At 47.7% G+C, this 55,432-nt stretch overlaps 4 protein-coding genes and 1 pseudogene across 6 annotated transcripts in view; 3 read left to right on the forward strand and 2 right to left on the reverse strand.

Moving 5' to 3' along the window:
* Positions 1-1,196, reverse strand: part of fut8a (fucosyltransferase 8a (alpha (1,6) fucosyltransferase)) — a gene marked incomplete at its 3' end in the record, with an annotated part of 10,592 nt that extends 9,396 nt beyond the window's left edge. Inside the window, exon 1 of the mRNA XM_080540859.1 lies at positions 1,077-1,196. The remainder of the gene's footprint in view (positions 1-1,076) is intronic.
* A 1,154-nt stretch (positions 1,197-2,350) lies between these two features.
* dnal1 (dynein, axonemal, light chain 1) lies at positions 2,351-5,412 on the forward strand. The gene is made up of 7 exons (XM_080550494.1): positions 2,351-2,365; positions 2,959-3,068; positions 3,155-3,210; positions 3,440-3,495; positions 3,869-3,995; positions 4,465-4,605; positions 4,731-5,412. Exons 2-7 carry the CDS (start codon positions 3,034-3,036, stop codon positions 4,775-4,777), a joined length of 462 nt encoding a protein of 153 aa, XP_080406620.1. The 5' UTR covers positions 2,351-2,365; positions 2,959-3,033; the 3' UTR covers positions 4,778-5,412.
* Positions 5,413-11,999: 6,587 nt separating this feature from the next.
* Positions 12,000-53,539, forward strand: LOC308159993 (creatine kinase, testis isozyme-like; the record flags this gene model as incomplete). 2 transcript variants are annotated; one of them, XM_080533834.1, is made up of 7 exons in its annotated part: positions 12,000-12,186; positions 13,168-13,327; positions 13,401-13,579; positions 52,302-52,473; positions 52,731-52,854; positions 53,045-53,234; positions 53,361-53,539. In XM_080533834.1, 7 exons carry the CDS (start codon positions 12,000-12,002, stop codon positions 53,537-53,539), a joined length of 1,191 nt encoding a protein of 396 aa, XP_080389960.1. The 2 variants fall into 2 exon arrangements, with proteins under 2 accessions (XP_080389960.1, XP_080389961.1); XM_080533835.1 differs by having other exon boundaries at positions 13,168-13,322; positions 13,447-13,579.
* On the forward strand, positions 46,042-48,193 carry LOC308171786 (kelch-like protein 42; annotated as a pseudogene). Its single transcript has 4 exons — positions 46,042-46,527; positions 46,614-46,903; positions 47,288-47,485; positions 47,692-48,193. The product of its transcript is annotated as a kelch-like protein 42 (transcript).
* Positions 53,540-54,297: 758 nt separating the features above from the next.
* On the reverse strand, positions 54,298-55,116 carry LOC308165728 (MAP/microtubule affinity-regulating kinase 3-like). Its single transcript, XM_080539876.1, has 2 exons — positions 55,079-55,116; positions 54,298-54,666 (listed from the first exon to the last, which is right to left on the reverse strand). Exon 2 carries the CDS (start codon positions 54,591-54,593, stop codon positions 54,321-54,323), a length of 273 nt encoding a protein of 90 aa, XP_080396002.1. The 5' UTR covers positions 54,594-54,666; positions 55,079-55,116; the 3' UTR covers positions 54,298-54,320.
* Between the last annotated feature and the right edge of the window lie 316 nt (positions 55,117-55,432).

Raw genomic sequence — 55,432 nt, forward strand, 5'->3', positions numbered from 1 at the left:
ACACACACACACACACACACACACACACACACACACACACAGTTTGGTCAGCCTAGCTCCATCTTGACTGTCCCTCCTAAAGTTACTCCAGGTAACACCTCCTCTACTGTTCATAATAATAAAAAGAGTCTGTCTGCCTCAGTAGAAATTAGGAGAAGTTAGTAAGTCCAACAGGAACCTTCTCATTCAGATGAGTTAGGGTAGGGTACAGCTGCTCTCTCTCTCTCTCTGTCCCTCTCTCTCTCTGTCTCTCTCTCTCTGTCTCTGTCTCTCTCTGTCTCTCTCTCTGTCTCTCTCTCTCTGTCCATCTCTCTCTCCCTCTCTCTCTCTCTCTCTGTCTCTCTCTCTGTCTCTGTCTCTCTCTCTCTCTCTGTCTCTCTGTCTCTCTCTCTGTCCCTCTCTCTCTCTCCCTCTCTCTCTCTCTCTGTCTCTCTCTCTGTCTCTCTCTCTCTGTCCCTCTCTCTCTCTCCCTCTCTCTCTCTCTCTCTCTCTCTCTCTCTCTCTCTCTCTCTCTCTCTCTCTCTCAGACACACACAGGAGGTGGGTGTAGCCTCCTGGCTGTTGACCAGGTTATCACGTGACCTGATGACCAACAGTGTGCAGCCTAACGGTTGATGTGGTCGTAAGGTTGTTATCAGAGACCAGCAGAGCCTAACCCATTGGCACACACAGCATATTTATATACACTCGTCTCTAATTATACATCTTACTGCAGCATACCTCAAGACCTATCGGCCTTGTCCTGTACACATCATACTGTACATATCATATATATATTCATCTCATGTAGCCTATATTCACTTTTATATTAATGTATTTATACTCACTGTAATACCTATACTGTGAATACCATGCACTGCCTAGTGTCTACATAGTCACGTCTTTTGCTCTGTCACTATTTGCACTATCTGGTTAGATCCCAAACTACATTTCGTTGTCCGTTTCTGGACGTTTCCGCTGTGGCGGTCCGACGAACATCAACAGGCCGAGAGCAGACCGACAGACACCGTGCACCTCACACCGGACACACGCACGCACACACACCGGAGGAGAACACACACCGGAGACGGTCTTACCAGGCAGCAGCGGCAGACTCCGCGAGCCTTTCCTCCGAGCCTGTGTTCTTCATCATAACGGTGATGCTCCAGAGAGACCAGGGCTGTGTGAGGCTGGAGGCGGAAACAGGAACAACCTCGAGCCCTCCTGTCCTGCCGTGATTCGCTGCTGCTTCGCCTCGAGGAGACTCGAGCTGACACGGACACGGAGGCATGGCACTGCGCATGTCTGGGTCCGCGCGCGCGTGCCTTGGAAGCAGCGGACAAGAACAGACGTCCTGCTGGTGTTCAGGGTTAGGGTAAGGGCAGTGGCGGCTGGTGATAAACATTTTGGGTGGTGCACAGGTTATGGGGGCATGCTCCACGGGGAAGAATATCAACTTTAAAATCTGGATTTACAGTCGATTTTAGCATGAGAATATATATATAACTTAATTATTTTTATATATAACTTATTAAAGGGCAAACTGCAAACACAACAAAATAATAATGCACAACAACTGACAAATCAACTGGAATAGAGTAGACCTAATGTTAACATAATGGGCTTATAGCCTTTGTCTATCTGTGCAGCGGTAAGGTGAATAATTCTAGCAGTACTGTCCAGACAACAACAACAACAACAACAACAACAACAACAACACTACTACTACTACTAATAATAATAATAATAATAATAATAACCAAAATAATCATCATCATCATCATTGTTATTATTATGATTATTATGATGATTATGATTATGATGATTATCATCGGTCGGGGTTATTCAGGGTGCTGGCTCCCCCTACTGGAGTTAATTCACAGCACATTTTAATGTTCATAATCTGACACACGAAACAGATCGCCCTGTCGGCAGCTCGCGCAGGCGCACATACGCCTTGAGTCTCTGGTGTCATAGCAACCAGCGACGACAACATGGTGGGTCGTTTTTAGACGCTGTGAATATCGCTTATTTTTTTAATGACTGGACTATGTGGAGCTTTAACCAAATTATTAATAACAAATGATCAAATGTAACGCTTCTCAGTTTTGATTAGAGATATAACAGAGCTCAAACGATAGACTAACCTCCGCCTGCTAGCAACCGCTGCTAACGTGATTCATCTAGCTAACTAGGCTGGGGTCTAACTAGCTAACTAGCCTCGAATCTAACTAGCCTGGGGTCTTACTAGATAACTAGCCTTGGGTTTTGCAGCTATCGGAGATGATCAGGCAGCTGGCAGAGAATCAACCTCCTAACGCCGGTTTGTGTAATTGTGTTTCAGCAGGCAAAGGCAACAACCATAAAAGAAGCCCTTGTGAAATGGGTAAGTGCATCAGGAGGGAATAGATCAGTCAGATCTACTGCTGACGCTAGTAATAAAGTGAATGTGATGCTGACAAATACATGAAAAACCCTAGTAAATATCAGCTTGTTTTGTTCTACATGTCATTGTTCTAAAGTTAGGGTTAGAGACAGTCTCATCATCACTGTTGCAGCTGTCAGGAGCAGGAAGTGGTTGATATGTTTTGGTTATCAGGAGGTGGAAGATATAATAATAACAACTTTTATTTGTATAGCGCTTTTCCTGCAAACGTTGCAGCTCAAAGTGCTTTAATCATTATATAACCATCATTTAATTACTTAGTCATTTAAAGGCAATATTTTAAAAGATGGGTTTTTAGTCTTGACTTGAACATATTTGCTGAGGTTGCATCCCTAATGTAAACTGGCAGTGCATTCCACAATCCGGGTGCATAAAATGAGAATGCAGCCTCAACAAATCTCTTCTTTTGTACATGTGGGACACAGAGAAAACCAGCGTCAGAAGACCTGAGAGCTCTAGGGGAAGATGGGGAAGGGTTAAGTGTGTGTGTGGGTTGGTTGGTTAAGTGTGTGTGTGGGTGTGTGTGTTGTCAGGAGGAGAAGGCGGGGGAGAAGGTGGGGGAGGCCAAGGCAGTGAAGCTGTACGCTCAGATTCCTCCCATAGAGAAGATGGACCCGTCTCTCTCCACCCTCATCAACTGCGAGTGAGTCACACCTCCTAACCCTAATCCACAGTGTAGGGTTGCTATTGTAACCCTGACCTCTAACCCCTGACCTCTGACCCTTACAGGAGGTTGTCTCTGTCGACCAACTGCATCGAGAAGATCGCCAACCTCAACGGCCTCAGTGACTAGAACATTACTCTACACACACAGCTCTCTCTACACACACAGCTCTCTCTCTCTCTCTCTCTACCTCTCCCTCTCTCTCTCTGTCTCTCCTCCATCTCTCTCTCTTTCTCTCTCTCTCTCTCTCTCTCTCTCTCTCTCTCTCTGAAATATAATGACATGGTAGTTTAATGAAGGTGGTCAGGGTTAGGTGGTAGTTGAGTGTTCTGTGCTCTGTTTCCTAACAGAGAACCTGAGGATTTTGTCACTGGGACGGAACAACATCAAGAACCTCAACGGACTGGTGAGTTCCTGACCCTACCTATCCCTGACCCTACCTATCCCTGACCCTACCTATCCCTAACCCTGCCCAAGCCTGTCCCTAAGTCCTAATCCTGACCCTACCTATCCCTGTCTGTGCCTGACCCTGCCTAAGCCTATCCCGCTGTCCTAACCCTGACCCTGCCTAACTTCTCCCCATGCCCCTTTTGTCCTAGGGTTATGATTAAGGTTAGGGTTAACTGTGTGCGTGTGTTTGCATGCGTGTGTGTATGTGTATGTGTATGTGTATGTGTATGTGTGTGTGTGTGTTTGTGTTTGCATGCGTGTGTGTGTGTGTGTGTGTGTGTGTGCGTGTGCGTGTGTGTGTGCGTGTGTGTGCGTGTGTGTGCGTGCAGGAGGCCGTGGGGGAGATCCTGGAGGAGTTGTGGATCTCCTACAACCTGATAGAGAAGCTGAAGGGCATCCATGTGATGAAGAAACTCAGGGTGCTGTACATGTCCAACAACCTGGTGAAGGACTGGGGTGAGGAGGGGGGAGGGGTCCTGTACATGTCCAACAACCTGGTGAAGGACTGGGGTGAGGAGGGGGGAGGGGTCCTGTACATGTCCAACAACCTGGTGAAGGACTGGGGTGAGGAGGGGGGAGGGGTCCTGTACATGTCCAACAACCTGGTGAAGGACTGGGGTGAGGAGGGGGTGCTGTACATGTCTAACAACCTGGTGAAGGACTGGGTTAACTGTAGTTGTGGTTAACTGTGGTTGTGGTTGACTGTGGTCATGATTGTGGTTGGTTGTGGTTAACCGTGGTGGAGGTTGTGGTTTAACTGTGGTCATGGTTGTGGTTAACCGCGGTGGAGGTTGTGGTTAACTGTGGTCATGGTTGTGGTTAACTGTTGTCATGGTTGTGGTTAACCGTGGTGGAGGTTGTGGTTTAACTGTGGTCGTGTTGTGGTTAACTGTGGTCGTGGTGGTGGTTGTGGTTGCGGCTGCAGCAGAGTTTGTGAAGCTGGCGGACCTGCCGGCCCTGGGGGACCTGGTGTTCGTGGGGAACCCTCTGGAGGAGAAGTACTCTGCTGACGGCACCTGGAGCGACGAGGCCACCAGGAGACTGCCCAAGCTGAAGAAGCTAGACGGTACCATCACACACACACACACACACACATACGCGCACGCATGCACGCACGCACACGCACACACTGTATACACACTTACACTTGATGTATCACGTATAACAGTGTGTGTGTGTGTGTGTCCTCAGGGAACCCAGTGATCAAGCAGGATGATGATGAAGAGGGAGAGAGTTAACCACAAGACCTTTGACCAGTTAATGAGTTTACTTGTGACAGACACACACACACACACACACACACACACACACACACAGTTCTGGAGCAGGACTATATACACATGTTGTTTTGTTTAGTTTAAATTGTTTCTACACCAGCAGCTTCAGACAGGCCAGGAAGCACATGACTCAAATGTTTACACAACCATGAACCTGTCTGTCTGTCAGCTGGTCCAACCTTTCTCTCTCTCTGTCTGTCTGTCTGTCTGCTGGTCCAACCTTTCTCTCTGTCTGTCTGTCTGTCTGTCTGTCTGTTGGCCCAACCTGTCTGTCTGTCTGCTGGTCCAACCTTTCTCTCTGTCTGTCTGCTGGGCTGAACCTGTCTGTCTGTCTGCTGGGCTGAACCTGTCTGTCTGTCTGCTGGTCCAACCTTTCTCTCTGTCTGTCTGTCTGTCTGCTGGGCTGAACCTGTCTGTCTGTCTGCTGGTCCAACCTTTCTCTCTGTCTGTCTGTCTGTCTGCTGGGCTGAACCTGTCTGTCTGTCAGCTGGGCTGAACTGTTGGACCTGAGGTAGCATGTTCAGAAGGTCCAGTTCTGCTCAGACGTTTATGTTGAAGGACCTGAGACAGACCGTGACAGTTGGGGGTTAGTTACAGTTAAGGTTAGTTACAGTTAAGGTTAGTTAGTTAGTGACGGTAGTTATGAAGCACATTTTATATGGTCGCTTATTTCACATCATTCCTGACTGCGTTTTGCACGTGTCCAAATTGTATATCAAACTAGTGGAAACAAACACACACAACAACACACACGGTTACCAGAAGATTGAAGGAGAGAAACAGCACATTTAGCTTTGTATTTTAATTGTTCATACATGTTTTGTAAAGTGATTTTTTTTTATTTGTATTATTAAATTATTAGAAATGTTTGTATACATGAATATATTGAGATGTTTATGATATGAAAGTTGCATTAAATGCTTGTATGTCCCTCTGTTGTCCTGTCCGTTTTGACTGCAGTCTGGAATGCACAGACATACTCAAATAATTTAAGCAATATCACACGAGAGGGAGTGCTGCCTGTTATACTGAGTATCAGCACGGCTGTGATTGAGTCGTAGGTACGAGGCCGCAGGCCGAGTAGGAAGACAATCACAGCCGTACTGATATTCAGTATAACAGCATGACCTCGAGTGTGATATTGCTTTCATACAACAGTTCTACAGCGCAATGTATTAGTTAACAGTAATAAGTGACGATTTGTTTGTTTATTTAATCATTTATTTAGGTTCCGTCAAGAAACATTTGTTCCGCAACTGGACTGTTGCCTAGTAACCTGAACACAAACATCTGCAGGCTAGCTACTTTGTATTAACGGTCATTTTGGAGTGATACATAAGTTCCAGTGCTGTTATACTGTATATCAGCACTCGTGGAATGCCTCTTGTCCAATCAAATTACTTGGTCGGAACTAACTGTTGTATCACATGACATGATTAGGATAAACTAGTTGGGGCTTATTTGAATGTGGCTGAATATGTTTTTTTTTTTGTTTTTTTTTACAATAATTCAGTAGCAGACTGAGATAGATAGATATGTGATAGAAAACAACAAAAACAACAACAACCTAGACATTATGACACTCAATTCTAACCCTTGACCTGCAGGCAGAAATCTCCTCTCTCAAAAATAAACATTCTACAAAATGTTGTTAATCATCAAATGCATGCGGACACACCACGCGCCTTGTTTAGATTCAAACATTGTATCATTTAAACTGACAGTTTATCATCAGAACTCTGATTAACTGACAGTTTATTTTCACCTGACGGCTTCACCTGAAACAGCCACAACCACGGCAGAACATAGGGAGAAACTGTAAGTATATATAATATAGATATAGAATATATCCTATTTGAATATTATCCTGTATAGATATAGAATATATCCCAGTGGAGTAAACTAACCCTAACTAAACTAAACTAAACTAAACTAAAGGAGCAGTTAGCTACATGAGCAGCTGTGGCTAGCTAGCCAAGGGTGCAAGCATAGCCTAACAATAAACAACCTGGAGTAACTTGACACATCTTTAATCTACACAGACAAGCAAACTAGCCAGCTAGTGTTATCCGGCAAGGTCCCTGTGCACAACTGAACTGGTCTCAACGATGCTAGCTATAGTACATTTACATTTTTGGCATTTAGCAGACGCCTTATTCCAAAGCGACTTACAATCAATACATTTGAATCCTACGCATGTGAATCAGCAGTCCACCATTCGTTGCAGGAAGAGTACTCTAGCTCGGGCCCGGGGCCACTGATAGAAGGAAAAAGCTTCTCCCTATTATCGCCTTCTACTAAAACTTTTTTTTCTGTTTTTTTTTTTCTGGAGAAACTGAGAAACAGTACAAGGGGGGCAATAGAAGTTCTTAGGGACACAGTAGAGGGGAAAGCGGGTGTCTTTAGGAGACGTAGTGGTGAGGGTCAGAAGATGTCTCAGGAGGAGCAATTAAGATGTAACCTGAAGAGATGGGTCTTCAGTCTACGATGGAAGATGGGTAGTGACTCTGCCGTTCTGACAGCCGTTGGGAGCTCATTCCACCAGCGGGGAGCCAGTGTTGTGAAGAGACGTGATCGGGCAGCCCGACTGCTGTGTAGAGGAGGTGGGGCCAGTCGGCCAGCCGAGGTGGAGGAGCGGAGTGAGCGGGCAGGGGTTTGGGGGGTTACCATTTCCTTCAGGTAGGCAGGGGCTGTCCCTTTAGCTGCCTGGTATGCAAGCACCAGGGTCTTGAATCTGATGCGAGCTGCTATCGGGAGCCAGTGCAGGGTGCGAAGGAGAGGGGTGACATGCGAGTATTTGGGGAGGTTGAATACCAGCCGGGCAGCAGCATTCTGGATGAGCTGCAGAGGTCTAATGGCTGAAGCGGGGAGCCCAGCCAGGAGTACATTGCAGTAATCCAGACGGGAGATGACCAGTGCCTGGGTCAAGAGTTGCGCTGCCTCTCTGGTAAGGAATGGTCGTATCCTTCTGATGTTGTAGAGGAAGAATCTGCAGGAGCGAGCCGTTGCTGCAATGTTCTCCGCACAGGAAAGTCGGTTATCCAGGATCACTCCAAGGTTCTTGGCTGTCAGGGAGGGGGTTACAGTAGAGTTCTCCACTGTGATGGAGAAGTCTTGGAGAGGGCAGGCTTTCCCGGGAATGAAGAGGAGCTCGGTCTTGTTAAGATTGAGCTTGAGATGGTGGTCAGCCATCCAAGTTGAAATGTCAGGGAGACATGCTGAGATACGGGTTGCCACGTGTACATCAGACGGGGGGAAGGACAGGAAGAGTTGAGTGTCGTCTGCGTAGCTGTGGTAGGAGAGCCCATGTGAAGAGATTACCGAGCCAAGAGACTTGGTGTAGAGGGAGAAGAGTAGGGGCCCTAGGACGGAACCCTGGGGTACTCCAGTGGAGAGGGTTCGTGGAGAAGATAGCGATTCTCTCCAGGTCACCTGGTAGGAGCGGCCCGCCAGGTAGGAAGAAAACCAGGAGTGTGCGGTGCCAGAGATGCCCAGGTCTGAGAGGATGGAGAGAAGGATCTGGTGATTGACTGTGTCGAAGGCAGCAGACAGGTCAAGGAGAATGAGAACAGAGGAGAGGGAGGAAGCTTGGGCAGAGTGGAGGGCTTCCGTGACAGCAAGGAGCGCAGTCTCAGTGGAATGCCCAGCCTTGAAGCCGGATTGGTGGGGGTCTAAGTGATCCATCTTCCGGAGATAGTCAGTCAGTTGTTTAGATGCCGCGCGTTCAAGGGTTTTGGAAGGGAAGGAGAGAAGGGATACAGGTCTGTAGTTGTGGACAGATGATGGGTCAAGGGTAGGTTTCTTGAGGAGAGGCTTGACTCTGGCTATTTTGAAGGCCGCTGGGACAGATCCAGTGGATAGGGAGGAGTTGATTAGGGTGGTAAGGTAAGGAAGGATGTCGGCGGAAATGGATTGGAGAAGGGGGGTGGGGATGAGGTCAAGAGGGCATGTGGTTGCCCGCTTTGATGTGATAAGTGTGAGAATCTCATCGGGGGAGAGGGGGGAAAAAGATGACAAGCCAGAGATCGAGTGTCGAGGGGAGAGTTTGGAAGGGGTGTTAGCATTGTTAGTGGGAACAGTGTTAGCATTGTTAGTGGGAGGAGGGAGCGGTGGGGGGGCAAAGGTGCTGCTGATGTCATCCACTTTTTTTTCAAAGTAGGTGACAAAGTCATCGGCGGACAGGGAGGAAGGAGGAGGGGGAGGAGGTGGATTAAGGAGTGAAGAGAAAGTGGAGAACAGTTTTCTAGGATTAGATGCAGAAGAATGTATTTTTTAATGATAGTAGGATGTTTTAGCAGCTGATGCCGAGGAGGCGTGGTTGGCAAGGAGAGAGTGATAGAGGTTAAGGTCATCAGAAAGGCCAGTTTTTCTCCATTTCCTCTCAGCTGCTCTGAGCTCTAGTCTACAAGCATGTAGCGTTTCAGAGAGCCAGGGAGCTCGAGGAGAGGATCGAGCTGGCTTCAAGGTTAGTGGACAGAGGGTGTCGAAGGATGAGGTGAGAGGGTTGAGGATGCCGCATCAGTGGATAGAAGGGAGAAGGATTCGACAGAGGGTAGGGAGGATAGGACAGAAGAAGAGAGGGTGATGGGGGACAGGGTACGTAGGTTACGACGAGAGGGTCTTAAGTGGTTAGAGGCTGAGAGGGAAGAGGAAGTTTTGAGGGGAAGGGAGAAGGATATAAAGTGGTGATCAGAAACTGGGAGAGGGGTAACGGTAAGGTTGGAAGTGTGGGAAGATCTGGTGAAGACAAGATCGAGCTGATTGCCTGCCTTATGAGTCGGAGGAGAGGGGGACAGGGTAAGGCCGAAGGAGAGGAGAAGGTCAAGTACTCCAGATGAGAGAAGCTTCTCAGATTGGAAATTGAAGTCACCTAATAGTACGAGCGGAGTGCCATCATCAGGGAAGGAGCTGAGAAGGCCATCCATCTCGCCTAGGAAGTCACTGAGCTGGCCTGGGGGGCGATAGATGACGACAATGTGGAGTTTGACCGGGGAGGAGACAAAAGCAGCATGAAATTCAAAGGAGGATGTAGACAAGTGTGCCAGGGGAAGGACAGTGTGTGACCACTTGGGCGAGATGAGGAGTCCTGTGCCTCCCCCTCGACCAGAGGGTCTAGGGGAATGAGAAAAGGAGTAGGCGGCAGAGAGGGCTGCCGGTGTAGCTGTGTTTTCTGGTGTGATCCAGGTTTCAGTGAGAGCAAGGAAATTGAGGGCCATAAGAGATGCATAAGCTGAGATAGCGTCAGCTTTCCGGACCGCCGACTGGCAATTCCAGAGACCGCCTGCGGCGATAAAGTCATGGTCAGTAGAAAGAGGTGGGTAGATGAGATTGGAAGGTTTGCGAGGGGGGATGTAGCATCTAGGTGTCCTCCTGAGTGTCAGAAGAACAGGGATAGGGAGAAAGCACATTGTGACAAAAGTCTGTAGAGGGGAAGAGGGCTAAGGAACCAACAGAACTAGGAGTAGCTAAGCGCACTCAGTAGACCGGAGTGACTAGAGAAGACAGCAGCAACACTACAAACAACTGGAAGAGAAGGTACAGGTAGCTACGCTTTCACCTCTCACACCGTTCATCAGTTTCTTGACCCACCTTCTGAAAAACAGCTGGATTAAAACATCAAATAAAAGGTTGCTGTTGTCGATATCACAGTGTTTTCCAAATGAGGATGGCGATCCAGGAGCTCTCACATCAGTCTCCACGTGTCCTGGTTGGTGAGTGTTGGAACTGGGCGGAGGAGGCGCAGGTTGACAGACTATCACATCGTTTCTGCTTCAGTTCCATTGACATCTGAAGTACGAGGCGGTCTAGATGCGGTGCAGATCTGTGAATCGGCGCAAACGCTGCGCTTCGTAGATGCGATCAAACGACTGAAATGTGTTATTTTCGGCTCCAGTTGATGACGTCTGAATCTTTTAAAAAGACAGGAGGAGAAACTGTATAATAATAATAATAATAATAATAATAATAATAATAACAATAATTGTTATAATAATAACCATTATTTGTATAGCACTTTTCCTGCAAACGTTGCAGCTCAAATGCTTTAATCATTATGTAATCATCATTTAACAATTTAGTAATTTAAAGGCAATATTAAAAAGATGGGTTTTAATGATTTAAATGGGTTTTAATGGTTTCAATGGGTTTTAATGGGTTTTAGTGGTCAGTTAACAACTGGGAATCGTGATTGCATTGATGCATACATAATACTGCTCTTCTACATGGAGACATTGACAATCCCAAACAATTATTATGAAGCTCTTCTGATTCCCAAATAAACCAATGCACTAGTCTTGTATGTAAACCAATGCACTAGTCTTGTATGTAAACCAATGCACTAGTCTTGTATGTAGACCAATGCACTAGTCTTGTATGTAAACCAATACACTAGTCTTGTATGTAAACCAATACACTAGTCTTGTATGTAAACCAATGCACTAGTCTTGTATGTAAACCAATGCACTAGTCTTGTATGTAAACCAATACACTCGTTTTGTATGTAACCCAATGCACTAGTCTTGTATGTAAACCAATACACTCGTCTTGTATGTAAACCAATGCACTAGTCTTGTATGTAAACCAATGCACTAGTCTTGTATGTAAACCAATGCACTAGTATTGTATGTAAAACCAATGCACTAGTCTTGTATGTAAACCAATACACTAGTCTTGTATTTAAACCAATGCACTAGTCTTGTATGTAAAACCAATGCACTAGTCTTGTATGTAAACCAATGCACTAGTCTTGTATGTAAACCAATGCACTAGTATTGTATGTAAAACCAATGCACTAGTCTTGTATGTAAACCAATGCACTAGTCTTGTATAGCTGCAACGTTTACAGGAAACGTGCAATACAAATAACGGTGATTATTCTTATTCTAGGCCTGTATACATTTACCCTTGTAGAGAGGTTGATCGGATGAGATGACGTCACTGCGCAGTCTCTGCTATCTGACATTCCTCCACCTCGCCTCCTCCTAACCTTAACCTTCCCCTCCCTCCATCTACTGGACATCTACGATGTGCTCTTCAATGACATCAGTGTTTCATTGTACATGCGCAACGAGCTCGTTCTCTCTCGCATGAAAAAAACCCCAAGTATTTGACTCGCGTGTCTTATCGTTTTAATATACATTTCACCCGTTTTTCCTCCGCTCCTTGTTGCGTCCAGGGTTCAGCCATGCCTTTCAGTCACAACGACCTGAAGATGAAGTACCCCTCCAGTGAGGAGTACCCAGACCTCACCATGCACAATAATCACATGTCCAAGGTCCTGACTCCCGCCATCTACGAGCGGCTGAGGAGCAAACAAACGCCCAGTGGATTTACACTGGATGACGTCATTCAGACCGGGGTAGATAACCCAGGTAAAGAGTCAAGCGGCTTTCAACCACCCAGACACCTGTCCTGCCTGCTAACGGGCTTTAGCGAGGGGCGTTTAGGGCGTCTCTGGATCCGATGTGGCGGCTTCTGATCGTCACGTTTCAAGGACACACTTCTGTTCTGCACAATGACCTTGCCGATGGGTTAAAACAGTACAGCAACATTTCGGCATCAAGTGTATAGTTGCAGTTTATTCAATTGGTCTGCCTCTCACTCAGTGTTAGTAGCTGGAACATCGGTCAATTATTTGGTTAGTCAGGCATGCCATAATAACATTTAACAGGCAACAAGAATGTCACTAGCTGACAGTTACCCCCTTACATTTACATTTTTGGCATTTAGCAGACGCCGGCTTATTCCAAAGCGACTTACAATCAACACTTAACCTACCTTACTAGCCTACCAAGTAAGGAGAACACTTTTAAGGAGAATGTAGATTTTCAAAAATGCCATATGCATTTTTTAAAAAGCATAACAGGTAGCTTCCCCTTACCCTGTAGAATGTGTTTGTTGTTACTGTTCAGCAATGACCAAATGGCCAAAGTGACAATCAAGAGGCTGTCGCCTGACGAGGAGTTCCCAGACCTCAGCCAGCACAACAACCACATGGCCAAGTTCTTAACCCAGGACATATACAAGCAGCTCCGAGAGAGAGCCACCCCCAACGGCTTCACCATAGACGGGGTCATTCAGACAGGGGTTGATAATCCTGGTAACACACACCCATCCCCAGTCTCAGTCTCAGTATAGGCCTTGAGCTTGATGACATTCTGAGCTTTGGTCAGTGACCTGGGGGTTGTTCCATCAACGTCTATAAAGGAACATCCAGGCTTATTTTGGATAACTAGACTTATCAGAATAAGCCTGGATTTTCCCTTTAGCGTTGTTGATGGAACACCACCCTGGTCATTGGTCCTGAGTGTGTGTCTCCATCTAAGCCCCCTCCTGATTGGTCTCTCCTCCAGGCCATCCCTTCATCATGACGGTGGGGTGCGTGGCGGGAGACGAGGAGACCTACGAGGTGTTCAAGGAGCTGCTGGACCCCGTCATCGAGGAGAGACACGGAGGCTACAAACCCTCCAACAAGCACAAGACCGACCTGAACCCAGAGAACCTGAAGGTCCGGTGCTGTTCTGTTCCCTGACACACGGCTGTCAGTCTGTCTCTCTGGAGATGGGAGACCCATGGTTTATTGAAGCCCTCTACCCTCCTGCAGAGAGGCTAACCGCTGTGTGTTGTTGCAGGGCGGAGACGACCTGGACCCCAACTACGTCCTGAGTTCCCGCGTCCGGACAGGCCGGAGCGTCCGCGGGTGCTGCCTGCCCCCCCACTGCAGCCGCGGGGAGAGGAGGGGCATCGAGAAGCTCTCCATAGAGGGTACGGAGGAGAGGGGCCATGTGGCGAGGGTTTAAATGTTACTTGGAGTGATGGGGGTAGGGTGGTACGTGGAGTGGTAGGATAGGGTGGTACATGGAGGGGTAGGGTGGTACGTAGAGGGGTAGGGTAGGGTAGGGTGGTACGTCGAGGGGTAGGGTAGTACATAGTGGAGTTATAAGGTGGTACATGGAGTGGTAGGGTGGTACATAGAGGGTTAGGGTGGTATAGAAGGGTAGGGTGGTACATAGAGGGGTAGGGTGGTATGTAGGGCGGTATAGAGGGGTAGGGTGGTACATAGAGGGGTAGGGTGGTACGTAGAGTTGAGCACAGATGTTTAGATGAGGGTGACAGGGGCGGGGTTAGATGAGGATGACAGGGGAGGGGGTTGCGGTGGACAGAAGCTGACGCACCACTAAGCAGGCTTAGGATAAAGGTGGATGTTTCTGTCCAGCCATGACCTATAACGGAGCAGAGGACAGACAGCATTCTGCACAGCAACGGGTCAGGAGCTCTGCACGCCACCCTGTCATGATGCATTTCCACATTACTGTGTAGAGGGCCCCCTCTGGTGGCAAGCCGAATTAATGCAAGTTATTGACAGGAGAGTGGGCGAGTCGTATGGGGATAATAATAATAATTATTATTATTGGAGGGTTACTAAGCTAATATTTAGCGTAATATTTAATTATTTATTATCACCCTACTGCCCTGTCTCACCCCCCATCACCCTACTGCCCTGTCTCACCCCAACACATCACCCTACTGCCCTGTCTCACCTCCCATCACCCTACTGCCCTGTCTCACCCCCCATCAACCTGTCTCACCCCCCATCAACCTACTGCCCTGTCTCACCTCAACACATCACCCTACTGCCCTGTCTCACCCCCCATCAACCTACTGCCCTGTCTCACTCCAACACATCACCCTACTGCCCTGTCTCACCTCCCATCACCCTACTGCCCTGTCTCACCTCAACACATCACCCTACTGCCCTGTCTCACCTCAACACATCACCCTACTGCCCTGTCTCACCTCAACACATCACCCTACTGCCCTGTCTCACCTCAACACATCACCCTACTGCCCTGTCTCACCTCCCATCACCCTACTGCCCTGTCTCACCCCAACACATCACCCTACTGCCCTGTCTCACCTCAACACATCACCCTACTGCCCTGTCTCACCTCCCATCACCCTACTGCCCTGTCTCACCTCAACACATCACCCTACTGCCCTGTCTCACCTCAACACATCACCCTACTGCCCTGTCTCACCTCAACACATCACCCTACTGCCCTGTCTCACCTCAACACATCACCCTACTGCCCTGTCTCACCTCAACACATCACCGTACTGCCCTGTCTCACCTCAACACATCACCCTACTGCCCTGTCTCACCTCAACACATCACCCTACTGCCCTGTCTCACCCCAACACATCACCCTACTGCCCTGTCTCACCTCAACACATCACCCTACTGCCCTGTCTCACTCCAACACATCACCCGACTGCCCTGTCTCACCCCAACACATCACCCTACTGCCCTGTCTCACCTCAACACATCACCCTACTGCCCTGTCTCACCTCAACACATCACCCTACTGCCCTGTCTCACCTCAACACATCACCCTACTGCCCTGTCTCACCTCAACACATCACCCTACTGCCCTGTCTCACCTCCCATCACCCTACTGCCCTGGGAAACTAGAACTACCATATGCGCCTGGGTTAAAAACCCCATTGCTGCGTTGCACTGGACCACCTGGTCTCCTGGCTAGGGCTAACGTAAGCCTCAGACCTGCTAGGTCCTGCTGCTACACTGGATGGGGTAGGATGGTGGTCTGTGGGCAAAGGGGAAGAAGGCCCTGCCCCTGCATCAGCATCTTCTTCCATCTCCACTTCAATTGTTCTGGCTGATTTAGCATTTTTTGTCTCGTCAGATCAGATATATAAACAGGTTATTTTGGTAAACTGGACACATTTTGGGAATATATGTGGTTACTTTCTCGCCTGAAAACATGATATTAAAACTTCATAAAATGACATGTTAACACTTGTAAAGCCAAAATTACATATTTTAGCTAATGGAGGTTTAAAATGGAGGTTTAAATTCGCCGCTGCAGTATGGAGTATGCATACCCAGCCAGCACGCCCACGTGGGACCCACCTGAAAAGTCGGAATGCCGTAACCCATTAAAAGTACAAGTAGTGCTGTTATCGCACTGGCACAGAGTCCTATATAAGCGCGTAGCATTAAGACGTCACACGTCGCCCCACTTGCCCGTCCTGTTAAGGCAATCATAGCCTTTTTCTAAATGTGAGGGGTGATGACCCTCATATATCATGGGGCCTTTAGTTCTATCCATACCGGGGCAGTTTTTCCTGTTCTCCCCCTCGTCCCATCCCTACTGGAGAATTTGAACAATTATCAGGCTTGTAGGGGGAGGGAAACAGTGTACTCTCTCTAGGTTGTTTCAAGCAGACTAAACATGTCACCTTAGAAATGGTGGATCTCTCCATTCATCTCGAACATTTCAACCACAAAAACACACACACACATCTGCAACAACAAAAAACAACAAAAGCAAACCCCCCAAAATAAATACAAATACAAATAAAATAAGATATAAATTGAAATAAAATATATCTTCCTCGACATGGAAGCAACAGTCGGCAATGGCCCTGTTCTAGAAGAGACAGACAGAAGCAAAGCCCATCTGGTCCTGCCCCTTCCCCACAATATCATACCATTATGCAATAGATTATCTATCAATATCAATAATAATATACCTATTCACTATAGCAAAAGACACCCAAATATCCACAAAAATACCAGTTCACGTCATTCTCAAGCTCCTCCAACCTATCTCCTTCTTACATATTCTCATAATACTAATTAGTTTGTTTTTGTATTTCTTATATTTAACCCCTGCCTCCTTTGTTTTATGCTTTATAAATACCCTGTATAGAGTATTATTTTTCTTGTATGCATTTTGAATGTCCTTGGACATCCACAGATTTTCAGAATATTTATTCTTATTGCTACATTGTTTTATTGGGCAGTTTTTTTTTCTTCATATATAACTTTAAATGTTTCTAGCAATAACCCATACGCTTTGTCCACATCTGATTCTTCATATATACTCTTATATGGTATTTCCTTTAACTCCCTCTTCTTTCTATAATGACATTCATAAAATGAAAAGACAGGCAGGTGATCGCTAATATCATGGATTAATATTCCACTTATTGTGTTACTTTCCACATTAATTGAGGCTAAGTCATAAAATGCTTCGTCGGAACCCAACCCCCCCCCTGGGACCCCAGTAAACATCACCATTGAAAGGAGGGTGCATGCTGACAGAATCGCCAGGAATTTGAACATTTTACAATTTTTTTTTTTCTTTTTTAGGCCTTCTCTGATTTCAGCCAACGTTCTATGTGGTGGGTCTGCTTTGGTACAGTGTGACAGGAGAGGCCATTCTGTACCCGGTTTACCTTCGACGTTGACAGCGTGTGAGGTGGTCAATATACCTCCCACGGTCCTGTCCACCACGACTCGTTCCACTTCCTTTTGTGGATTCTGATTCTTACCCAGTCGCCTGGGTCTAAAATAGGAGTCTGTTTTGCGCCGTTGTCTGCTTTCTCCGCGGCATTCAGTTCCTGTGAAGAGAAAACTCGATTGAGATTAGTTAGAGTTTTGACATATATTCATTTTCATGGAGAGGAGGTCCAAGTCACCTCCCTCTGTCTCTGTATCATGTCGGCAAGCTTTCTTTTAATAGATTAGGGAAACTAAACCGTGGTATGAATTCCTTTAAGAGGCACTTTATTACCGATGCAGCATCCTCCCGTTTACACGGATATGCTTCAGGCCTCCTTGAAAATCTATCAATCACTCCCATGTCCGTGAAGTCAATACATCACTTTGTTCCTTCAGACCTCCCCTCTTCCCAGGGCGCAGTCTCAGGCTGGAACCCTTTCCGATGGAGGTTTACTGCCCTCCAACCCCTTCTTGGGTCAGAGTCAGTCTACCTCCACCCCTTCCGCTTCCCAGACGTCTCCTTTTCAGAGCTCTGATCACGGAAAGCACTGCTCGCTTACTAACGCATTCGGTTTCAGCTTACAGTGGCCTGACTGTACATTGAGCTGAGCGCAGCCACCATTTCCCTATGGCTTAAGGCTTTGCGACCCAACCGGCCGGTGACCCAGTCGATAGCGATCCCCAGTCAGTGTCTAAACACCAACCCTGTAGCGGTGATTGGCCGCCCAGTTGGGAACCGACGGTCTGATCCCTAGCCCACTTCGCTATGGGTCTAGAAACTTTGACCGTTTACACCAGCCTTGCCTGTTCACGGGTGTGACTTCCCCTCACATCCCGCTAGGTGTGGGCTGTCGCCCACGTACCACGCACTGCCCACACACCTAGATGCGACAGCTGCGCCGACTAGACGGTACCACGGTAGTATGTTCATTCATACTTCATCAGACACGGGGGCCTTCAGTCCTCTCCCCAGCACTATATTCCGTCTTTAACGTGCCCTCGGAACTTTGCAATTCCACCGCCGCCTGTTAGAGACTAGGTTCGGGGTGCCTAATCCCCTGCCTAATCTCTCGAAATGGGCAGGGAGGCACTGGATATGTGCCCATTGGGCATTTAAGTACTGTTTTCGGGTTGTGCTTGTTGCACACATCACAGTCTGAGATGAAATTCTTAACCATCTCCAAACCATAAGGGGTCAATTCCAACAATATTATAATTGCCAATCAATGCTAAACAACCTGAACAACTAAACAAAAACCACAATTTAATCAAACACACCAAAAATACTACTATTACATAGACGGCGAGACACAAATCACCGTGCGTCAAATAGAGACGCTCCTGCTGTCTGCGCTTCAATGGTGGATCACACCCGCAGCACAACACTTCTTTTTTGATTGATTGATTGAAAACTTTATTAGAAGATTTGCAGAAGTAGGTACATGAAAGTACATATTACATACAAGGTCAACTAACAGGATAAAAACCCAAGAAAGCCACTGGCTTATTTCAATTGGGGTCCTTGATTCTCAATTCATCGTTAAAACACCTTGAACGAGGCATAACATATTTTACAACGTTTGCAAGTGATATTTGAGCGATATCAAGCCAGGGAGCACTCAGTCTAGACCAGGTGGGCACCCCATCAATGCCGCCAAAGGAAAAAACCCGGCCCACCTCCGACAACTCCCGCGAGACCCAGAATATGCCTGGATATTTTTAGGAACTCTCGCGAGACCCGTCAGACCAAACCCGGACTCTCCCCCAGCGACGCCGATGGAACACCCCCCAGTTGCTCCAGGGCGCCTCACTCAACTATCCCTTTTAATAGTAATAATTACAATAATAATAACAATTCCAACTATGATTTACATACAATATTACGTAACACCTTTGCATGAGTTTACAATTATAAGGTTCTATCTCCGCTTAGGGTAGTTCAGAGATATTGAGCGTCAAAGTTTTTACATTCCATTATGTTTTGTGAGATGGAACCTTTGTATTTTATGAATTACTAACTCAAAATGCCAACATTTAAAAATAACACCACACATTAATAAACACCTAACGGCCCCGCGGTGGTGTAGCGGTCTACGCACTGGCCGCTAGTGCATGCTGCCCACCGGGGCCGGGGTTCGTATCCCGGCTCGCCAGATCCAGATATGGCCGAGGCACACGGGAAGCGGCATATTGGCCGGCCGCTTCCGAGGGCGGTATAGGAGTATTTCTGGACTAGGATCCGTCGCGCAACACCGCCCCCTGGGCGCCGGAATAACGGTACTGGGCTCGAGGAGCCAGTCAGCCTAGTCTGCCTGGCGGCCTCCTCTGGGACTGCCGGCCACGGGGTCGTGCGGCGGATCCTATGCAATAGGCAGGGGATAATTGGATGCTACGTTGGGTTAAATTGGCTACCAAATTGGGTGAAAAAGGGATAAAATCTGAAAAACAAATTTAAAAAAATAAATAAATAAACACCTAACGGATCAGATTGTGTAAAAGACCCAATTTTGACTAAAATGAAGATAGAACCTTATAATCCTAACGTCACAATTGTTTTAGCGCCCACTGTGAGAGGAGGCACGCTAAAATAGGACCTCTACCGGACTGCAGTCCTGCCGTAGACGCTACCCTAATCGCAATGTCCTACAATTCTCACTTGGTTGCAAGGCATTTCAACCTGGGGCCTGGGCCTGATTACCCCTGGGGCCTGGGCCTGCATGGTTACCCCTGGTTACCCCTGGGGCCTGGTTACCCCTGGGGCCTGGGCCTGCATGGTTACCCCTGGTTACCCCTTAATATCCAGGACTATATAGTGTCCTTTCCTGGGGCCTGGGCCTGGCTACCCCTGGTTACCCCTTAATATCCAGGACTTAGCTACTGTCCCTTAGACCTCGGCGGGTCTATTACACGTTAATACAAGATGTGCTTATATCAGACAGTGGTGTTCAATAATGTATAGAATGTCAATTTAATTAATGATTATCCTTACTTTGACGGATCTTCATAGACACAGATCAGAATGGGTTTGACGATTCAGGCCCAGCACTTCCACCTAAAGCACTATTGTCTACCTAAGCAGATTTCATTAAATGGCTCTGCTCACCTCTTTTGTCTTGGTACCGTGGAAGTGCTCAGTCCGAACCCAGCCTCACCCACTCCTCCTTGCATCCCGTTGAAAATCACGTCGGGGTCACCAATTTTGTAAGGCGATCAACTTCTCCAGAATTGATTTAATTGAGTCGTCACTTACAAGCGAGTCCGTTTAATCTCAACGAGACGTCCTTGATATAACTTCTAAGATAAAATGATCCAATCAAATATTCGGCACCACTACTGAACTGTTCTTTAAGAGAATATTTATTCGAGCACATCAGCAAACAATAACATCAGCATACAATAGCATTTCATTCCATGGAAAGGGGTCCTATCTAGCTTCACCTCCGCAGACCAGGATCAGCTGGTTAACTGCAGAAGTTTCACCGAACAAGAGCCACGTTTCGCCTTGGTCCACAGTTTTTATATATTTTTCTTAACAGTTAGGGATGGGCTGTCCCTCTGGTAGGTTTTATGGTAAGCGTCTGTTTTATATCGGAATGTGGCTTTCGACTTCTTTCGGTGTCCGTGCGAGTGTGTTATCCTCTTCTTCTGACCCCCCGGTCGTTTGTCATGGTGAGAGTGTTCGGACACTCTGTCTGCAACGGTATCCTGAGCAGCCTAGCGCGACGTTAGACACACACACATTCTAATGTTTTTTAAGGAACCAGTAAGCATATGCACACAGTTATGTTTTTAGGATGCATAGATATTTTGATAGTTATTTTGGGTGTATTCTACATACGTTCTAAAGCACTAATTGGCCAGTTATTTAATCTTCAAACACATTCCCTCCTGACCAGGTCTGTAAAACCTATGTCCTTATCAGGATCGCTTGTGTAAACATCACTGTTGCCAGGCCCACAGACTCCCATGACTTGGGATTCGATTTACAAGTTAAAATACAGTATTGAAGAATAGACTTATCATTAATCATTAGTTATGATAGTATAAAATGAGTATAGGAAAATAGAATATCATAACAGCAGGTACAAAATGATTGTTAGTACATAGGTAAAAATAAGCAATCTACAGGCGGTTTGAACCACAACACTTTCTCCCAGTCAGGAGCCCCTTCCCCCCATGTCACTCAAAAGCAGAACCTCTCTTTTATGGTTCTGTGAGACTTCGACTGACCTCAGTCACATATTATTTAAATGAACACACAGTATTTAATACAAATCCCTAACAGCTTTCACCCCTGTACAGCTAGATGTATGCAGCTAATTGCTCGACATATGCAGCTGATCACAATTTAATATGTTGGCAATGATTAAACATTTTAGAGAGAGGCCCATGATGAACAAGATTCAGCACTGGAGCGGCTCGGCCTCAAGGGAAATGTAGTTCATGAGAGCTCTTCGCCGGTTACTAAACTCCTAAGATGGATCATTTTAAAAAATACATAAATACATATTTCACAGATTTCTAAACTATTTGTACAGGGATAGAGGGTTGTGGCTTCAGATTTCCGGGATTGGAAAGCTTCCGGGTGATATGGCTCCCTCAAATCAGGGTTGCCAGATGGGACGGGTTACCACGTTTTGGGCCGCTGGTTATTGGTGGATTTACCGTAGCTGTTTTTTAGACTGTGGTTAGGCTGGAAAATTGTCAATCCCATTTGGCAACCCTGCTTCAAACACTACATTTTCATTGGATGACGAATTGTGGAAGTCACGTGTCAATGTTTCTGCAGGAAATTGATAGTCTGTCTGGAGATGAATTAACAACGACATTTTCACTAGTTTCGTCAAACTGGAGATGAATTAACAACGACATTTTCACTAGTTTCATCAAACTGGAGATGAATTAACAACGACATTTTCACTAGTTTCATCAAACTGGAGATGAATTAACAACGACATTTTCACTAGTTTCATCAAACTGGAGATGAATTAACAACGATAGTTATGGAGATAGACTCCAGTTCTATGAGTGGAGCGGAGCCCCATAGGGGAGCTCTGCTCCTATTGGTTTACCCGCTACCTAAAGTAGCCAATGACTGAATTTTTCAATGCCTGCGCCCGCCTGGGGTGCTATATAAAGGGGCGTCCTTCGCTCCATCATTCTCCCAAACATACAAAACAGCCGGGTTTGAACGAGTCGAAGTGGGCCAGCAGCCCTATGGGGCTCCGCTCCACTCATAGAACTGGAGTCTATCTCCATAACTATCGTTCTATATCGTGGAGCTCCGCCCCATAGGGGAGCTCTGCTCCTATTGGTTTAGGCGGAGCGAGCGAGGCCAAATGTACCCCCACTGAGACTATTAATCCGAAAACAATCTCAGCGGCACCCGGAGCTGACCACTGATGTTGGTTCAAGACAACCTTAAAAAGTTGGCCCAACCCACACCGAGTCTGCTCCACTGATCTAGCCCTTACGTGAGCACGCAGGGTTGTAGATCTAACGGAACATGTCCTGGAGGAGGGTCCCCTCTCCAGGCACATCCGTAATCATCCTGACAGCACTTGAATAGCATCCCCAACCAGGGTAATCCAAGTGCCATCCCCACTACATCAGTCCTCAGCAAACTGAGGACAGAATGAGAAAAGGATGAGGAAGAAATATCACTTACCCAACCCTTACGTTGGGTTGTTGATCTAACAGACATGTCCTGGAGGAGGGTCCCCTCCCCAGGCACATCCGTATTCATCCTAAAAGCACTTGAATAGAATCCCCATGACCAGGGTAATCCAAGTGCCCTTCCCACAACATCAGTCATCAGCAAACTGAAGACAGAATGAGAAAGGATTGAGGAAGAATATCACTGACCTAACCCTTACGTGAGCACGTAGGGTTGTTGATCTAACGGAACATGTCCTGGAGGAGGGTCCCTTCCCCAGGCACATCCGTATTCATCCTGACAGCACTTGAATAGAATCCCATGACCAGGGTAATCCAAGTGCCTTCCCCACTACATCAGTCATCAGCAAAACTGAGGACAGAATGAGAAAAGGATGAGGAAGAAATATCTTCAAGTAACACCGTATAAAAAGTGATGGCGACGACCAAGACGCCGCCACACATATCTCCTCCACTCCCACTCCCCTGAGAATGGCCACTGATGCGGCCATGCCCCTGGTGGAATGAGCCCGAATGCCAGTCGGCACGGGCTTCCCCTTCGATTCTAATAGCCTCGCAAAACCAAAGGGACAGCCTCTGCTTCGATAGTGGTGTCCCGGCTTTCTGTCCGCCATAGCAGATCAGAAGCCGGGGAGAAGATCTCAGTCCTGCCTCGCGCTTCACATATTGTGCCAACGCGCGCACCGGACAATACAATGTAAAACGCCTCTCCCTCTCTCCGTCGTGAGGAGGAGGAAAAAAAGGCGCTCAGAGCACAGCTCTGAACCCTAAACCCACGATTAACCGTAGGGATAAAATCCGGGTTAGGGCGTAATACAGCTTTTGTTTCGTCATCAGATATGATCAAACAATCTGCCCGTGACGAGAGAGCGCACAAATCACTCACTCGCTCAGCCGTAGTCAAGGCGAGGAGTAGACTCGTCTTGAGAGACAATAAAACGCAACGACACAGTGACAATGGGTTCGAATGGGGGCACGCACAGCGCCTCTAGCACAATCGACAGGTCCCATTTTGGCATTAGAGTCCTATGAGGGCGTCTAAGCCTACACACTCCAGTCAAAAAACGCTAAACCAGCGAATGACTGAAAAACCAGTGTCGTTGTCGCAAAACCCTCATGACAAGCTGAGATGGCAGCCGCGTAAACTTAATAGTTCCCGCCGCCAATCCCTTGTCAACAGCGACTGTAAGAAGCACAAGAACGTTTCGACCCGACAACAGACAGGGTCAACGTCCTGTCCCTCACACCACTGTGTAAAACTCGCCAGCGCGCCGCATATCCCTTTGCAGTGGATTGCGCGCGCGCACTCTGAATGGTCTGAATGACCGCGTCTGTCAGACCCCTGCGTTCTAACAATCCCTCTCAGTAACCAGGCCATGAGGGGCCCCCCCTCATAGGCGGCCCCTTCACCAAGCCTCCGGCTTGAGAGAGTGCATCTTGTCGATGAGGTATGGGCCATGGGCCCTCTACCAACATCTCCATCAGTTCCGGAAACCACGGGGCTCCGGGACGGTCCGGGGCTACAAGAATTAACTCTAGCCTCTCTGACCTCACTCGTGCCAACAGTGGGAGGATAGATGTCAGGGGTGGGAACGCGTATAACAGGACCCTCGGCCATGGGTGGAGTGCGAATGTATCGACTCCCAATGGCGGGTTGTCCTGTTCGCGCAGGGAGAACCAAAGGTGACACTGCGCATTCGTCCGTGACGCAAACAGAACCACTTCTGCTTGCCCGAACCGTGCCCAAATCAGCGACACAATGGAGGGTGCTAACCTCCAGTCGTCGTCCCTCGGGCCTCCCCGTGATAACAGATCTGCTCCTTCGTTGAGCAGACCTGGAATGTGGAGAGCTTTCAGCGAACTCAGGCGACTCCGCGCGCGATGACGCGCGGGTCTCTCCAGTAGCTCAGGTCGGTTTTGACCGATCTCTGTATTACAATCAACTTGCGACGGCGTCTCACTGGAACCCGTCGCAGTCGTGCGAACCGCCTCTGCAGTCTGCGCATGTGTAACAGGCCTAAGGGGACCACTACATGGGCTGCAGACATCAGTCCTAGTAAGGACATCCTTGACAGAGCGGTGATTGTATTTGTCACTCGACACACCCGGAGAGCTGACGTCAGTGTCGCTCTCCGTGGTGCCGATAAACTGGCCCTCATCTCGGCAGTATCCAACTGAATGCCTAGATAGGAAAACTGTTGAGCCGGCCACGGAGCACTCTCTGTCCAGTTTACAGCTAACCCCAGCTGAGTGAGGTGCTGCACCAGTGAGGTTGCGTCCCGAATGGCTCGATTTGGGCATTGGGCCAAGACCAGTACGTCGTCGAGATATGCTAATATGCGTATCTCGTTTCGCCTCAGTGGTTCGAGTGCTGTCTGCACGCATTTGGAGAAAAAACGAGGAGCAAGCGTGCACCCGAAGGGCAGGCGCGTGTACTCGTAAACCTTCCCTTGGAAAGCAAAACGTAGGAATTTCCTGTGCCACTCTGTGATTGGCACACGAAATACGCGACCCTCAGGTATCTACGAAAGGGGCGTTTCGCCACTCTCTCGTTGAGGACCCTGAAATCTAGTATGGGTCTCATGTCTCCCGAATTCTTTGGAACAAGGAAATACGGGGAGTACCATCTCATGTCCCACTGGTCCCTCGGAACCAATGTCACTGCGCCCTTTGTTAGGAGATTCGTAATCTCCTCCTGGAGCGCACGTGTCTTTATCGGGCAGGACAAAAAACAGTCTCTCTCACGCCCCTGAAGGGCGGAGGAGGCTGAATGAACTGTAGTGCATATCCCCTCCTCAATGTCCTGTCTAGCCAGCCCGACAGAATACCTGTCCCTTCTAGTCATTCTGCATAACGCAACGACAGCGGCTGGACCGTCTGTTGTGGTGCAGTCGACAGAAAAAACTTGAATTTCTGTATGATCCCAGCCGCCGCTGCACACCGAGGAGGTGGCACAGCCCAAGGTGGGGTCATTTCGAAAGGGATGGGCTGCCGTCTGTAAAGAGTGTTTGTTATGTGTAACAATGCTCTTTATTGACGCAGGTTTATTATGCCTGATAATCAAATAACCGGCCGCACGCTCATGAGCTGGGCCAGGTCTTGATAGACATGGAGGGGTTTTTGATGTACATAACGACCCCTCTATACGGCTACATACAGGGGTGTTTAACCCGCTACGTGTCGTGATAGGGGTAAGTCCGTTAGGCAGAGAGCTGGCCACACGCCGGTAAGCTGGGCCAGTCTCCGGTTTGTTTCTAACCGGTAGCGAGTCGACCACACTCTGACAAGGCAGGTCGATCTCCGCTCTGGTAGATAACGGTCCCTCTATACGGCTACAGACAGGGGTGTTTAACCCGCCTCGTGTCGTGATAGGGGTAAGTCCGCTAAGCAGAGAGCTGGCCACACGCCGGTAAGCTGGGCCAGTCTCCGCCTTGTTTCTAACCGGTAGCGATTCGACCACACTCTGACAAGGCAGGTGGGTCTCCGCTCTGGTAGATACCATGGAAAATCCTCCTTAGGGATGGTTTGCCGTCTGTAAAGAGTGCTTGTTTTGAGCTTGTTTTGAGTAACAATGTTTCTAACCGGTAGCGATTGGACCACGCTCCGACAAGGCAGGTGGGTCTCCGCTCCGGTAGATAACATGGGAAATATCTCCTTTACTGAAAAGTAAGGTGGGGATTTTCCTTCTTTTGCCTCTTTATGAGGTAGCAGCCATGAAGAGGAAACCGGTGGTGGGGTCATTACCGACCCCTCCGCCCGTGAAACCGGGCCACGCTGCCGTGGGGGGCCGTAGCGGGCCCTCCCAGTGGTCAGCGGCGGGGGCTGGGGATGCCGAGTGGGGCATGGCTCCGTCGTTTAGAGGTAGAGCCAGTGCCGCATCACGCCGAAACCTCCGTTTCGCAGTGATTTTCGCAATGGCGGCGTTAAACACGTGTTATTCGCCGCTGCCGCCGCCTGCGCACCGAGATGGGGCGGCGAGGGCGGGGAGCACGTGCTCTACCTGCCGCTCGCTCTCATCAGAGCTTTCTGATTCTGACACCGGCACCGACCACTCAGCTGGGTGAGGGCGGCGTGATGTCAGGGCCGGCTGAGCGGGCGGGACCATCCCTACTTGGGGAGGTGCCTGCCCAGAACGCCGTTCTTGCTTGTCCTCCGCTGCTAGAAAATCGCAGCGGCAGGTAGTCCGCTAGGCAGAGAGCTGGCCACACGCTGGTAAGCTGGGCCAGTCTCCGCCTTGTTTCTAACCGGTAGCGATTGGACCACGCTCCGACAAGGCAGGTGGGTCTCCGCTCTGGTAGATAACATGGGAAAAAATCTCCTTACTGAAAGTCAGGTGGGGATTTTCCTTCTTTTGCCTCTTTATGAGGTAGCAGCCATGAAGAGGAAACCGGTGGTGGGGTCATTACCGACCCCTCCGCCCGTGAAACCGGGCCACGCTGCCGTGGGGGGCCGTAGCGGGCCCTCCCAGTGGTCAGCGGCGGGGGCTGGGGATGCCGAGTGGGGCATGGCTCCGTCGTTTAGAGGTAGAGCCAGTGCCGCATCACGTCGAAACCTCCGTTTCGCAGTGATTTTCGCAATGGCGGCGTTAAACACGGCGATGTTATTCGCCGCTGCCGCCGCCTGCGCACCGAGATGGGGCGGCGAGGGCGGGGAGCACGTGCTCTACCTGCCGCTCGCTCTCATCAGAGCTTTCTGATTCTGACACCGGCACCGACCACTCAGCTGGTGAGGGCGGCGTGATGTCAGGGCCGGCTGAGCGGGCGGGACCATCCCTACTTGGGGAGGTGCCTGCCCAGAACGCCGTTCTTGCTTGTCCTCCGCTGCTAGAAAATCGCAGCGGCAGGTGTCCCGGAGGAACTTCTTCGTGGTCGGCGGCGGACGATCCATCGCTGAAGGGAAAAGTCTCCTCCGCTGCTTGGAAGTCGCAGCGGCAGGCGTCCCGGAGGAACTTCTCCATAGGCGGCGGACGATCCATCTTGAAGGGAAAAGTCTGGCGGGTCCTCCAGTCTTAGTAGTCGTCCTTCTCAGTCTTCAGATATAAACCCGTGCTGAACTTTTTGGGAGAATGATGGAGCGAAGGACGCCCCTTTATATAGCACCCCAGGCGGGCGCAGGCATTGAAAAATTCAGTCATTGGCTACTTTAGGTAGCGGGTAAACCAATAGGAGCAGAGCTCCCCTATGGGGCGGAGCTCCACGATATAGAACGACATTTTCACTAGTTTCATCTTCTGCAGCGACATCATGTCTTCGGGATGGAGTAGCTACATCTTCTGGACTGCAAAGTCCTTTGGATCCACTATTATATCATATTACTATACTATATAATAATATGCCTGGATATTACAATTAGACTTGGTGGAACAACCAAGGCAAACGTTAACTAGTACAGCTAGTTGTCTAGCTAGCTAGAGACATTAAATCCTAGTTAGTTAGCGAGCCGCCCGGTTTGGACTGGTTCATATTTACATGCTTTACATCTCAACATGGAGCTGTTTCAAGCCAAAGATCATTATATCCTCCAGAGGGGCGACCATGCCCTGTGGTGCAGCCGCAAAGATGGGACAATGAACGTGAGACCTGGTAGGAAACATTTGATTTGTTGTTGGCATTTCTGAATAATAACATTCATTGTAATAACATTCATTGTAATAACATTCATTGTAATAACATTCATTGTAATAACATTCATTGTAGTAACATTCATTGTAATAACATTCATCCTAACCTTGCCAGAAGCGTGCAGTGCCAGATACGTGGGGCTTAAGCCAGTGGCTTATACATACCCCATTGATTATGATATGTCAATTGTGTTACCTTGTATCATATGATGTGTTATCAAAGGAGACTTAAACACATGATGTAGCTTAGCATCACATTATGGGACAAAGATGGCCTAATCGTGTCATCCTCCTTTGAGCACTTCATTCACATGTCATAGGATCAATCGAGTCAGTGTTTTGCATATGAACATATTATTGCCCCATTGCTAACCCTATCTTATAACAATGTCCCCCATTATGCAGAATGAGTGGGACTTTAACTAACCCTACTGATGTGTCCCTACAAGCCTCTACTCCACTTCTTGTGTAGCCTCACACACCTCACTCACCACACTGACTTGTAGTTTGTTTGTTTTAGGGCAGTTCTGTGTAAAGAGCATTTACAATTAGATTAGATTAGATTCAACTTTATTGTCATCACAGAGTGCAAGTGCAATACAAGGAAATGCAGTTTAGCATCGGATCCAACCAGAAGTGCAAATAGTGATATAAGGGCATGATATAAATAGAACAAGAATGGTAGTGATAGGTAACTATGTAATATAACAACAGATAGTGGAGAGAGTGGCCAAACTGGAACAAGAGGTGAAATGCTTTGATGGGAAGAAGTACGATAAGAGGTACTTACTGCTGGAGGAGCTGTTGACCAAAGAGCTTTTGGCATTGGACTCAGTGGACCCAGAGGGACGATTGGATGTGCGGCAGGCACGACGCGATGGAGTCCGTAGGGTCCAGACCAACCTAGAGGACCTGGAGCTGCTGGACGAGCGGCCGTCAGGGCTACTCAACGAGTCCTCGATGGAGGGTGACAGTCCGCCACAGAAGGGAGAAACCACCATGATCAGTCAGGCAAATGTAGAGATGGCTAGGGAGATATCGTAATGACTGCACAGCTTCAGAGCAAATATGAGGAAGAACGTAATCAGATTTGATATAGAAATAGGCTTCTCCAACTCCCTCTTTCTTCTGCAGATATCAGTTATATATAAGATGCATGCGTTAATTAATCAACAGTGTTAGTATTTTCTGGCATTCACCACGTATTATGTGATGGTTTACTGAGTGAAATCACGTATTCATTCGTTGTTGCCTTTTTTCGCTGAGCCAATGTCTTGTGTAACATGAACATTGTCATGGTTAAAGTGTCAGTAACAAAGTTCCTTGCTGAATGGAGATTAAATAAGAGGCCTTTATCCATAAGAAAACATTAAGAAAATAACTGTTTTTATTTTTGTATATGACATAGATGCCTTTTGGACCATGTGATGTGGTTGCGTTAAAGCTATTCAATACAACTTCAATGATAAGACCTCTTGTCTCTATAAACCTATTTAAGTGGTTATTGTAAGAGATGTCTAATGTTGCACTCCTATTTTTCTAAGCCATTACATGGACATGTACCTCAGACCCCTTCAAAAGAAATGGGACAAATGCAATCAAATGTTTTGCCTCATCTGACAGAAGGCCATGACAAGGCTGAATCTTTCTTTTCCTCTCACTTTTCACAGTTACACGTCAGGATTCTTAATAGGACTAGATGTTAAAATCCCTAAATAATTAGCACAACAATTGACTGAGTGGAGCTGGAGATGTCCTCTTGGGTGGAGTGGAATTTGGCAATGATCACGTGGTGCCACCAGTACGACACATCTTCAGTTGTGGTCCCCGACCTCATTGGGTGTTTCGGCCATTTATCACAAGACACCCTCTGCCGAGGTTGGCCCACCACAGGCTGATCAGGCCTGGGTGTGTGTCGCACGGTGGCACCACGTGGTCATTTGGGAGCCCATGTTGGGTCCCTACGTTTCAGCCACAGCCAGTGACTGCTCCGTTCTGCTGCAGTGGACAGTTCTTTAATTGCCTTCCGTTGGGCCTGTCCTCTGATCCCTACTGCCCTCAGGAGCCTTGTGGTGGAGCTGGCTACAAAGCCTCTGCAGCCCACCTGCACTGGCCACACCTTCACGTTCCAGCCCCGCCCCTCTGCTTCGACTGCTAAGTTGGCATACCGCAGCCTCTTCCGTTCGAATTCCTCATCGATGGCCTCCTCCCATGGGACCGTCAGTTCTACGATGAAGACACGCCGGCAGGACTTGGACCAGAGGACTAGGTCTGGGCGCAGGTTGGTCGCTGCAATTTCGGGTGGGAAGGTAAGCCTCTGGCTGAGGTCTACCCGCATTTCCCAATCCCGGGCTGCGTTCAGTGGGCCTGAGTCTGGAGGTGATGGCTTGGTCCGCTGTTTCTCCCCTTCCCGGATGAAGATTGTTTTCCGTGGAAAGGTAGTCTGGGCATTTAGAGGCATGGCGTTGGTGGTTACCCTCTTGTGCTCAAGTTCGGCAGCCAAGCACTTTAGCACTTGGTTGTGGCGCCAGGTGTATCTTCACACCTATACTGAACCCCAAACAAATATTTATCTTGTTTGCTTTGCTAGCCTACAACTTATTATTGGTGTCTTACTTATTTTTGCTGTCTTGGCACTTGGCACAGTGTCACTGTTATAATAGGCATATGAATGATTACACTAATGATGGGATCTTGTAATGTAACATGCTGAAAGTTCGACAATTCAACCCCCCCATATCAACATTCAACTGTCATTTCAATGACTAGATTGTTTGAATGATTTTACATGTATAAGTTTACTTGTATCAGTCCATAACATTAATATATTTTATCAAAAGATTATATTGTCATCATTTGTGAATTCAATTACACATGATGAATTAATGATGGTGATAATGACAGAAATGGATGTGAGCTGTATCTTACATGAGAAGGGGGAAGTGAGACTATCAGTATTAGCTGCTAATCAAGAATCACAATGTAAAGGGTTTCAGAGTATAGATGTTAGTGTCAAACTACTGTATGTTTTATCACAGCTTGTGAGTTGCAGGTTGTTGCAGTGTTAAAAGCTTTGGGTCACGTTGGCATGGTTGCAAATAAAATGTATTTGACATTGTCTATGTTTGAGTGATCCTTTCTGCTATTAAGTTGTCCAATCACATTCCTGCAAATCTTCTCCCTTGGCAGCAACACCATCACCTCACACACCTCTGATTGGAGGAGCCATGCAGCCAATGCATGAATTGAAATGCTAACTGACGGTGGTATTGTCAAGAGGAAGGTGTCAAGAGGAAGGTCAAGAGGAAGGTGTGACCAGACCCAACAATGCAGATGAGCTGAAGGCCACTATCCAAGCAACCTGGGCTTCCATACACCTCAGCAGTGCCACAGGCTGATTGCCTCCATGCCACGCCGCATTGATGCAGTAATTCGTGCAAAAGGAGCCCAGACCAAGTATTGAGTGCATAAATGGACATACTTTTCAGAAGGCCAACATTTCTGTATTATAAACCCTTTTTTTGATTGGTCTTATTGGTCGTTCTAATATTTTGAGATACTGGATTTTTGATTTTCCTGAGCTGTAAGCCGTAATCATCAACATTAAAACAAAAAAGGCTTGAAATATTTCACTTCATGTGTAATGAATCTAGAATATATGTTTCACTTTTTGAATTAAATTATGGAAAATAAAAAACCTCCACAATATATATATATATATATATGTTTTTAGATGAACCTGTAAGTATATCTTCTTCAACTATGTTTAAATTTCAATGTATGACACATCATTTGAAAACTTCCTGGACGAGAGCCGGATCCAGGACGTCCAAAGCCTGAACCCAGGACTGTTCCTCGGGCCCAATCCACCAAGTACAGCGGGCTCGGCAAAACAACCGCCAGGCGTCATCTTTTTCTTGGGGGTAATACACCTTAACAACCACCAGAGGGCAGCATAGCCAATTCTAATGTCTAGAGTAGACTTTAGTCTACCTCAATGACACGAACACATTTAACTGGTTAATATTGTGTTGTTGGGGAGATGGCAGCTGGCTACTGATGTGTACATGCAGCTAATTGCTAGTCACATGCAGCTGATCACAATTTAATATTTTGGCAATGATTAAACATTTTAGAGAGAGGCCCATGATGAACAAGATTCAGCACTGGAGCGGCTCGGCCTCATGGGAAATGCAGTTCATGAGAGCTCTTTGCCGGTTACTAAACTCCTCACTTTTTTGCTGTGCATTTATACCACACGTTTATTGTCAGGCTTGACTGATACTGGTTAAGGACACATCATGTTATCGGGCCCAGGAGTGTGATTCAAACCAATCCCTTGTAGTCCGGGAGCAGTGGCGGGCGGTGCATTTCACACCTAGGCCTTCAGTGATGTCCGACACATTCCTACCTGAATTATTCTACCTCTTAATACCATCGTTATGACGCCATGGCTCTAGAAACTAGACAGAAACACAGTATAACCGGGCGTTGCATCACCTTAACATAGTCAGACAAGTACAACAGAGTTATATTAATATTTCCGAAGCATTTTTAATCAATAAATCCGCATTTACAATGAAGAGTATTAAACTAACATCTTTAAGATCGCTACATTACCCACGTCTGTCGTCTCGTCCACCATAATAGCGACAAAGGGTGCCTTTTTAATCTCCATTTTGATCTCTTCTTCCATCACTTCAGTAATAGCAAAAATCAGGTCGTTTTGTATTTTGCCTGACGTCCCAGTAAACACTTTGTTTGTGGACAGGTGGTAATGTAAATCTAGGTTGTTTTCAGCCAGAAAAGAAAGAAGCTCAACGTAGTTTCCTCTGTTTGTGGACTTGGCGCTTTCATTGTGTCCCCTAAATGAAAGTTATTGTTTACCCAAAAACAGGACACAATCGATCAGTATTATCGATCAGTCAACGAAAGCTTTCGTTGTGAGGCTCCGTTTCCCTGCGCCCTTTCAAAAGTTTCACATCTACCGGCATAGTTCCGCATCTCAATAGTGAATATCAATAGTGCGTAGCAATAGTGCGTAGCAATAGTGCGTATCCAATCAAAAGACGTGCTGGGTGCTGACATCATTGAGCCTTACAGCAGGCGCCGTTGTTGCTTTTGCTCGCATCTACGTAGGTTTACTAGGTACGCCACAGGTTTTCTCGTTCCAATGTTAAGTTACAGGTCGAATCCGCAGCACCGTTTAATGTGAAGGCGGGCAGATTTTTGAGCCCCCTAGCAACACATTTTGATTGGATAAAAGCTCTAACATAAAGGCCAGCCCTCCAAATCTCAATCGGAGACTGGAAGCAGCGCAACCAAGAGAAAAGCTATGAAATGAAGAGAATAGACTATGGGGAATCATTAATACATATTTGTGGAAAATATATATTAAAATAAAATGTATATTCTGATGATGTTTAGGCCAGCAGAGAAGGCCTTGCTGGCCCTGACGGCACACCACTGTCCGGGAGCCAAAGCCTGCTTTTTTGATGAACCTTGTTTCGTCGAGTAACGTTTTTTCCTCTCCTGTTTCTTGCTGCTTGGGGGTTCCTCTTCAAAATACAGGAGTTAATGCACTTATAACACACATGCGAAATAGTTTGTGAAAAAGACAAAAGAATACGTTATGTGAATGAAGGTAAGTAATATGAGTAGCTCTCGGCCACTTACATTTGTTCAAAGTAGCTCTCAGATGAAAAAAGGTTGGAGACCTCTGATTTAGGCTGATACATGCCTGCCATCTAGTGGACATTTAAGGGTAGGACCAGGTAGGGGGATATTGCTTGTCACAATCCTCATTCCTTTCCTCTCTCTCTAACCTAATCCCATAGTAACCTTCATAATTCAGTTTTAGATATGTGTTTTCTTTATGTGGCTAACACAACTCCAATTAAACTGCTTCATGAAGTTAAAGTTAATACATTTATAGTAATAATCACTTTAATAGTAATTACTTTGTTGTTTAGTATCAGGGAGGGAGGGAGAATGTATGACCATCTTTCTTCAGTAGGCCTACCATTTCTAGCTCATGTATATTTCTAATGATTCCTTATATGTCTTGTTATGATTCTTGTATATGATTCTTGTATATGATTCTTGTATATGATTCTTATTATGATTACATTTCTATTGGGATATTGCCTCAGGCATGGCTGTAAACATGCTTAGCTACTATATTGGTTGCTGTAATCGCAGTTGCTTCTAGCTATGATATTGTTAAGACCACTTATCTAGTTACACAATCTTCAGCATAACAAGTTCATAAGATATGAAATATGCACAAGCAAAAGGAATTGAATCCAAATTATTTAATTTTTAAGTTTTGATGCATCCTCTGGAGGCGTCGTCACAGCCGCCACTGTGCCGGGCACTAGAGACAGGAGAGAGAGTTCATATGAGCTTCACCAGGCCTATCGCTACAGAATAGAATACGTCATTAGTTTAGTTCGTATGTCCTTGGTCTATGTGTTCTATATGTTGACTTACCTCTGCTGTGTCCATCGTCGTGAAGATGGTTACTGGGTCTCGTTGGACGGAGACTGTCTGCATGGACAGCAGCTGCCAAGGCTCCTCACAGATTTGAGAATCCGCTGGAGGAGGGAACGCTTCTTGGGCTTTGAAGCTCCGCTCCCCTCACAAGGCGTCGTCACAGCTGTCACTGGGCTGGCCGCTAGAGAGAGGAGAGAGAGTTCATATGAGCTTCACCAGGCCTATAGCTACAGAATAGAATACTTCATTAGTATGGTTAGTATGTCCTTGGTCGATGTGTTCTACATGTTGACTTACCTCTGCTGTGTCCATCGTCGTGGGCAACCTCAATGCCCTCCTGTCCTGGGGCTGGAGGCGGGACACTTACCTTCATATCCTCCTGTCTTGGAGGCTGGAGACCTACCTTGATGTCCTCCTGTCCTGGGGCTGGAGCCTGGACACCTACCCGGTTGGTCCTCTTGCACTATATCAGTTGTTACAGAAGAAGAATCAATGACAGAACATATCTCTTAAAACCCCATTATTCCAATGCATAGATTGTCTGCTGTTTTATGATAAACTGGTAAGACTTATCTCTTATAAATTCACTGTATATTTCTGTTTTACCTTGCGCATCACCATTGAAAGGAATTTCCTGAATTTTCCTTTCTTCTTCTTCCCACTAGCATCCCTCTGAGGCTGTGTGACCGAGGCTGTGGAGGTGTCGGATCCCACTGATAGGGCCATCACCTGGTTGACCAGGGCACTGGAGAACAGATCCACTGTCTCGTTGTAGATCTCCGAAGAGCTGGTGGACAGCAGGCTCTTGTGGCTGGAGACTCTGGTCGGGGCGTTGCTGTTGGAAGCTCCTCCCACCTCCATGCTCCATGATGAGGGAGGGACGATCACGGGAAGAAGCAAACGCTTCACCGACTCCTCGGCAAAGGCGTAGAGCACCTCAGAGCACACCGTCGCACGCGTCTCTGCCGGTGTCCGTTTGGACAGAACACTGTCCGACACACTGGTCCCAACGTCCACTGGCAGACTGCTGTGGAGTAACATCAGCCCCTGGAGTCTGTCCACAAGGGCGTTGGTCAGGGTGCGGATCCCCCCCTGGGACAGAAGCTCCTCCCGTCTGGTGAGGTCAGCTCCGGGAGAGGTGACCTCTTGAAGAGCCGTCGGGTCCAGGTGGTCCATCAGGACTTGCACCACGTCGGCCATCGGCTGTTTGGAGTCACTGACGACGGAATCCTCCGGCACAGACTCGTCAGAGGTCGCGCTTCTGACGACGGGGAAACTGCTTTCTGCTGGAAGCTCTGTGGGAGGCTGACATGTGAGACTACCCTCACTACACACCCTCTCTACACTCTCCAGCAGAGATCCTACAGCACTGTGCCATTGCTGTAGCTCCACTGAGGTCTCCATTTCCCCTGACTTTACCACCATGTCACCCTGAATGGCGACCAGGATCTGGCTAATGCTGTCTCTAGCCTTAGCCATCGATGCACTCTGCTCAGAGGCATCCATCTCACGCCGAGTGAAGAACTCCTTCAGCTTCCTCTTCAGATCTCTGAAGATGGTCTGCGCTGTAGACCACAGTCTCAGCTCCGACACACCATCACTAGCACTAAGCCCACTAGCCTCGGACACCTCAGAGGCCTCAGTGTGTGTGGGCAGCACACTGGGACCAGCTGAGGACTCCTCGTCCTGGAACAGGCTCTTCACACTGTTCACAACCATGCCGACGAGGTCTAAACTGAGGGAGCATCTCTCTGATCTCAAGAGAACATCCCTCACTTTCTCAGTGGCTTGACTCTGAAAGTCCTCCTTGGACAGTTCGCTCACGACTGCCTTTGGAGACACGCACAAACTCTCTGATGAGGAGGAGGAGTACTCCGTTAACCATGTTAACACGTCCTCCACAAACTTGCAGGCAGCGAGGGATTCATCAGATGCCGTTGGTCCAGCGGAGGCTGTCCTCTCGTCTTCTGTCTTATAAAAGAGGAGAATCTCGCTCAGAACCTCTTTGGTCGTGCGGTCGAGTTTGAGCTGGCTCACCGGAGGGCTCTGGTGAGCCAGCATCGGTAGAGAGCATTCACTCTGACATCTATGCAGCTCTACTCCAACCAGTGAGGTGGATGGAAACAGAGGCTCACTGTGAGAAGACCCCGCTTTTACCAGAGTAGATCCATGGATGAATCTATCCTGGTCTGAGGGCAGTTTGCTCTTCTGGCTTGTGCCTTTAAAAGACAACAGCCGCGCGAAGAACGCTCCCAGCCTTCTCTGAAGCCTCTGAACTAGGGTCAGGGCAACAGGCAGAGACTCCTCCTTTGAAGCACCAGACCCAGCTGAGTGAGTGATAGACCTCATGTCTGCCACAAACTCATCAACAATGTCTGAGGCCTCCTCCGTGGTTATATCTATAGATATAATGCTATTCCGGCACAGAATTGCACTCACGGCCTTGGTGGCTTCGGAGTGAAACTCCTCACTCTTCACACTCCTGAGGTGTCCCACACTGCAAGAGGAGGACACGCGTCTATGCGGTGCTCCAGCAGAGGATCCGTCCTCATCAGAGACAGAGCTGATCGTGCTGATCTTCTCTGCCAACTGTCTGAGCATGTCAGCTGCCCCCTGATCAGCAGTGCTGCAGGACTCCACCGTCTCAACGATGGCAGTCATGACGTCTGCCGCCACTGACCCCAGGTCGGTCTTAGAGGTCGTGACCTTGACCTTTGGCACCACTGGTTTGGTGATCCCCAACTCCCGGAGCTTGGTGCACACCACGTGCAACATCCTCCTAGCCGCGGACATGGTGGTGTCCCTGTCGCAGACTATCAGGGTGGACTTATCTGACCTTGATAAGGAGATTATCAAGGAGACGTCCGAGTTCACCTGCTTCAGGACGTCTCTCACCACAGGTCTGGTCAAATCAAATGGGCCAGAGGAGATAGAGCCCAGTGATTGGAGGACGGTGTCCTCTGTGATCCCAAAGTGGACCTGGAGTGGATCATCCAGGGGAGGTGATCCTCCGGACACACATTGCTGCAAAGTCTGGGAACTTCAAAATAAAGACAAATATGACATTAAATTCAATCGAATTCAACTTTATCAATCCCTGGGGGATAAAAGCATAAGAGTTATCACATTGGTGGCTCACATCAGATTCTGATGTAGTGGAGAGAGATTTGACCTTCGACAGTACGTTGTTACTTGTTATTCTGATTATTGTTGGTATTTTGTCTATGGTCAAAACATTTCATCACCAAAAAAATAATTGTATTATCAGCATTGATAAAGTCCAACACTTTAACTGTGCAACAAACATTTGGTTCTAAAACAAAACAAAGTAAAAATGATCATCATGTTATGATCATAGTAGTCATTACGTAGAGGCGTGGCTGTGATTATAGCATACCTCGCAGACGGGGACTGGGCCTCTCCTTCCTCCAGAGAGGTGGTGGAGGAGAGCTCTGACCCACTCTGAGAGGCTGCAGCATCCTTGGCCTCACTCAGCTCTATGACCCGCTGTAGAGTCGGGAGGAGGACCTCTATGACCGTGTCGGCGACCAGTTGGACAATCTTTCGACCCGTGATGTCAAGCTTCGCCTTGGTCATCTGTGTTCATTCAGAGAGTGAAGAATTAGTTGGTGTTTAGCTTAAAGAAGGTAATCATTTGGATTCACTGATTCACAACACAAACAATGACTGGTATGGTATGCCTGCTAACTCTAAAGTCACACACATCAAATACACTTACAGGGTCTGTCATGCCGTCATGGATCACCGTCCACTGCCTGGTGAAGAAACAAGTCAACATTTTCAGTTGTTTTGGTCTTGGCTCACACTTATGCAAAATATTGGGTGTGTATAGAAACATAGGGAGCATAGATACAGTAGAGCGCATAATACTGACTCATCAGTGAGACCCTTCATGAACTTCATCAGGATGGGGAAGGAGTCCTGATCTGTGTTGATCAGGGCACCAGCCACGCCTTCCTCCGCCAGCAGCTTGATTACTGCTCCTCTGTCCTCGTACTTCGTTCCGGAAGCAGAGGACATCACAGAAGGAGCTAAAAGAACCAAACAGAGAGTATTCTGGGGTTTTATTGCCAGCTATGAAATATAGTCTGTAGTACATTAAGACAATCAATGGTTGTGTTTACAATATTCACACTAGCATACCATGATGGAGCCATTTCCCAGCCTTGCATTCAAAATGATATGTATGGCCATGCATTCATAATGAATGTTAGCATGTGGATATTGGAATGATGTTCAAGTCATTATCATTGTCTGTGATCGGATGTTTAATAGGAATGAAAGACATTTTTCTTCTCATCAAACCAAGTCTTCAACATAGGGACTCTACAGGGAGAAGTCAACAGAAAACTCTCACCTGCATCAGTGTTGGCGCTCTTCTTTGCGCTCTTCCTCGTGCTCCTACTCTTCACCTGCAACACAACAGAGTTCAGATCGTCACATTCTGGTCAACTTGTTACGTGAAGTCAAAGTAGCTTCAGACACAAAAAGTAGCTTCACATAAAAAACGGATTGAAAGGATGAAAAACTGTCTGACTGAAAATCTAAATATATAATAAAAATATACTGCTCTTCACAGTCTATATACTGAGCTCTCAGGTCTTCTGACGCTGGTTTTCTCTGTGTACCACATGTACAAAAGAAGAGATTTGGTGAGGCTGCGTTCTCATTTTATGCACCCACCCACATGTATGAATGTAGCCTACTGCCAGTTTACATTAGGCATGCAACCTCAGCAAATATGTTCAAGTCAAGACTAAAAACCCATCTTTTTAATATTGCCTTTAAATGACTAAATAATTCAATTAAGATTATAATGATTGGAGCAAGTTATTCTTATTCTTATTCTTATTCTTATTATTCTTATTATATATATAATAGGTATCCTTACTTTTTCTTGGTCCATACTCTCAATCTGCTCGTTGTTGTTAACAATACAACGTGCGATCTGCGATGTAAGATGTCATCCAAGTTGACATCGACCACATGACTGACGACAAGACGCCGCACCGTGGTTTTATAGTGGCGTTTATTACGTCATAATACATTGCGCGCGATTACGTCATAATACATTGCACACAGTGGCGGCCAATCAGAGGCCTGTAGACCATCTTCATGTGGCCCGCCGAAGATTTTTTTTTTTTTTAAATGAAAAATATTTAAATATATATATTTTAAATAAATACTTTATTTATGACTGTCTTGTATCACGTTGGTTATTACATATTAAGGGTTTAACTTTTAACCATTCCGGTTTTTTTTTAAAACGACAAGGTGTATTACCCCAAAGAAAAAGATGACGCCTGGCGGTTGTTTTGCCGAGCCCGCTGTACTTGGTGGATTGGGCCCGAGGAACAGTCCTGGGGTCAGGCTGTGGACGTCCTGGATCAGGGGTTCCTGTCAGACATGTCACTGAATCCTGATGTGATACTTTTAAAAACATGAATGAATAGGATTTAGGTCTAAAATAACCATGCAATTGTGATTAATTGATTGTAATAAATTGATAGTAAATTAGAAAGAGTACAAATCGAATCATTTCGTGATTAAAAGAGTCCAGTGTTGAGTTATATTCGTAATTTTGAACATGTCACCTCAAGTGTTGAACATGTCACCTCAGTTTCTGCCGCTAGGCGTCACTGTTTTACACCTGTCGTTTGACATATCCACAGTTATCAGTCTATCCAGAATAACTGCCTGTTTCCTGGGCTTTCACCCCTGTACAGCTAGATGTATGCAGCTAATTGCTAGTCATATGCAGCTGATCACAATGTAATATTTTGGCAATGATTAAACATTTTAGAGAGAGGCCCATGATGAACAAGATTCAGCACTGGAGCGGCTCGGCCTCATGGGAAATTTAGTTCATTAGAGCTCTTTGCCGGTTACTAAACTCCTAAGATGGATCATTAAAAAAAATACATAAATACATATTTCACAGATTTCTAAACTATTTGTACAGGGATAGAGGGTTGTGGCTTCAGATTTCCGGGATTGGAAAGCTTCCGGGTAATATGGCTCCCTCAAATCAGGGTTGCCAGATGAAGCGGGTTACCAGGTTTTGGGCCGCTGGTTATTGTTGGATTTACCGTAGCTGTTTTTTAGACTGTGGTTAGGCTGGAAATTGTCAATCCCATTTGGCAACCCTGCTTCAAACACTACATTTTCATTGGATGGACGAATTGTGAAAGTCACGTGTCAATGTTTCTGCAGGAAATTGATAGTCTGTCTGGAGATGAATTAACAACGACATTTTCACTAGTTTCGTCAAACTGGAGATGAATTAACAACGACATTTTCACTCGTTTCATCAAACTGGAGATGAATTAACAACGAAATTTTCACTAGTTTCATCAAACTGGAGATGAATTAACAACGACATTTTCACTAGTTTCATCAAACTGGAGATGAATTAACAACGAAATTTTCACTAGTTTCATCAAACTGGAGATGAATTAACAACGACATTTTCACTAGTTTCATCAAACTGGAGATGAATTAACAACGACATTTTCACTAGTTTCATCAAACTGGAGATGAATTAACAACAACGACATTTTCACTAGTTTCATCAAACTGGAGATGAATTAACAACGACATTTTCACTAGTTTCATCAAACTGGAGATGAATTAACAACGACATTTTGGAATGGAATGGACTTTATTTGTCATTGCTACAGTACAGGTACCAAACAACGAAATTTAGGAGGGGTGGCTCCCCTGGTGTTTAGGAAAGGAAAAAGAAAACACATTTTAGAAAGAGCATAGATGCATAAAATCACAAGAAGGTAAGGAGCTGGTTTACATCAATAAAGGCTATGTACACAATCCACTGTACTATACTGCACAGATAGTCAACTAGGGTTGTAATATTGCACAAAAAGTATTTTTTTCACATTATTTTAAAGTGTCACAGTTTGCAGGCTTGAAAATGTACATGTTTGTGCCTCAGCACTAGCTGCCATACAATCCGTCCGGACTGTCCTGGGCCCAGAACTTAGGCCTTTTCTGTGTTCAGGGCCTTGACGGCCCTGTGGTAGAAGCTGTTCTTCAGTCTGTTTGTCTTAGCGGCCGGGGTCCTGTACCTCCTGTTCGAGGGCAGCTTGACAAAGTGTTCGTGCCCAGGGTGGGTCGGGTCCTTGGAGATCTTGGAGGCCCTCCTGAGACAGCGTGTTTTGTACAGCTCCTCCAGAGAGGGGAGGGGGGCGCCGGTGATCTTCTGTGCTGTTCTCACGACTCTCTGTAGCTCGTTTCTCTCCGCTGTTGTGCAGCTGTGGAACCAGTTGGAGATGCCGAAGGTGAGGATGCTCTCCACTGCGCCGTGGTAGAAGGCCACCAGTATCTCCTGCTTGTTGTGTTGTTTCCTGAGGCATCTCAGGGTGTATAGGCTGTTGTGCCCTCTTGATGGTGCCTTTAGTGTTGTCCTTCCAGGCCAGGTCATCCCGCATGTTGTGTCCCAGGAATCGGAGGGTTGAGACTATCTCCACGCTCTCTCCGTCGATGAGCAGGGGCTGGATCTCGGACTTTTTCCTCCTGAAGTCTACGATGAATTCCTGGGTCTTTGACTTGTTTAGCAGCAGGTTGTTAACCTTGCACAGCTTGCTCAATTGCTCTACCTCATCCCTGTACGCCGCCTCGTCCCCCCCCGAGATACATCCCACCACGGTGGTGTCGTCTGCAAACTTTACGATGTAGTTGCTGGGGTGGATGGGGGTGAAGTCGTGGGTGTAGAGGTTGTAGAGGATGGGGCTTAGCACGCAGCCCTGGGGTGACCCAGTGCTGAGGCTGAGGGCTGTGGAGGTGTGGGGGCCCACCCGCACCCTCTGGGGGCGGTCGGTCAGGAAGTCCTTGATCCACGCACATATAGAGTGTGATAGACCCAGGTCTAGTAGTTTGGTCACTAGCCTGTCTGGAAGGATGGTGTTAAAGGCGGAGCTGAAGTCCACGAAGAGCAGTCTCGCGTAGCTGTTTCCCCTCTCCAGGTGGGATAGAGTGGCGTGGAGAGTCGTCGCTATGGCGTCCTCTGTGGACCTGTGGGCTCTGTAGGCGAACTGGTATGGATCCAGGTTGGGCGGGAGGCGTGTGAGTATGTGGGCCCGGACTAGTTTCTCGAAGCACTTCATGATGATTGGTGTGAGTGCCACCGGGCGGTAGTCGTTTAGGCAGCTCACCGTGCTTTTCTTCAGGACTGGGATGATAGTTGAGGTTTTCAGGCAGGGTGGGACGGTGGCCTGGGACAGGGACTGGTTAAAGATGTTGGTGAAAACCCCGGCCAGCTGGTCGGCGCAGTCTCTCAGCACCCGTCCCAGGACGCCATCCGGCCCCGAGGCTTTCCTGGGGTCCACCGCCTTCAGTACGCGTCTCACCTCGTGCTCTGTGAGGGTGAGGCTGCTGAGAGCTGGAGAGAGTGGTGTCTGTGTTGTGGTTACCTCCGTTTGCCCCTCGTCAAACCGGGCGTAGAAGGTGTTCAGCTTTCCCGCCAGCAGGGGGTCGTCCTCTGCGGCTGTGAGCCTGTTGGCTCTGAGGTTTGTCATCTGCTGAACCCCCTGCCACATCCGCCTGGAGTCGTTGCTTAGGAGGCATTCCTCAATCTTCTCTCTGTGCTCTGCCTTGGCCGCTTTGATGCCGCGCTTTAGGTTGGCCCTGGTGGAGCTGTACAGCGGTGTGCGCTTCCCTGCGAAGAAGGCGTTGTCCCTCTCATTTATCAGTTTTTGGACCTTCCCAGTCATCCATGGCTTCGTGTTGGGGTAGACCCGGACCCGTTTGTCCACGGTGACTGAGTTGGTGCAGTTCACTATGTGGTTCAGAACCGACGACGTGTACTGTTCCAGGTCCTCATGCTCATATTCCTGCCATAGGGTGTCATTTAGGCAGATCTGCAGTGGAGCGGACCCTTCTGGCCAGGTTCTGACAGTCTTAGTGGTGGTGGGAGCACTTTTCCCCATTGTAGTGTATGCAGGAATCAGGAGGATTGACACATGGTCAGACATGCCTAGATGAGCTAGCGGACTAGCCTTGTAAGCACGTTTGATGTTGGTGTATACCTTATCCAGTGTTTTTTCTCCTCTCGTTGCACATTTTACATGCTGGTAGAACTTGGGTAGTACTGCCTTCAGGTCGACATGATTAAAGTCCCCCGCTATGATGTGAATAGCCTGTGGATCAGTACTTTGTTGGCTACTAATGACGTCATATAGTCGCACCAATGCTACTTTGCTGTCTGAGCTAGGTGCTATATACACACATGTAATTAGCACCGCGTTAAACTCCCTAGGCAGGTATGTGGGTCGGCATTTAACAGTCAAGTATTCTAGGTCTGGGGAGCAGTGGCTACTTACAGTTTTCGTGTTTAAGCACCAGCTATCCTTCGTCGATATTATGATCCCACCTCCTCTTGACTTCTCGCTACGCTCCGTTCGGTCAGCGCGATGTAGCGTTCGGCCCTCTAAGCTAACGGTAGCGTCCACAATGTTGTCATTTAGCCAGGTTTCGGTCAGAATAATCACACAGCTATCCCCTACGATGCTGTTTTTGGCCACCTGTAGTCTCAGTTCATCCATCTTGTTAGTCAGGGATCTGACGTTAGAGAGGAAAATGCTTGGTAGAGCTGGCTTGTTTGGGTTTCTCCTTAGCCTTGCTAACAGGCCTCCCCTGCGGCCTCGGGGTTGCTTACGATCTCGCCTCCGTCGCTTCCGCCTCAGGGAGGGGACTGAGAACCAAGGTTCGCCCGGTACACGGGCTATCTCGTAATATATCCTGTGTTGCTTTAGAAACTCCGCTGTAACTGTCTTGTCGTTTTGCGTGCCGATTTCTAATAAGTCGAGCCTGCTGTAGGTACTATTTACACAACTGTTCCCTATAAGTACTAAAATAAAAGTGTACATACAAATGTATTTACAAACATAAAGAAACACCAGTGTGGTCGCCCCCCGAGCTGCGCGGACTAAGCGCGCGGCCATCTTGGAACATTTTCACTAGTTTCATCAAACTGGAGATGAATTAACAACGACATTTTCACTAGTTTCACCCTCTGCCTCTTCTGCAGCGACATCATGTCTTCGGGATGGAGTAGCTACATCTTCTGGACTGCAAAGTCCTTTGGATCCACTATTATATCATATTACTATACTATATAATAATATGCCTGGATATTACAATTAGACTTGATGGAACAACCAAGGCCAAACGTTAACTAGTACAGCTAGTTGTCTAGCTAGCTAGAGACATTAAATCCTAGTTAGTTAGCGACCCGCTCGGTTTGGACTGGTTCATATTTACATGCTTTACATCCCAACATGGAGCTGTTTCAAGCCAAAGATCATTATACCTCACAATGGCCCTAGTGTGCCGCCAGAGCCGAGCCTTCAGGAGCAGCAGAAGACCTTCGTAAGGGAGATGAAGCACCCCACCCTCCGCCAGGGTTACATCCCCATCCCCGTCTGCCATGAAGGTGCAGACCTCCGGCAGCATCAACACCCGTGTTTTTCCTACATCCAGCCGGCCGCTTTACAAAACGTTCGGGCAGATGGACGGAGGCCCTCCCCCACCCCGACACTTCACTGCAGGCCCAGATCCCCTTTACAGGTTCCGTAATGGTCGGCTGGTTTTCGGATACTACTATAGGCCTACTATTATTATGAATTTAGTAAGCAGTATGCAGTATATACTCATTGAGTATGCTAGTATGCAGTATGCTAGTACGCTATTCCGAACACAGCCATAGCCTGCTCGCGACCAGAATAACTCGGGAGGTTGCATAGCAACCAAACTGAAATGTAAACGATGACAAGCTGCTGTCAAATGAGCTCGCAAGAGTCAGGGCATTGATTGGAGTTTATAGATATTATATATTAGATATTATTATATTAACAGATATTAGGCTAACAGATCCATTTTCATGGCAGAAGAAGAAGACACTCTTTTATAATGAGCTAATCGTCTATGCTACACAACACAAATCCACATCTGTTCTAGATGTGTACACGATTAGCTAAGTTCTCTAGCCCCGAATTGTTGTTGACAGAACACAGATCTAACAAGACGAACCCGGATCGCACGCTGCTCCTCAACAGTCAAGTTCAGTTCACATAACCAACAACACTAAACATGTCATCTGAACAAATTGCAATCGTCATGGATGACAAAACATTCAACGTCAACAAAAGCAAATTGATTGAGAAAAGCGACTACTTCCGTGCACTGTACCGTTCTGGGATGCGAGAGTCCAGAGAGGATTCCGTCCAGCTGCAAGGACTGAGCGTGCCCGGGCTGGAACTGGTCCTGGAGTTCATCGACACGTCCGAAGTGCTGGTGGTCAACGAGACACTGGAAGACCTGATCGAGACAGCATCTTTCCTGCAAGTCACCTCGATCCTCAAAGTCCTCACGTCGGAAATCCGACAGGACAACTGCGTGGAACTCTACAGCCTTTCCGAGGTATACGGAACACACGACCTCCGCAAAGCCTGCCTCAAATACACGAGCCGTCACTACCACCCGATGGTGCGGAGGCCCGAGTTCGGTAACTTACCGGGTCCCCTGCGCCACCAGGTCAGGGAGATGCGCATGAAAGGCACGGCCACTCTGGTCGCTGTTACTACGGAGAGGACCTAATGTTATTTACTCCGATGGTGCGGAGGCCCGAGTTCGGTAACTTACCGGGTCCCCTGCGCCACCAGGTCAGGGAGATGCGCATGAAAGGCACGGCCACTCTGGTCGCTGTTACTACGGAGAGGACCTACTGTTATATACTCCATTGCTACGGAGAGTTGGAGCAGTGCTGGAAGCCGCTCGCAAACAACCTGCCGCCGGACATGGTCAATGTCCGAGGCTACGGCTCGGCCGTGTTGGACAACTACCTCTTTATCGTCGGTGGGTACCGGATGACCAGCCAGGAGATCTCAGCCGCTCACTGCTACAACGCGTGTACGGACGAGTGGAACCAGGTGGCCCCGCTGAACCAGGAGAGGTTAGCCTGCTATGTATTTAATGACCTCTGCTCTGACCCTGTTCCCTTAACAATCATTTAAACAAAAAAGATAACCATGTTATCCGTCCGTTTGTTGTTTTGTTTTGAACTCCACAACCATGAAGCCCCATGCCAAACCCGACTAGATGTGATGGATGGGAGGCAGGGGGAGGTAGACAGACAGGCACATTCTAATGCGTGGAATGGAATCAGTATCAGTTCGAGTCGGGTTACCACTTCTCATTTCGTTTCCATGCATTACAATGAGCCCCGTCCTCTGATTTCTACCTCCTACCAGCCTCCCCAGATGTGATATGTGCCCTGTTGTGTGTTAATTTTCTTAACATGTTTGTGTATCTGTATCTGACTCTTTCTGCTTGTCAGATCGAACTTTAAACTGCTAGCCGTGAGAGGGAAGCTGTACGCCGTGGGAGGCCAGTGTCTGGGCACGGTGGAGTGTTACAACCCAGAGCAGGACTGGTGGACCTGCGTGTCCTCCATGCCCGACCCCCTGGCCGAGTTCTCGGCCTGCGAGTGCCAGGGCATGATCTACGTCATGGGTGGCTACACTGTGTGTGGTTAGTATTAAGTAATTAGTCCCAAAGAAAAGCGTTGTTAAAAAATAATCATTGTTATTAAAACACTTGAACTGTTAAAACAATCGCATAAAACAGATGAACACACTGTCCTGGGTGCCTTGTGTTTTACAACAACAGGGTCTCGTGATGAGTTTGTATTTGTGTGTGTGTGTGTGTGTGTGTGTGTGTGTGTGTGTGTGTGACAGACAGGAACACCAGCGTCCTCCGCTACTGCCCCACCTCGGACGCCTGGACGGTGTTCCGCGCCTGCCCCGCCCACGTGCGCGAGCAGCAGATGCTCTCGGTGGAGGACACCATCTACCTGGTGGGGGGGTACACCCACGAGCTGGAGCAGCCAGGCCGGAGCCGGGGGCGCCAGCGGACCAGCCAGACGGAGGACATGCTGACGGTGCAGTCCTACAACATCACCACAGGGGAGTGGCTCCAGCTGAAGGAGAACACCTCCAAGTCGGGCCTGAACCTCACCTGCACGCTGCACAACGACGGCATCTACATCATGAGCCGCGACGCGAGTCTCAGTCTGCCCATCAGCCTGAAGCACCGGGTCTTCCTCAAGTACAACATCTTCTCCGACGCCTGTGAGGCCTTCCGCTACTTCCCCAGGCTGGGCCAGAAGTTACAGAACACGCTGCTCTGTTCCCTCTACCTCCCCAGTGTTCTATGCGATGGTGATGGTGATGGGGAGGACTGAGCTAGGCTAAAAACGCCAGTGGAGACGGTTTGGTCTGCGTCGTACTGTAGTTCAAGTACTGGTACGCCAGAAGGGGCTGGTCTGTCCTGGTAGAGATGACGTTGCAGCCAGGGGAGGCTGGTTGGAGGCAGACATCGGAGGACGGGGTCACGTGTGTTGGATACCATTCCTTCATTGGGTTCCATGCGTTACAATGAGCCCCGTCCTCACGATTTCTACCTCTACCAGCCTCCACTGACGGCAGCAATGAGGAGAAAGTGGCTAACAGTGTCAAGTTGGTAGCCAGAGAAAGCCAGTGTATGTCATATTGGATGTTGCTGAAGATATTGGATGTTGTTTGCAAGATATGGCTTTGGTTTTACAATTCCAGCTTTGTGATGGGAGATTTAAAAACGAAAATGAAATGCTTTATGTCTTAAATGTTGAGTTGAGGGTACAGATGAATATTGGGGGACAGATGAAAGTGTATTCATTAGATTTAATTACATTTTTCAAAACCATTAGCAAAGTACAGTTCCATGATATGGAAAATGAAAATGTGCCTTCTCCACCAAGTTTGGGATTTTGTATAGATGAAGCACAAATGCAAGAGTGTGAAATTGTGAGTAACCGACCGAAACTGCTGTGTTTCTTTTCCCTGCTGAATAACCAGCAGGGTATTTTCATTGGTACTTTGAGAACAAATTGAAAAACTGTACGATTAAACTACTGTCCAATCAGAAATGAGATGAGGTTTGGGGTGATTGGACACATTTACTGTGGGGATCAGATGGCACTTAATGCAGTTCTGTCTACTGTTAATTAAATTACATAATTTTGCCCGCCTGTTTCAAAGACTTTATGGAGTTGATGGATATTCTTTTGTTCCTCCCTCATGTTACAATAAAGAAAATATTCAGGGGTGTTTATTGTCAGTTTGTTTTATTGCAGAGAAGATGGCCATGCTGTTTACAGTAACATAAGCAGTGCATTTGTTACGGTACATGTGGGAATACGGTACATGTGGGAAAACTAGGGTTAGGGTTAGGTGCTAGGGTGCTATGGTTAGGGTTAGGGTTAAGGTTAGGGTTAGACATGCCAGCATGTACCAAGTCACCCTAGCACCTAACCCTAACCCTAGTTTTCCCACATGTACCGTATTCCCACATGTACCGTAACACATTGACCTGACTCTTACTCAGCCAAGACATGCCTGTACTTCATGTGCTTATGATGTTAGTTTCTATGACCTTGTGTTTTTCATTTACAAATAAAACACCTTTGGAAATACAGCATATGAAGGGTTAAGGGTCGAACCGGCCTGTTGGCTCTGAAGTTTGTCATGTGCTGAACCCCCTGCCACACCCGCCTGGAGTCGTTGCTCAGGAAGCATTCCTCAATCTTCGGAAAAGATAAGGAATGCAATAAAAAATGTCTGACCACGTGTCTGACCACGTGTCTGACCACGTGTCCATCCTTCTGATCCCAGCCTACACTCCCATGAGGAAAAGTGCTCCCATCACTACTAAGACTGTCAGAACCTGGCCAGCAGGGTCCGCTCCACTGCAGATCTGCCTGAATGACACCTCATGGCAGGAATATGAGCACGAGGACCTGGAACAGTTCACGTCGTTGGTTCTGAACCACATAGTGAACTGCACCAACTCAGCCACCGTGGACAAACGTGTCCGGGTCTACCCCAACACGAAGCCATGGATGACTGAGAAGGTCCGAAAACTGCTCAAGGAGAGGGACAACGCCTACTCAGCGAAGGACACACTGCTGTACAGCACCACCAGGGCTAACCTAAACCGTGGCATCCGGGAGGCCAAGGCAGACCACAGAGAGAAGATTGAGGATAGGGAATGCAATAAAAAATGTTGTTTCCATAGAGACATTCCAAACAGTTTTAACACATTTTGTATTCGTTCAAATAAGGTTAATTTCACTGAGACATGGAGGGATGCCAAGCCTACACAGAGAGATATCTCATGAAGCTGACATACTACGCAACCAAAGATCCTGCTCTCAACATCTCAGGTAAAATAGTTAAATAGAAAATGTCCATTGTGAAATAGACCATCTAAATAGCCTGAATTCACTTTGTTGTAAATTGCTAATGTTTTCATCGTTGTGCAGATGTAATTATGGAGGACACTCGGACCTATCAGACACACACAGTGACCGCGCGCCTCACTAACACACAGAACAAGTGTCTGACCATGGCCAACCTGCAGAGTGTGGCCCTCAGCATCCCCCACCTCCACTACCGCCTCACAGTTCATCCCTACAGCCCACCTCTCCTCCACCTGGTCCTGCCCGGGCACTACCGCCCCTCCAAACCAACCCCCCAGCAGGACTACAGCTCCAGAACGCTGCCCAGGGACAGAAGATCCTCTCCGGAACATTCCTCTTCTCCTTTGATCATAGAGCCTGTAGCAAAGGACCAGCATCTGGGCTCTCAGGAAGACAGAGGGAGGAGCTGTATCCCAGACTGGCTGCTCTGTAACGGGTCATTTGTGCCAAAACGCCCAAGGGAGGAGTGGACCTCTGTGGACTATGGAGGCAACACGTTTAAAAGGGCCTTCTCCCCAGTCCTGTGGACAGACACTACTGCAGTCGATATACTGGGAAGGTGCAACATCAGTGATTACACAGAGTATGACCAGTTTGTCCTCTCTGTCGATGTTGACATCCTCTGTGAAGATAACTCAAAGGACTCCAGTTCTGCAAGAAGAAGAAGGAGAGAGAGATCACGCTACCAGGATGTGAGGGGCCACGGAGACGAAGGGCGACAGAGACAGCGCAGATCCAGACATATATAGCTTTGTTTGGCTTCATTTTCAAGACCTATACCTAACTAGTTCCAAAAACAGGCTAATATCTGATATCCTAATAAAAAGAGTATCCCTGTTAACAATAACATCTGTAAATAGTGCCAATTTCTTATCTCACACTCTAACCACAGACACTCTAACCACAGACACTAACCACAGACACTCTAACCACTCTAACCACAGACACTCTAACCACAGACACTCTAACCACAGACACTCTTCACTTGTTGATGTCACAGGAGAGCTAATATTTTCTTTTTCTCTCTCACTCTCTCTCTTTCTCTCTCTCTCCCTCTCTCTCTCTCTCTCCCTCCCTCTCTCTCCCTCTCTCCCTGTCTCTCTCTCTCCCCCCCTCTCCCTCCCTCTCTCCCTCTCTCTCTCTCTCCCTCCCTCTCTCTCTCTCTCTCTCTCTCTCTCTCCCTCCCTCCCTCTCTCTCCCTCTCTCCCCCCCTCTCCATCTCTCCTTTATACAACATTTTGTCTCACCCACCATTCTACTACCTGTCTCACCCCCCATAGTACTGCCTGTCTCACCCACCATGCTACTGCCTGTCTCACCCACCATACTACTGCCTGTCTCACCACCATGCTACTGCCTGTCTCACCCACCATACTACTGCCTGTCTCACCCACCATTCTACTGCCTGTCTCACCACCGTCACCACCATGCCTGTCTCACCACTATGCTACTGCCTGTCCCACCACTATGCTACTGCCTGTCTCACCCACCATGCTACTGCCTGTCTCACCCACCATGCTACTGCCTGTCTCACCCACCATGCTACTACCTGTCTCACCACCATAGTTATAATGGTTACTGATACTAACTTCCTAGAGGGGGGGGGGGTGGTGTAGAGTCCGGTGTTGATGTTGCTGGGAGCCTCGATGGATGTCTTTGTTAAACAGTTTTAGGTCACTGGCTTTGTTTGGCTGTTTTGAACAGGTCATTTGTGGCTTGTAATGTAAATACTGGTGTTAGAAATACTGGTGTTAATAATACTGGTGTTAATAATACTGGTGTTACATGGCAGGATTAGTGAAGGTAAGAAGAGGGACACCACACATTTAATCCTCCAGATGAACGGAGACTCAAACGGAGCTGATATAATAATATAATAACATACACCATTCAGCTGACACGTTTATCCAAAGACACTTACATTGCAGTGAGTGCATACATACATTTTAGTATATACAGTCCCAGCGGGAATCGAACCCACAACCTAAGCGCTGTTAGCGCCATGCTCTACCGCCCGAGCCCCAGAGGAGCTAACATGTCCGTTCCTCTCCAGCCCTGGCCGCCCTGTCAGGTGACCTGAAGGGGAAGTACTACGCCCTGAAGAACATGACGGACGAGGAGCAGCAGCTGCTGATCGACGACCACTTCCTGTTCGACAAGCCCGTGTCTCCTCTGCTGCTGTCCGCCGGGATGGGCCGGGACTGGCCCGACGGCCGGGGCATCTGGTGAGGCGCCTCGGGGGTCAAACGACCATAGTCTTTACAAGGGGAAGCTGCTACTTACACACAACGACCACTAGTGGTCCTGAAATTTGATCAAGTGCAAAGATATTTAAAAAAAAATACTCTCACGGTCAAAAGACCCCACCCACGGCTGTTCTGGTGTTAATAAGGCTTATTTATACATACATTACATTTGGTGCTTCAGAAGCCTTACTTCCTGAGCTCAGAGGAAGGTTGTTTAAGGCTCTCCTCTGTCTCAGGCACAACGAGAACAAGACGTTCCTGGTGTGGGTGAACGAGGAGGACCACCTGAGGTTCATCTCCATGCAGAAGGGAGGCAACATGAGGGAGGTGTTCACACGCTTCTGCACCGGCCTCACCAAGGTGAGACCCAGGGGGCGTCTGGTTGGGCGAGCTAGACCTGCCAATCATCTCCACCGTAACTTACCATCGTCACACGTTCAGAACGTGGTGTTTTTATAAAAATGTTGCTAGTTATCGACTCTGTGGTAACGTCGATGTCGACCTTCTTAACTAAATTCTGCCCCCACCCCCCGAATCTCCTTCTCCGCAGATCGAGTCTCTGTTCAAAGACAACGGCCACGCCTTCATGTGGAACGAGCACCTGGGCTACGTGCTGACCTGCCCCTCTAACCTCGGCACGGGGCTGCGCGCCGGTGTCCACGTCAAGATCCCCAACGTCAGCAAGCACACCAAGTTTGAGGAGATCCTCAAGAAGCTGAGGCTTCAGAAACGCGGAACAGGTAAAGGAGATGATGATGATGATGTCGTCATGTAATGCTGACAATACGTTTGCCAGAAGGAATACTGTATCGGTTCTGAAACCCCTGTGTTGATGGCTGGTGACTAACGGTCTGGCCTCTCCTCAGGTGGCGTGGACACCGCGGCTGTGGGAGGAACTTTCGACATCTCCAACGCCGACCGGCTGGGCTTCTCTGAGGTGGCGCTGATGCAGATGGTGGTGGACAGCGTGAAGCTGCTGGTGGAGATGGAGAAGAAGCTGGAGAAGGGCGGGTCAATCGATGACCTGATGCCCGCCCAGAAGTAAACTCTCCCCTGGTTGGACACCCCTCCCTCCCTCCCTCCCCCTCCCCATGTCTGAATGAATGTGTGACACTATCCTGGAATGCACTCTGTATTAAAGAGCACTTACTCTCTCACGCAAGGTCTTCTTTCAACGTGAGAGTGGATCTGAAAACACGACAATAAAATGTTTCGATCTGTGGTTGACTGCGTTTGTTCTTTGTCACTGCATGCGTGCTGAAGTTACCCATGATCCTTCTTGGTATTTAAATAAGCCACACGATCGACCCTTAGCATGAGAAGTCAAGACTGTGAACCATGTTTACAGACATTTTAATTGAGACACGGGTGACTCTGACCTTGTGAGCATACATTTTACATGAATTCCATGAGCTCTACTTTTAAACAATATAAAAGAAAAATGGAGTATAACAATGTGTGGCTGTCTGGAAGTAAGATACATTATGTACACTGAAAACAATGCTAAGGTTTCATGAGGAGAGAAAAGATGAAATAAATAATACCAAAGACTAGAAATGCTCTTTGTCCACGTTCACAGCATGACAAATCATATTCAACTCGTTATGTTGGCCAAATATCATATTCAACTCGTTATGTTGGCCAAATATGGCCAGATTATACTGTAGTTATTAGTAAGTTATTCAGTGATTATTGCCCAAGCATTACTCTATACATTATAATATTCAATACATACTCTGTGTATTCTTGTTAAAAAACATTTGGAAACTGCTACTTTAATGATTGTACAGCTTAAATACGTTCTAGATAATATTCGGCCCTTGTGTTCAGAGCTTTAACTCGTTGGAGACTTTGGAAGCAATGTTTTTAAAAGCGATGGATGAGCCGGATATCCTCTTGAACCTCACGCCGTTGAGGGAGAGGCGGGGCAGCTTACACACCTCCATCTCCCACTGGACAAGGTTCTCAGCGTGTCCGTCTCCGTGGACACACAGCAGCAGGAAACTCTCCTGCTGTTCGTAGTCGCAGTTGTTGGCGTCGAGCACCTTGCGGATCTCCCTCATGATGTGGCTGGGCTCCAGGGAGCTGGTGGTCCGCATACTCCAAGTGAACCTGAGGGAGCGGGGTTTACCGCCCGCCCTTTCCCCTTTCTGATCCCCAGGTACATGGCGACTGCAGGGAGGGAGACAGGAAGACAGGAAATGACACACAGGAGACAGGAAATGGACAAAATGTATCCATCAAACCTGTACAGACACACAGAGGTCTCAATAAACCGACAACACGACCATGCAGGGTGTTGATTGCGGGGTCGTGAGCATGCGACTGACAGGCGGTTATGCAGCACACAAGCAGAGCGGGGGGGGGGGGGGGCACAATCACAACAGCACCAACACCAACACACCCCATTCAGATCCCCTCATAAGCTTCTAATGGGAGGAGGGGGGAGACATCCTGGATGGACCGGGGGGGCTAGGGACTGACTGACTGACTGGATGGAGGGATGGGGGGGGGGTTCATAGCATGGTGGCGGGAGGAGGAGGCTTGAAGCCTGTGGGGGTCAGGACCAGCGCAGATACCTCACCTTGAGCCCTCAAATCTCCCGGTTCTCTCAAACTCGGTTGAGACTCTGTCAGACGTTGAGGGAGCGGAGGAAGATGAAGAGGGGATGGGGGGGGGGAGACAAAAAAACTGAAATGTTGACTTCCCAAAGAACGTTTTTTTATCATTGAAAGATCACGGAGAACAAGAGAGAGATATTGTTTACCGTACATACACAGAGAGAGAACAAGTAACAGTTACATAACTGGAAGTTATAAAAACAAGAAAGCTACCACCAAAATATCATCACCTCATCAGAACAATCTTAACATGAAACCCCGACACAGGACAAAATATTGACGATTCTCTCAAGAATATCTGGAATAAATCAAATGGA

Source organism: Nansenia antarctica, assembly GCF_963989245.1.
Source record: "Nansenia antarctica genome assembly, chromosome: 1".
In the NCBI taxonomy this organism is placed as follows: Eukaryota; Metazoa; Chordata; class Actinopteri; order Argentiniformes; family Microstomatidae; genus Nansenia; species Nansenia antarctica.

Coding starts and splice junctions, on each gene's coding strand:
- dnal1 (XM_080550494.1), top strand. CDS start 3,034: ATGGACCCGTCTCTCTCCACCCTCATCAACTGCGA. Junction 3,069..3,154: donor TCCACCCTCATCAACTGCGA/GTGAGTCACACC, acceptor TGACCCTTACAG/GAGGTTGTCTCTGTCGACCA. Junction 3,496..3,868: donor TCAAGAACCTCAACGGACTG/GTGAGTTCCTGA, acceptor GTGTGCGTGCAG/GAGGCCGTGGGGGAGATCCT.
- LOC308165728 (XM_080539876.1), bottom strand. CDS start 54,593: ATGCGGACCACCAGCTCCCTGGAGCCCAGCCACATCATGAGGGAGATC.